The sequence below is a fragment of the Felis catus genome, chromosome F2, assembly GCF_018350175.1.
Source record: "Felis catus isolate Fca126 chromosome F2, F.catus_Fca126_mat1.0, whole genome shotgun sequence".
Lineage (NCBI taxonomy): Eukaryota > Metazoa > Chordata > Mammalia > Carnivora > Felidae > Felis > Felis catus.
The window spans coordinates 6,064,860-6,136,948 of NC_058385.1; positions in this window are offsets into that span (position 1 = coordinate 6,064,860).

Here is a 72,089-nt window from a genome sequence, read left to right on the forward strand (position 1 = left end):
AGGCTCTATGTAAACCCCTATAGGGAAAAGAAAAAATGGTGCTATATTCCTATATATTTGAATGCTGTAAGCTGTGAACTGATCAATATCTTTTCATTTGAAAAGAAAGGATACAGTAGCCAAAGAAATGGCAACTTCATAAATGCGAATATGGCAGTATGTCCAGAAGAAGAACAATAACAACGAGAGCAAGAAACACCAGTGAAACTATAACCCACGTCCTCAGTTGAACTAGAATACAGAGAACATGCAAATTTCAAATTGCCTCAAGGCAGAGAAACTGACACTAAATCTAGCAGTTTATCTCTACCGCTGCTCCCACACTCAGGCAGCAAGTGGAGCCCAGGGACATCTGCGGGAAAAAGAAAAGACTGAGAGGCAAGCCTAAAATCAATCCCAAATCCCCAACAGACAATCACAGGCCAGCCTCATGGCGAATGTGCGGAAGAAGAGGTCTGAGTGGTTAGAACCCACCGTAGACAGGGGATTTCAGCGTGCACGTAGGACTTGATAAGGAAATCTTGAGAAAGGAACAGTGTGGGGGAGGAAAAGTTTCAAGAGAATGTAAAAAGTATAGAGGGAAATACCTTTGGACACTGGATGGGAATGAGACATTATAGCACAAAGGGAAATGTAGGATCCCTCAAGGATAAAAACCTTTTTAGTAAAAAATACACACTTCCTTCAACCACTAAATCTTCCCCCAAAAGCCGCTAAATAAAGAAAGCATACTTTGCCACACTGATAAAAAGAGAATGTTCTCAAACTAGAAATCTTATAAATCACCCTTAGACAACCCAGGTCCCTTATCAGAAACATAGAGATGTCAGTAAGCATCATATATATTTACACGGATTATAGAAATGAAACAGAGGGGTACCTGGGTGGCTCAGTCAGTTTGGTGTCCGACTTTGGCTCAGGTCATGATCTCATGCATGGTTCGGGCGCTCGAGCCTCGCGTCGGGCACTGTGCTGACGGCTCGGAGCCTGGAACCTCCTTCAGATTCTGTGTCTCCCTCTCTCTCTGCCCCTCCCCTGCTCGTGCTCAGTCTCCCTTTCTCTCAAATATAAAATGAAAACATTAAACAAATTTTAAATAAAAGAAAAAAGAAATGAAACAGAGGGGCACACGGGTGGCTCAGTGGATTGAGTGTCAGACTGTTGATATCTGTAGGTCATGATCTTGTGGTTGTGGGATCGAGCCCACTATTGGGTTTGAGCATGGAGCCTGCTTAATATTCTCTCTCCCCCTCTCTCTCTGCCCCTCCCCTGCTCATGCTCTCTCTAAATAAATAAATAAATAAATAAATAAATAAATAAATATAAATAAATAAATAAAACAGAAGATGATTTTTTAAATAATTCATTCAGTGGAAACTACCTGTCCATTCCCCAAACAATCAATAAAGTATCAGAAAAGAACTGTAACATCTACTCCAACCCAAATTAACTGTTCCCATATGAGAATTGGAGCATGTGCAAAACATTTTGAATATGAAATTCAAAAGGCAAGGATCAAAATGGGCAAAATGCAAAGAGAAAAATGATGAGAGTTCACTGAATTCAAGACATAAAAAGAAGGGAAAGGTAAAGCCCTACCAATTATGAGGGCCAAATGAGGTGGCCAAAAATGATTAATTATAGGTGAAAACTTAATAAAGGGCACCAAAAATGAGCAGGAACATATTCAAAAAGAAAGAAAGAAAGAAAAGGAGATAGCACAAGAAGTGTGTCAGAGAGAAAGTGCTTAAATGGAAGGCACAATTTATCTGTAATTAGAGTCCCTACAAAAGATGAACAAGACAATGGAATAGAAATTGTGTTTCAAATTATAACATATAAAGTTGTAACCCAAATAACTTTCTATAAATAAAAGAAAACATATCACATATTGAAAGGGCAGACTATGTAGCCGGAGAACTGAGTTGGAGCAGGTCAACTCTGAGACAGACCATAGAAATATGCTCAAACTTCAAAAGAAAAATCCCTCAGAGACACCAGACAAAAAACGGACCTAAGTTACAGGGCGGGGGAATCGAACTCACATCAGACTTTGCAAAATCGACATTCAAGCTCTTTTTCGAGTAACAAGGCTATAGAAAGAGAGTTTCAAATATGCATGAGACAGGGGATTCTGTTTATTTCTGCTTATTCTCATTTATTGAGGATGATATTCGCTCTTTGTATATGGCTTTTATGATGTTAAGGTATGTTCCTTCTGTCCTGACTTTCTTGAGGGTTTATATTAAGAAAGGATGCTGTATTTTGTCAAATGCTTTTTCTGCATCGATTGACAGGATCATATGGTTCTTATCCTTTCTTCTATTCATGTGATGTATCACATGGATTGATTTGCGAATATTGAACCAGCCCTCCAGCCCAGGGATGAATCCCACTTGATCGTGGTGAATAATCCTTTTGATATACTGCTGAATTCAACTTGCTAGTATCTTGAGAATTTTTGCATCCGTGTTCATCAGGGATATTGGCCTGTAATTCTCTTTTTAGTGGGGTCTCTGTCTGGTTTGGGAATCAAGGTACTGCTGGCTTCACAGAGTGAGTCTGGAAGTTTTCTTTATGTTTCTATTTTTTGGCACAACTTGAGAAGGATAGGTATTAACTCTGCTTTAAATGTCTGGTAAAATTCCCCTGGGGAGCCATCTGGCTCAGGACTCTTATTTCTTGGGGGACTTTTGATAACTGATTCGATTTCGTTACTGATTATGGATCTGTTCAAATTTTCTATATCTTCCTGTTTGAGTTTTGCTAGTGTGTAGGTGTCTAGGAATTTGTCCATTTCTTCCAGGTTGTCCAGTGTGTTGGCCTATAATTTTCCACAGTATTCCCTGATAATTGTCTGTATTTCTGTGATGTTTGTTGTGATTTGTCCTCTTTCATTCGTGATTTTATTTGGGTCCTGTCTCTCTCTCTCTCTCTCTCTCTCTCTCTCTCTCTCTCTCTTTTGAGAAGTATGGCTATAGGTTTATCAATTTTGTTTATTTTTTCGAAAACCCAGCTCTTAGATTCACTGATCTGCCTACTGGGTTTTTTTGGGTTCTATATTGTTTATTTCTGCTCTAATCTTTATTATTTTTCTTCTGCTGCTGGCTTTGGGGTTTCTTTGCTGTTCTGCTTCTAGTTTCTTTTGGTGTGTAGATAGGTTTTGTGTTTGGGATTTTTCTCGTTTCTTGAGATAAGCCTGGACTGCAATGTATTTTCCTCTTAGGACTGCCTTCGCTGCATCCCAAAGTGTTTGGACTGTCATATTTTCATTTTCATTTGCTTCCATATGTTTTTTAATTTCTTCTTTAATTGCCTGGTTGACCCATTCATTCCCTAGTAGGATGTTCTTTAACCTCCATGCATTTGGAAGCTTTCTAAATTTTTTTGTGTGGTTGATTTCAAATTTTATAGCTTTGTGATCTGAAAATATGCATGGGATGATCTCAATTCTTTTCTATTTATTGAGGGCTGTTTTGTGACCCAGTATGTGATCTATCTTGGAGAATGGTCCATGTGCGCTCGAGAAGAATGTGTATTCTGCTGCTTTTGGATAAAAAGTTCTGAATATATCTGTCAAGTCCATCTGGTCCAGTGTACCATTCAAGGCCATTGTTCCTTTATTGATTTTTGCCTAGATGATCCGCCCATTGCTGTAAGTGAAGTGTTAAAACTCCCCTACAATTACAGTATTCCTATCAATAAGATTGCTTATGTTTGTGATTAATTGATTTATGTATGTGGATGTTCCACGTTGGGAGCATAAACATTTACAATTGTTAGCTCTTCCTGATGGAGAGACCCTGTAATTATCATCCAATGCCCTTCTTCATCTCTTGTTACAGCCTTCAATTTAAAGTCTAGTTTTTCTGATAGAGGTATGGCTACTCCAGCTTTCTTTTGACTTCCAGTAGCATGATACATGGTTCTCCATCCCCTCACTTTCAATCTGAAGGTGTCCTCAGGTCTAAAATGGGTCTCTTGTACACAGCAAATAGATGGGTCTTGTTGTTTTTTTTTAATCTATTCTGATACCCTATGTCTTTTGATGGGAACACTTAGTCCATTTACATTCAGAGTTAGTATTGAAATATATGGATTTGGTGTCATTGTGTTATCTGGAGGTTTCATGCTTGTGGTGATGTCTCTGGTCCTTTGTAGTCTTGCAACATTCCACTATCAAAGTCCTCCTTAGGATCTCTTGCAGGGCTGGTTTAGTGGTGATGAACTCCTTCAGTTTTTGTTTGTCTGGGAAAGCCTTTATCTCTCCTTCTTTTCTGAATGACAGCCTTGCTGGATAAAGGATTCTTGGCTGCATATTTTTCCTATTCAGCTCATGGAATATTTCCTGCCACTCCCTCTGGCTTACCAAGTTTCAGTGGACAGGCTTGCTATTACCCTGATTTGTCTACCATTGTAGGTTAAGACCCGTTTGTCCCTAGCTGCTTTCAGATTTCTCTCTTTATCCTTGTGTTTCGCCAGTTTCGCTATGATATGCCATGGAGAAGATTGATTCTTGTTCAATCTGAAGGGAGTTCTCTGTGCCTCCTGGATGTGGATGTCTGTTTCCTTCCCCCGATTAGGGAAGTTCTCAGCTATAATTTGTTCAAGTAAACCTTCTGCCCCTTCTTCTCTCTCTTCTTCTTCTTCTTCTTCTTCCGGAACTCCTATGATACGGATACTATTAGATTTCATTGAACCACTTAGTTCTCTAATTCCCCCTTCATGGTCTAGTATTTTCTGATCTCTCTTTTTCTCAGCTTCATAATTTTCCATAATTTTACCTTCTATTTCACCTAATCTCCCCTCCCCTTCCTCCATCTTTGCTGTTGCTGCATCTAGTTTATTTTGCACCTCATTTACCACATTTCTTAATGAGTCGTGACTATTTCTTAGTTCCTTGATCTCTGCAGCAATAGATTCTCTGCTACCTTCCGTGCTTTTTTTCAAGCCCAGCTATTAATCTTATGATTATTGTTCTAAATTCTTGCTCGGTTATATTGCTTATATCTGTTTGGGGCAACTCTCTAGGTGTCACTTCTTCCTGAAATTTCTTTCGAGCATTCTTCCATTTCATCATATTGGCCAGTTTTCTGTCCCTGATGTGTTTTAATAGCTTGTTATGAGTCCTGCTCCTGTGAGCACTACTATATTAAAAAGGGGTCATAACGCGGTCCAGGGCCTGGCCCTTCCAGAGGTGTTTTTGGAGTGTGTTTCATGCTTTCTGCTGTTGAGACTCTGGTTGCTTTACTTCTCTGCTTGCAGTGGTGGTTTGGAATTGCCACCACACGTGCTTTTATTTGTTCATTGAAGTATCCCCGGAAAAAATTTAAAAAAGGGGGGGGGTGTTGTAGAAGAGGTCTTATCCCATACAAAGAGGGAAATTATAGGGGCAGGGAAAAAAGAAAAAGAAAAGGAAAAAAACGACCAGGCAGAGAATCAGAGAAACTATATGGCTTAATCCAGAGAGAGAGAGAGAGAGAGAGAGAGAAGGGAGGGGGATAAAGAAGGAGGTGCAGAATAGGTGTAAAGAGAATAGATTAAAGGTGTCTGCTTAAAGAAATCAACAACCAGAATAACCAGACTAGAGAAGGGAAGAAATAAGAGGAAGAAAAGGAAGAAGTGTGTACACACACTCTCTCACACACACATACACACACACACACACACACAAAACAAGAATCGGCCAAGAATCAAATCAGAGCATGCAAAACCACTGGACTGATACCTGACTGTACCTTGGAACTGTTGCCTGTGCTGGTCTGGAGGAGGGACTGTCTGATTCGGTCAGGGTCAATCTTGCTCTGTTACAAACCCGGTTACCAGGCACGGAGGGGCGTAGCTTGGTGTGGGCGGGGCCCGCCTCCACTGGGCGGGGCCCGCCTCCCTTGTTGGTGATGGGGAGAAGAATGGCAACACCCAGTCTCTCCTCCCTGGACCAGCTGTCCCAAGCCACCCTGTTCACGTCGTCTTCATAGGGCCACGTGGACACGAGTGAGCCACTATGTCCTGCTCCACCTTCCTCCATGCCTCCTTGGCGCTCGGCTGGGATTCAAACCCCGATTTCTTAAAGGATCCCACTCTGTGCACCCCAGTTCCGGGGTACTGTCACAAAGGACCTCTTGGTGGTGGGGACGGGCAGGGTCTTTTGTCCTTGGAATGGCTATTTGACATCTTCCCACAGCACTCAAGGGGGAGGAGTCAATACTCAACACTATACTATAAAATGTATGACAGAGACAGCGGGGCGCCTGGATGGCGCAGTCGGTTAAGCGTCCGACTTCAGCCAGGTCACGATCTCACGGTCCGTGAGTTCGAGCCCCGCGTCGGGCTCTGGGCTGATGGCTCGGAGCCTGGAGCCTGTTTCCGGTTCTGTGTCTCCCTCTCTCTCTGCCCCTCCCCCGTTCATGCTCTGTCTCTCTCTGTCCCAAAAAATAAATAAAAAAACGTTGAAAAAAAAAAATTTAAAAAAAAAAAATGTATGACAGAGATAGGACCAAACATGTATCACGTTATGTTAATAAGGCTTAATGTTCATGATGTTAATGTTAATAAGACTTAACTCACCTGTCTCAAGACAAAGATTTTTTTTTATTTGACTCACAAGCAAGATCCCAATAAATGCTGTATGTAAGAGAGTTACAGAAAATGACAGGATTTTGAAAGCCTAAAAACAAACAAAAAAAAAGAATGAGCAAAGTTGTAATAGGCAAATCGAAACACTCGGAAGTCAGAGTAGTGTTCCTAGTCTCAGACAAAAATGAAATTCAAACAAACAAACAAACAAACAAAACATTAAGGGAAACAAAACACAAATTTCCATGAAAAAGCCACAGTTTGCAATGCAGATAGAAGGTTTACAAATGTGTATCACTGAATAACATATTAATCACCTTTAAAAAGCAGAATCTGCAAAAGAAACAAAAAGATACAGATTAAAATATACTAATGGCAGGAGACTTTAATATAACTGATCAAGTGGACAGAAATAGGTCAGACTGGGGGCACACCTGGGTAGCTGTGTCAGTTAAGGGTCCGACTTCAGCTCAGGTCATGATCTCAGGTCATAGTCTCAGGTCCATGAGTTCGAGCCCCATGTCGGGCTCCATGCTGACAGCTCAGAGCCTGGAGCCTGCTTTAGATTCTGTGTCTCCCTCTCTCTCTGCCCCTCCCCTTCTCTCTCTCTCTCTCATTCTCTCTCAAAAATAGACACTGAAATTTTTTTTAATTGGTAAGACTATATAGAAAATATAAACAGCATAATCAATTCAGTGCCCTTTATATAATAAACTTCACATCTTGCTAAAAGGAAAGACATCATTTCTCCAGTGCATATGGAATATTCACAAACTATTTGATCATATATTTGGTTACAAAGTAAACATTAGTCAGTTTAGAGAAATAGACACAGTACAAACATACTCTGATCCTGATGCAATCAAATTAGACACTGTTAACAAGATTAAAAAATCTAAGAAGAACTTCTACCTAGAAATCTTCCCATTAAATAATTCTCGAGTAAAAAGAGGAAATAAAGACTGAAATAATAGAATCTTTCAAAAATAGTAACGGTGAAGCATATGTATCAGAACCTATGATCCATGAAAGCAGTGATTAGAAGAAAGCTTACAACAAACACTACTATTTGCAAATATTGAAAAAATGAGGGAAAATGAACCAGATTCCCAACTCAAAGGAAAACATCCAAGTAAACAAAAAGAAAGTATGAAATAGTAAGGGTAAAAGCAGAACTTGATGAGGTAAGAAAGAAAAACAATACACCTAGCTAGTAAGCCACAATAAGAATCAAGTTTTTCTGTTCATTAATCAAACACTCATTAGCTTAAGAAAAAAAAGGGAGGAAACACACATATGCAAAGTAAGCAATGATAACGGGAAAATCATTTTGAAAAGGTACATGAAACAATAGTATTGGGAAGCGCAGATTAGCGAAATTAAGCCAGGTAAAAATAAAAAGCTTCCACCAATTTCCTACGAGGTAAGAGCAGGATATCAAAGAACTAAGTTGTGAAGGAGACACAGGCCTGACTATTCCACAGAGGAATTCTATGACCCTTCAGTTCTACCAGCGCTCTGTAAACTGTTCCAGGGTGTCAGTAATTAAGAACTTCCTAATGTGTTGGGTGCTTGCGTAGCTCGGTCGATGGTGTCAGACTCTTGATTTCAGCTCAGGTCATGACCTCACGGTGTGCGAGGTCGAGCCCCGCGTTGGGCTCTGTGCTGACAACGCAGAGCCTCCTTGGGATTCTCTCTGCCTCCCTCTCTCTCTATTCCTCCCTGGCTTGTGCTCCCTCTCTCAAAATAAATAAATAAACTTAAAAAGGAAGAAGAAGTTTCTCATGTTTTTATAAAGCAAGCATGGCATTAATAACTAAATCTGATAAAGAAGTTGCATACACAACAAAAGAAATTGCAGACAAATGTCATTTAGAAATATTAATGCAAAAATATTAAGGTATTAGCAAACAGGATATCACACTGTACAGGAGGGTAACAATGAGCAAGGGGTATCTATACAAGAATGCAAAGTGGATCAACGTAAAATGTCAAGGAAAACATATCCATAACATACACCATGCACGAAAATAAACCCCAGAGAGGTGAGAGATCTAAACATAAAAAATGAAACCTCACAAGTACTAGAAGTAACCATAAAGATTTTGTAACCTGTATTGGGAAAAGAGTTTCTAGTAATGATTCAAAACCCAACTGTAATAAGAGAAAATGCAGATATACTTGATAACCTAAACTTTTGAAAATCTTTTAAAACCTGAAAAATTTTAAATCTTGTAAATTGCCAAAGCATAAAAAGTCAAAAGACAGCTCAGAAACTGGAAGAAAATGGTTTCAACATATATCACCAATAAAGGGATACTGTCCCTGATGTACAATAAACTCTGAAACTACAAGGGAGAAAAGTCCAAAACCTAATGAGAAAATGGGCAAAAGAGAGACTACTCATTAAAATAAAAGTTTTAGACCCTAAGCATAGGATAAAATGTTCAAACTCACTTCTCATTACCAAAATGAAAATTAAAAGTACCCCGAGATGCCATTTTTCGCCTAACGGCTTGGCAAAAATTAAAAAGCATAACACATGCAGTTAGTAAGACTGGGAAACGCAGCACTCACACAGTACTCGTGGGAATGCAAACTGACAACCTTTGTGGAGAATCCGGCAATGTCTAACCAAACTACGTGTGCGTTCATTCACTTTACGTCTCAGTAAATCCTACTTTTTTAGGAGTTTAAAGTTACACCTGCAACAATATGAAAATGCTATTAATGGTATTAATACAACAGCATCAATTGCAGCGTTGCTGGTAATTGCAAAAATCTTGGAAACCACTTAAATGCTCACACACAGGAGGGCAGTTGAATCAACGATGGTCCATCCACACAGTGAGGTGCTGAGCAGTGTATAAAAAGATGGGGCAGATCTTTAGTTCATGGAGAGGCATTAAAATGTGCCTGAGTACACACACACACACACACACACACACACACACACAATTACTTTCTTACGATCCATTGGACATTGGGATTTTTTTCCAAATTTTTTTCTCCCACTTGACTTTTTTCATTTTTCTTGTGGTTTTTAAATAACCTGACACTTTTATAAATTGACACTCCCCAGTTTTCCAGTATGTTCTCTTCATCAGCTTTATTTTTATTGTCTCCTATTTTTGCCCAAATTAAATAAAATGTCTAGGTTCTTTGCCTTTATGGCTCTGTTCATTTACATAAGTGGTAGCCAAAGGAGGAAAAATTGGTATAAAACCAGAACGGAACCTCTATGCTTTTATTGCTACTTTCAAAGAACCTCAGTTCTATACACTTTTCCCACATCTATACACGTTCTTAAGACTCAGTGTAATCGAGCTATTATTTATAGTTTTTTACCTCAGTGGCGAACTACTCATCAAGTTGACTTTTATAGCCCCTAAAAAGAACATTGTGTTAAACCTGAGACAGTCCCAGGGTAATGAAAACCAAATGACTTTCCAGAGTTGAGCACCGGAAGCCATAGGAGACATAAATCCTTTAGAATTATGTCAAATGGCATCGTACCACATGAATGCAAAGACAATACCTCACAGTTTGCCTCTTCTACTTTTAGAAATGAATTTATTGATGGAAACAAGTAAATGAAAAACTTTAATGACATGTGACACTAGCAATATAAAAACAGCAGCTCCGAGCACAATTTGCTTTTAATAACTAAAAAGTATATCCACTTGGTACAAAACAACCAGGACCAGAAGCAGCAGGCGCATTTTTAGTTCACTAATTTCCAATATGACCAAATAGAATCAGCTGGTGTATCTGTCCTACTCAGAAGGAGGGGGGTGGGGAACGGAAGCCTAGCTGTAACCCCGGCTGGGGGAGATGGGAAATCACCCCGAGGTGGTGCCTGACCTATCCACCTCGGTCTTCTTGCATTTTCGGCCATGACCAAAAAGTCTGTGTTTGCTGTAATTTATGGATGAATATAAAATGAGCCACCAGCCTGACCCTGATTGTTGTAAGACGTGGCACCAGAGTAAAAGTCGTGAATGTGTGGATGTGTGAACTTCTCTAAGAGGGTTTAAGATAATCTACCTTGAAATAAAGTTTAAAAACTTTACCCATATGCTCTGTCAGTTGGCCAACGTGCAGTGCAAGTGTGTGTGTGTGTGTGTGTGTACAGATGTGTGCCTGTGTGTATATGGAGAAGTGACATGCTCTGGACAGAGAGAAGATTGTCTTCTCAAAGGAACAAGAGTTTTAATATTTTGAATTCCAAGTTAGCTTCAAAGAGATGAAAATAACAGCTTTGGCTACAATGGGGACAAATGGAGGTGTGGAGCACACTAATGATAAAAAGTAAACATTTTGTGATTTGCTTTGATTTTCATACCTTCATTTTATGGAACACCATAACTCAATGGCCCCATTTGAATATAGATTCTGTCTTAAATTTAAATAATAATCATACTCATCAAATCAATTCCCAAGGTGATATGTTTAGACATGAGTTGCCTGATCTTACTTTTTAATACTCTGAAGATTAACTTCACTTGACTTTAATTACAAACTCAAATGCCACTTACAGGTCTCTTGACCCTAAATGCTGATCAAATTAAATGAATAATGGCCACCCTTCTTTCTCCTATCCTTCCAGGTAATTCACAATATAACAGTCATACAGTGTGTATGGTGGAAAAGCCATAATAAATGTTGTTTGATACAGAAAACAAACCGATCGTTGCCAGAGGGGAGGAAGTGAGGAAAAACGGGAGAAGAAATGTAGGAGGTACAAGCTGCCAGTTTTGTAGTGAATAAGTCATGGGATTAAGGTACAGCATAGGGATTGTGGTCAAGGGTATTGTAATAGTGTTGTGTGGTGACAGATGATAGCTACATGTGTGGTGAGCATAGTATATAGAGGTGTTCAATCACTATGGTGTATACCTGAAACTAATATAGCATTGTATGTCAACTATACTTCAGATGGATAGATAGATAGATTGAAAGATAGAAAGATAGATAATAGATAGATAGATAATAGATAGATAGAGATAGAGATAATAGATAGATAGATAGATAGATAGAGATAATAGATAGATATAGATAGATATAGATAATAGATAGATAATAGAAACATGATAGATAGATAGATATAGATAATAGATAGATAAATAGATAGATAGATAATAGATAGAAAGATAGAAAATAGATAGATAGATAGATAGATAGATAGATAGATATAGATAATAGATAATAGATAGATGGATAGATAGATATAGATAATAGATGATAGATAGATAGATAGATAGATAGATAGATATAGATAGATGATAGATAGATAGAGATAGATAGATAGATAGAGATAGATGACAGATAGATAGATGACAGATAGATGATAGATGGAAAGATAGATAATAGGTAGAAAGATGATATAGATAGATAGATAGATAGATAGACAGATAGATATAGACAGATAAATGCTATTTGGAATACAAACACCATATCAACTCAAGTAGTTTTCCTTTATTTCTAGATGTTATAGATAATATGTTTTCAGTTCATATTTATGCTGAAGTATATGATCAAAGAAATGAGTGTGATCTGTAATATTTTTGAAAAAGACGCAATATAGTGTACCAAAATGATATAGTCTGCAAGTTCTATCCAGACATTTTTTCTAATCATGACTTATCATGAAGAATATAACATCTTTTGAGCAAAATAAACAGAAGCAGATGATTTAGATAAGAAGGAGAGTAGCAAAATTCTCAGTCTTCTCACGACCAATCAGCCTTCTCTCTTGCCCATTTGTATGTGCTACATTGACTCAAACCATTCAGGTCCAAGTTGGCGTGATCTCATCCTGGTTGTCAAACCAAGCTGGATGCCAAAAGTATGTAAAAAAAAAAAAGTTCTGTGCAGCAAAGGCAACAATACTAAACCTACTGAATGAGAGAAGGTACTTGCAAATGACATATCCAATAAAGAGCTATTGTTCAAAATATACAAAGAACTTATAAAATTCAACACCGCATTTTTTTCAATGGGAAGACATGAATAGACATTTCTCCAAAGGAGACATACACATGGCCGACAGACACATGAAAAGATGCTCAGCATCACTTACTATCAGGGGAATGAAATCAAAACTACAGTGAGAGATCAACTCACACCAATGAGAATGGCTAAAATCAAAAACACAGGAAACGGCAAGTATTGGCTAGGACGTGGGAAAAAAGGAACCCTCGTGGGAATGTAAACTGGTGCAGCCACTGTAGACAAAACTATGGAGTTTCCTCAAAAAATTAAAAATAGAACTACCCCAGGATCTGGTAATCACACTACTGGATGTTAACCCCTAAAATACAAAAACACGAATTAGAATGGATACATGCTCCCCTATGTTTATTGCAGCATTATTTACAATAGCCAAATTATGGATGGAAACAGCCCAAGTGTCCATTGACTGATGAATGGATAAATAAAATAATAGTTATAGACACACACACACACACACATTCACAAGACAAATGTATACAATATATACAATATTTTATATATATATAAAATAGTCCTATATATAGGACTACCATTCAGCCATAAAAAAGAATGAAATCTTGCCATTTGCAAGAACTAGAAAGTCTTATGCTAAGTGAGTGATGTAAGTCAGTCAGAGAAAGACAAATACCATATGATTTCACTCATATGTGGAATTTAAGAACAAACAAAAGGGCACGGGGAAAAGAGAGAGAGAGAGAGAGACTCTCTTTTTTTTAATGTTTATTTATTTTTGAGAGAGAGCCAGAGTACAAGCAGGGAAGGGGCAGAGAGGGAGAGGGAGACACAGAATCCAAACTGGGATCCAGGTTCTGAGCTGTCAGCACATACCCCAACGTGGAGCTCAACCTCATGAACCATGAGATCATGATCTGAGCCAACGTTGGACGCTTAACCACCTGAGCCACCCAGGCACCCTGATAGAGAGAGAGAGAGAGACTCTTAACTGTAGAGAACAAACCGATGGTCCCCAGAGGGGAGGTGGGTGGGGGATGAGGGAAATAAGGGATAGGGACTAAAGATTACAATGATCATGATGAAAAAAATAAAACGAAATAATAGGAAAACCATTAAGCTAAAACAAAGCAAAGAGAAGACAAAAGCCCAGTTACTGATTAATTCACTCCTGAGCAGTTTCTATTAACTGCTATTAATTAACTCCTTGCAGTTTCTATTGAGTTAAAGGCTGAGGATGTCAAACATGATTAAGTCACAGCTCTATTCTTGAATCAGTACTTAGAATAGTGAAAGAATCGAAGGTGTGCATTTTTACAGGGTGCTTTAAACAGGGTCTGAATAAAAGGCGACGAATACACAAAAGAGGGTGATCCAATCTACCGGGGTAGTCAAGGAAGGCTTCATAGACTAAGTGGTATTTGAGACGGACCCTGAAGGAAGCCTGCAAGTCGAAAGAGGGGCGCTCCAAAGAGCATGTTCAAAGATAGAGTTGTGAGCATAGTAAGCATTCGTGGAAAGGTCAGTGTTGCTCAGTATGATGGTAATCCTCATGGCCCTTTTGCTGGCTGCCTCAGAGAGCACCAACAGACATCCTGAAGCTCAGCCAGGATCCTTTGGGCCAGATCATTCAAGAACCGTTCTTATTAGAGTCTGATTTGCCATATTGGATGGCAGCTGAGTTGTTTTTGGAGATGAGGCAATGCTAAAGCTTTATAGTTGAACAATGCTTTTAGTTTTTAAAAACTCCTTTGTTTTCAAAATTTTTACTGTTTTATTTATTTTTAAGACAGAGACAGAGCATGAGTGGGGATGGGGCAGAGGGAGAGGGAGACACAGAATCCCAAGCAGGCTGCAGGCTCTGAGCTGCCAGGACAGAGCCCGATGCGGGGCTCAAACTCACGAACTGTGAGATGGTGGCCCGAGCTGAAGTCGGTTGCTTAACCAACTGAACCACCCAGGCACCCCTAAAAATAGCTCTTAAACTCATGTTCTCTTTCTCGTATAAAATGCCCCCCTCGAATTCCTTGGGTACAATGTATCGAAACAAATGAATTGGAGAAAAGGAAAATTCTCTCTACCACTCAAGCAAAATAATCTTCCTTTATGACATTTTCTGAAAAGTGTAAGCAAGAGGTTATTTGTTTGCTTAAGTAACTATTACTCTATCAAGAGAAAAACGATCATCCCCGTGTTCTATCAACCTCCTTTTAGTAGATCCATCACGTCTCCAACCACCCCAATGGGGATCCCTGCCCTCTACCTACTCAAGTTCTCATACGTTCACCTGCTCTCTAGGAAATGGACACAATGTTTTAAATAAACCTTTGCCAATTTCAGTGTGTAGCAGAAATAAGTATTTTTTTTCCCAAGTCTCCATGAAGTGCGTGTGTGTGTGTTTTAAATGCCTTAAAAGTTCCTATAATGCAATACGCGCAAAGCTTTGACACTTAAAGCAACCAGACAACAGCGAGTAGAATTAAAGACAACTAAGATCTTAACCTTTCTTCTAGACTGTGAAGTCTGATTATTTAGGACACCCTCAAAGCGTTTTTCCTCACTACCGTAGCATGGTTCCCATGAGAGAGACAGCATTTTCCTTCATCGTACGGGCCTGCCCGTGATCGCTACTGAATCTCCCAATTCCGCAAAATTGATGCAGTAAGAAAATCATCCTTCTGCTGCTCTCCAAGGTGGGGAGAGCATTTTCCCAGGAGTATGGCCATTTCTTAGTTGACATACCCGGGTGTCCCCACACCATGTGCCGGCTTGTTCCAACAGTTTATGCGTACAAAACCGTAGGTCATGTAAACACGTGAAACGTTTTAAAGGCAAAAAGTGTTGTGTACATGTTTTCATGTACGTGTAAAGCCACATGATTCAATGTGCAAAACACATGCAAGATGATGGGTCTGTCTCTTCTCTTTTCTCATCTACTTGCCCCCTACCTGCTGACCCAGCGTTCGGCCGGTTAACGGTCCCAGGGCACTAAGTTGGGCCTCCCTTACTCCCTTATACAAGAATGTACCTACAGGGACATGAGTCAGTATACCTTCTCATCCCTCACACAGAAATATTGGCTCTTCCTAGATTCCCCTAAGTTGCCTCCCTTGTTCTCTTTGGTTTTTCAAGCTTGTTTTGTTTTTCAGACATTTATCGACCACTATGGTGTATGGGCACGGCAGTCTCTGGAAATCTCTCTTAATCCTGTGCGTGGCTGGCCCCGGCCTGCCCTCGCTGACATATTCTCCCTCGTGAGTAGATCTCAAGTTCTTATTGTGATGCAAGAAAATAAACAAGGGCTGGACCTTGAGAGGCATTTGGCAAGAATGATGGCAGGATGCTAAAAAAATGACAGCTTAAAACAAATCGAAAATCCGATTCGTGTTACTCTAATGACACTACTTATGGCAGCAAAACAGAAACCATTCCCATCACTCTCTCGGTAACCAGGTCTGGGAGAATATCCTGTCGTTCGTTGGTGGGGAAAAGACAAAGTAAGTTAAGGATGCGACACAAAAAGCGTAGTCGTAGCTCTCAACACACGTGCACGCACACAGATACGCAAGAACACTGCCTTATTCACAGCAGTTTGGTTGGAAACATTTAATGTATGCTTCTGTGCCTCCCAGCCAGCTTCTCTGGCTAGCGGAAGCCAGGCTTTGGAGGAGGACACGCTCTGGGGAGTGGCCGGTGCCCCCACACTGCCCTCTTGAACAACAGCATATTGAAGGACTCCTGGTGCCAGGCAACGAGATTGGGGCGCCAAGAGCTGGGCGCAGACGTCACAGGGCTGCTCACGGCAGGAGAGGCATGGAGATCAGCACCCCTGCACGCAGGGGCAGACGCCGGAGGGCTTTGGATGCAAACACAGCCTGCCAAGCACCGGGACAGGGTGGCAGGCAAATCGGGCCTCTCCCGTGGGTCTTTTAAAGCACACTGGAAGAGCAGGGGCATCTCTGATTCGGGAGAAATCACAAATCGATTGTTTTAGCTCAGCCACTGCTAAGCAATTCCATGCGGTGGAATAAAGGGATCTTGGAAAATAGGGAGTATGGGACAAAAGAAGTGTCTTCCAACCATCATTGCTTGGATTTCTGAAGTGCCTTCCTTCCTGAGATCTGAGGGTCCACTGAGTATGTGAAAAACCCTCCACCCTGCTTCTGGGAAGCATTACTCCATGCTGACACTTCCGGTTCGCCAGCGTTATGGGGTCACACGCTTCATCGTTTATGCACAAGATTAGTGACCCCAAGCATCCACCTACTATGTGCTAGATGCTATGTTGCCTCCTGGCAAAAGATGGAAATGGAGGAAAGACACATGCCATGCGCCCAAGGGCAGGCATTTGTAAGGCTCCCCAGGCCTTAAGGGGGGTAACCCGTTCTGCGTGCGGGGAAGGGTTTGGGAGGAGGGGCAGGGGCAGGGAGGCCTTGACAGAAGAGCTCACCTTCAGGCTGTATCTGAAAGGATGAAAGCACTTTGCCAGTGGAAACTCGGAAGAATTGCAGGAGGCTGAAGCATGGAGGGCAGGTTCTGGGAATGAGCGAGGCCGGGTGGCACAATATGTCTGCGCAAGGAAGGCAGACGGGTGTGGGCACAGGCTCTGCAGCCGGGCTGGCTGGGATACGAGTCCTAACACCATCACTGACTTACAGGCAGTCTCTGTGCCTCCGTTTGTTCATCAAACATGAGGGTCATAATGGTGGCCATCGTACATTTCCGGAGTGCTCCGAGCTGCACGGCTCAGTGACTGCTTGGATGTTCTGTGCTCGCCAAGGTACTTCTTCTGTGCATTCCTTCTGAATTTGTTGTTTGTTTGGTTTGGTTTTTAGGTTATATGGAGCCCACTCAAACAAAAGGGGGGGTTCTCAGGGAAGGGTCAGAAGGTAAAGCTCAGCCAACCCAAGGATGAGACCTGCATCGTCATCCGGGTAAGTGACCAAGGCCTCCGCGGTGGCCAGAGGACCGCTCATCTCTCATTTTCCCCATCAACCTGACTCTCCTGGCCCCGCAAATCCATCCTCCACGAGGCCGAAGAACGTTCTCCACAATGAAAACCTGAACATGACATTTCTTTGCTTCCAACCTTCACTGTCTCCATCCAGCCTCACCATAATCTTACCAAGAGGGTCCTGTTTTCAGCTCCCATTTTAGACACGAAAGCAGAGTTTTGAGCAAGAAGGCAACTTACCCGGTCACACAGCTGCCATGGAACAGGAGAGCTTGTTGGGGGAAAAAAAAAGGTGAAGAATTTAGATGTTGATTGGTTTGAGAATTCAGTTCATAAGTCCTGGGAATACACCAGAGAAAAAAGTCAAGATGTCCAGTTTGTATGGTTGGATGATAAGTTTTTGTAAGTGCTAAGTATGTGAGAAGGAAAGCCGATCAAGGAGGAAAAACTCTGCGTGTTAAGGTGATATTCACGCACCGTAGCTGATATGGAACTCGGGTAGGTAATCAAACCATTTAGCACAAATTCCTTGTTTGAATTCACCAACAATTATTGCAAAAGCGGCTTATGAAAGCAAAATGTTCGTGAAGGGTTTTCGAGCCTTTGCTTGATCCCATGCCTCCAGTATAGAAGGCCTGACAGATTCTGTCTTTTCTATTGCAATAGACACCGTGTAGCCAAGTAAATGTGTCATGTGACCACAGTGAGACCAGTTGGTAAAGTCCTGTCTGCAATTTCAGGAAGGCAGAGACACCAATTTTAGTCATCTCTTTCCTAAATGCCATCAACAACACCTAGGACATTGTAGGTATTTAATCATTATTTAATGAATCGAATTACTACACATACAGTGTTTTTTATAAAAGCTTTATTCATAACATGTATATGTACGTATAATCTCTGCCTCCAAGGTTCTTATAATCACATTATGCTCACAAAATATACATACCTATATATTACAAACAAAGGGGCAACTGAGAAGTGTGAAAATACGGACTGGGGGCTCCTGGGTGGCTCAGTCGGTTAAGCGTCCTACTTCGGCTCAGGTCATGATCTCCCAGTTTGTGAGTTTGAGCCCCACATGGGGCTCTGTGCTATCAGCACGAGGCCCACTTTGGGTCACCTGTCCCCCTCTCCCTGTCCCTCCCCAACTCGCACACTCACACTCTCTCTCTCTCTCTCCCTCAAAAATAAACATTCAAAAAAAAGTTTTTTAATTTAAGAAAAGGAATGAAAGACGATGAGAACGTGGCGAGGACAGAGTTTGCTGCTGCTGCTGCTGCTGCTGCTTCTGGGGGAAATATTTCATTCCAGACGCGCTTATCTGTGAGTGAGAGACGAGCCAATTCAGGGAAAGCACATATGATAAGGTCATTCACTGGTGCACCAAAGAAGAGCAGAAGTCAGAAGTTCAAAGACATCAGCCAACGATTGGATTCTTTCTGCCTCTTTGCTCTGTCATCCAGAACATCAGTCTCTGCTAAGACAGACTCCCCAGATGATCTCAGGGCGCTGCCAGTGCCAAGAGCAGATATGTGCATCATCCTTCAACAGCCACAGCTCACAGGAGACCAAGCTTCGCGTGGCTTCCCCTGAAGAGAAAGGAAGGCATCTTCGAGGAGCTTTGGCGAAGGCTGCCTTCTTCCCCTTAACCGTAATTGGGTTCATAACCATCCGGGACTCAGTCTCTGCTGGAGAGATGGGATTCCGCAAGAGCAGTCAGGCTCCCCCCCTGGGGTGTTGGGGGGAGGGGGGAGGGATGGCAGAAAATCGTTTCCTCTTCTGGGAAGGAGACAAGAAAAGGGTAAATGAATATGAGAGAGCAACAGACGTGGGCTAAGCCAACAGCGAGAAACAGAAGGTCCTTCCCGGCTGGGACCCAGTTTCATTTGTATGGATTAAAAGTAATTAAAGAACCACACACACACACACACACACACACACACACACACACACAGATACACACACAGATACACACACAGATACACACACACAGATCAACGGGCTTCATTTACTAGACTATAAAAGACTGTAAGTCTATTCAAAACCTATTTTCAAAAATAAAATGCTAAAAAATATAACACCTATATGCGATAAAGGAAATTTCAATTGCTTTATATTGATTAGCTAAATACCAAAAATTAATACAAGCAAAATGGTTATTCCGGAGTGTTTTTTAGGTGCACCAATCTATTTCTTGGTATTATCTGCCTCTAACACTGTGTCACTGGTATTTTTCATCATGCTGTTAATATTGTAAACTTTTTCCGAAAAGTATCTGTGACTTCAAGTAACATTTCACGATTCATGCATTTTTGTCATCGTCGATGCCATCAGCTGTTGGCCCTCTGTATGCACATCAGAATATCTTTATTTTTTTTTTAATTTTTTTTTAACGTTTATTTTTGAGACAGAGAGAGACAGAGCATGAACGGGGGAGGGGCAGAGAGAGAGGGAGACACAGAATCGGAAACAGGCTCCAGGCTCCGAGCCATCAGCCCAGAGCCTGACGCGGGGCTCGAACTCACGGACCGCGAGATCGTGACCTGGCTGAAGTCGGACGCTCAACCGACTGCGCCACCCAGGCGCCCCACATCAGAATATCTTTAAATGAGAAAACATTCTTCGGGAAGGGGCAGAGGCACAGGGTGGGCTCAAAGCAGATTCTGCTAAAGGCTAAAACATTATGTTCCTACTTTCATTTCTTTCTAGTTGAAATGTAAAAATCTTTCAGCCCAGTTATTTTCACAGATACTGTCTTCTTGTCCCCATTCAGATATCTTACTTTGGCAAAAAGAAAATTTGTAACACGGAGCATTTCAAACAGCTTTCTCTATTTATGATTCTTCCGAATATTCTAATACTCTTAGATGCTGCAAAACTACAGGGCTTGTCCATTTCACTTCTCCAGTAGAGTGTATAAGCTCAGCCAATTAGAAATACAAGTTCAGCCAAAATTTCTGTTTTTTCACATGTTAAGATAGGAAGCACAAATTTCAGGTCTCCAAACTAATTGAGTATACGTGTGAGCACTCCTTATTTAATTTATTTAATTCTTCCCTTGCTTTCGTATGGAAAATTTTCAATCTCTTCCAGTTGGAAGGTTTTGTTTTCAGTGATGGCAAATGGCTAAGAGCCTCAAGGGCTAAGTTTTTGGTGCTCGCCAACAGGTACGTGTCGTTAAATATTTCCTACCATTTGGAAAGCTATCGTAACTGTACTTTAGAGGACTCATTCACGGTAAGCTCACTTTCAGTGCAGGACACGCGCTTATAAATTCACAAAGTAGTTTCTTAGCGACTCAGATTTTCCAAAACCGTGATTCATCGAGGGCAGCAGAGAGCGAAAACCCACACCACCGGACCGAAGCATGATCCATGGTTGACATTAATTGTCATCCCAATGAGTACGATTACTTACTGCTCATACAAAATGCTTACACACATAGGTTAGTACAGCATCGTTTAGAATAGATGGAGTGCCTCACGTTTTAGGAAAGCGATTATCCGTTATGTGCTTATCACTACCAATTCTAAGTATATTTTCTGCTCCACGGGTTTCTCAGTCCAGGAGGAGTATTGTTTATTCCATGATGTTGTACTTCACCAGAATCTGAGTTTATCTTCTTATGAGGAAAAAAAAAGGGCTTTTGTCTTCAACATGGAACTACTAAACTGAATTTACAGCAGCTCTCACAAAAGTCGTATTTTTACCTTCGACAGAATGAACTTTCCAAGTGCTCTGCTTTGGTTTTATGAATGGGGTAAGAAGAGGCAAACCACAACCAGAATTGCCTGATCTTCTTTGTGAAGCATCTTATAACACTGCTACAAAGCTAGCTTCACTGAAGTCTTGCAAAGTTCTCCTGCTAATGGAACCAACGCATGTACAGGTTTTGTTTCACATTCATTAAAAATGCTTGAAGCTGGGGACCCCTGGGTGGCTCAGTCCGGTAAGTGCCCAACTTCGGCCCAGGTCACGATCTCGCGGTTTGTGGGTTCGAGCCCCATGTCGGGCTCTGTGCTGACAGCTCGGAGCCTGGAGCCTGCTTCGGAGTCTGTGTCTCCCTCTCCCTGCTCCTCCCCTTCTCGTGCTCTGTCTGTCTCTTTCTCTCTCAAAAAATAAATAAGCATTAAAAAAAAACAATTTTAAAAATGCTTGAAGATGATAATAAATGAAATTTACTTAGAATGCTCATTTCGTCTAAATGAGGAGTCTTACTTTACAGTGATGTGTCAACACATCTCCTGTGTTAGCTTCCTTCTTAAGTGACCCTCTAGGCTTCAAGCATCTCCTGGTTACTTTGTGGTCAGTGACAACCTCTCGTTGTAGGGAAAGTAAAAGCCATCAACCTGAATGTCACCCTTTCGCACTACCTTCCATACCCATTTGTTTCATTTTTCTCTGAACAGGGATTTTCATTTTTTAGTGCATTACTATCAAAAAGACTGTTTAAAACTAATCTTTAAAAGCACCGCTAAACAATGAAAGAAATTGTAGGTTTTTACCAGGTGGGAAGTGTATGTCGCACTATTCAGAGTATTTAGGACTGCTCAGTCTCTGCTGACCAGCCGTACTCCATATACAATCGCCTTGTAACTTCCCACATTTTCCGCCGACCCCACCAAATGATGGCCTGGTGAGTGTTGGACAAATGTGGAGAATGTAGCTCTAATACATTGCGGCAACCCAAGCAAGAGATGACAGCGGCCCAGCCTGGTGTGGGGGCCCAAGAGACCCTGAGATCAGAGGTGAAATAAGCAAGGCTTTGTGGATGAGGCTCCCTCTAACCATGCTTTGGTTCAAGGCACGGCGAGTGCGCCGTCCGTGTTCATGAATACGGATCTTCCTTGGCACCCCCATGGCATGGGCACAGCACGGTCTCTACCACCAGTCACGTTTTATTGCAGAGTTATTTAAAATTTTTCAGCATTAGAAAAAAGCTTCGGTGAACACACCTGTACAGACAGCCTTTTGAACTTGCCCAATGATTTCCTTAGGACAAATCTTGCGAATGGAACCCAGGCATCAAAGGACGTTAGGGGGCTTTCCATCCACAGCGCAACCCAGAAAGGTTGTACAATTTGTACCCCCGTCAAGAGGATGAGAGTGACCATCGGCTCCTTTTTTCAACTCATTTTTTCTAATCTTTGCCAGCTTGGGTAGGCCAAGTGTTTCTTCTCCAGGTGATTGAACAGTTTGGCCCTTGGTATTCTTCTGTAATCGACCTCTTTTTGTCCTTAACTCATTTTTCTTTTGGAAGTTCCATTTTGTTAGGCTGATTTAGAAGAAGCCCTTAAATAATAAAAATATTAACTTTATGTCAGTCATATTCGTATATATATGTGTGTGTGTATACATATGTGTATATATATGTGTGTGTGTATACATATGTGTATATATATATATATGTGATGATATATATGATGATATATCATCACTTCAGATGATTATTCCTGGCTTGATAGTTGTCTTTTATTTATTTATTTATTTTTTTTTCAACGTTTATTTATTTGGGACAGAGAGAGACAGAGCATGAACGGGAGAGGGGCAGAGAGAGAGGGAGACACAGAATCGGAAACAGGCTCCAGGCTCCGAGCCATCAGCCTAGAGCCTGACGCGGGGCTCGAACTCACGGACCGCGAGATCGTGACCTGGCTGAAGTCGGACGCCCAACCGACTGCGCCACCCAGGCGCCCCGATAGTTGTCTTTTAAATTTGTTCCATTTTTGGAATGCTGTAAAAAATCTTTCTAGAACAAACTTATGAAATCTTCACGGATCCCAAGTTTGCTAACCTGCCAAAGAAAGCCTACTGCGGACTCTTGAATGTAGAGATGGCGATTTTGCTGATAATAATACAAAAACAAATTTGTCAAAGACATGTACGAACATGGTTATGAGTGACAAACACGCGTGCCACTTACATTCTTCAAAAGCAATCATTTTTAACGCTTTTAACTTCTTTCCCTCCTCTATGGTATCTCCATATCTCTTAATGTTTCTGAGACCTATTTCCTGTATTGATGTCGTGGTTTCTAGATCCACAGCTGATTCTGTCTCAGCTCATTTTGGGGTTTGTGGAGCATGCCACAACCAGCGAATCCTTGCATTTCCGAATCCTTGCATTTCTGAAAACATCTCATTCTATCCTCAGATTTCACAGACAGTACAGCTAGAACTAGCCAGTAAAGAATTCCGGATCAAACATAATTTCCCTTCGGAACTTGGCCCCACTCCATGCTAGCACCCAACAGTGATGCTCAGAAAGATGATGCCTCTTCCACCTCCATTTCGTCAGGTGTGCCATTGTTCACCATGCTGGTCTGGTGGGGGGGGGGGGGGGTGTGTATGTGCATGAGTGTGTATGTGTGTATTTTATTCTCTGGATTTTGGTTTCTGGAAGCTTTTAAATCCTAGGTGCTATGAAATTATAAAGTGGTGAGGTCATGTATGTCTTATTATGTATGTATTAGTAACTCACTAAATTCCTTGTGTCGGGTATTTATACTCTCATCTTTTCTCCTCCTTCTGGTATGAGTTATAAAATCTTCTGGATTATGTCTCTAGCCCTCTTTTCTCTGAGATATTCTCTATCTTTGTATTTTTGTTATAACCTTCAAGAACACTTGGTCTTCCAAATTATTTACAGTTACAGAGAAATTTCCCAATATTTAAAAATGGGAATAATGGGGGGAGCCTGTGGCTCAGTCTGTTAAGTGTCCGACTTCAGCTCAGGTCATGGTCTCACGGTTTATGAGTTCGAGCCCCGCATTGGGCTCTGTGCTGACAGCTCAGAGCCTAGAGCTTGATTCAGATTCTGTGTCTCCCTCCCTCTCTCTCTCTGTCCCTCTCCCACTTGTGCTGTCTCTCTCTCTCAAAACCAAATAAACATTTAAAAAATGGGAATAATAGCTTCACGGGGTTGTTAATAGGGATAAATGAGTGAATATATGTATAGATGAAGGACTCTAACCGTAACCATCAGTCAGAGCTATGGAAACGCTAGAAAGGACTTTGTGCAGGAGATTCGCTTCACACATCTGGTAATTCTAGGGTACCTATTCATATTCAAGTGGAAAGCCCTAAAGAGTGTAATTTGTGAGCGCTGTGCACACAAGTAGGGCTTGTGGTCCAGCAGGATCTGTTTCTGCATGTTTGAGAAAATGGCTATCATTTTGCTGGAGAGTTTCTAATGCAAAGGTTTGGCAGTTTTTCCCCCTGGAGCCTGGCAATTTCCTAAAGAAAAGCTTTCAGCTATTTTCCCTAAGAGATAAATGCTTGGCCACCCATAATTTGCACATGAAGCAGAAAGAAGACAAGATAATTGGAGCAGATTTCCAATTAATGCCCCTGCCTGCCGCCCCCACCTCAACACCATAACCATTTACTCTCACCTCGCCTGACCAGTGTTCTAGACTGGTTCTCTGCACCCTGCTTCCACAGTTACCTCTCACACTGGCTTTGCTTCTTCTTCCAGAAGCATAGCGAGCTCTCTCTCCCACTGATCCTCATCCAATCTCCCCATGGATTTCACCTCCTCCCTCCAGGAACCTCCTCTATAGTACAGCTGGCAAGGAAGAGGAAACAGATAATGCCTTCAATCTGGCCTTTAGGCTGGAAGTCGGAGGTACTTCCTTTATAAAACTTATTTTAGAAAAGATTTCTACATAGTACAAGAAGGGAAAATGTAATTAAATGTCATGCTCAAGTCTTTCCTAATTATCCACGTAAATATTTTGATAATCTACCATTTTCACAAATTATGACACATATTTGTACAAAAATAGCAAGAAAGTGGCACAGTGTGCCAAGTTCCATGTTTGGTGAAGAACAGGGAACTCTTTGAATGAAAAGGAAGGGCAAGTGGTCAACACAATGAGCAGAAACATAGTGTTCTGGGACAATATGGGCTTGGGATAGGATGTGTTAGGTCCAAATCTTGGAACTTCTTCCGGACTCTATGACTTTGGACAACCTTCCCAACTTCTCTGAGTTGCAGTCCCTCATCTAGAGAAGGGACTGTAATAAACTTCGTGGGGAACTTTGAAAGAGTCAATGAGAAAAACGTATATGAACTGCTCAAGCCATTGGAATATATAGTACAGTAAAGACAAAGAACCTCTAAACTGAAATTCACATATGCTGTGGATTCATTCCATACCTTAGAGAGTGTATTATATTTCCTCATTAAGGAAAAAAAAAGCTATAGTCGCATAATTTCATAGTGAAAGGTAATTTTATAATTCTGGTTTTAAAAAAAATTTTTAAAAAATCACTTTTCAGGATCCTAGACACTCAATTCGGTTGGCGTGTTTGGCTATCATATTAGATTTTCTAACTATACATAAGAAGTTAAAACCCAGGCTATGTCTGTATCACCTAGAATTAACTTTTCAAACACCATCAAGAATTAGAATAAGTGTAAGAAGAAAACATAAACAGTTTTCAATTTGAAAAATTAGTCATGTGATGCCAACATCTACACAAGAAGAAAACATATTGATTAAAAGTGCCACACTCATGTTTTTCTTATGTGACGTAAGAATTATTTTAGTCTATTTTCTGAGTGAAATTATTAAATTATTACTTTGTGCAGAGATCTGGAAGGTCTTAGGTCTGAGGAAGTTGTGTTCGTAAAATATTAAAATGGACATTTTAATGGCATTAATACTTTTTAATAGTATTAAAATGGCCGCCATGGACACCATATGTCAGTCAAAATAGTCCTATTAAATAACACAAGCCTCAAATGAACCGTATTGCTTGACCTGTCCTACCTACACTGTTGATTTGGGGACACCAAATTAAATGATGGGTATGATTAGTGTTTTATTTTTTTTTTTTAATTTTTTTTTCAACGTTTTTTATTTATTTTTGGGACAGAGAGAGACAGAGCATGAACGGGGGAGGGGCAGAGAGAGAGGGAGACACAGAATCGGAAACAGGCTCCAGGCTCCGAGCCATCAGCCCAGAGCCTGACGCGGGGCTCGAACTCACGGACCGCGAGATCGTGACCTGGCTGAAGTCGGACGCTCAACCGACTGCGCCACCCAGGCGCCCCTGATTAGTGTTTTAATACGCAGTACTAAAGTTTCTAAATCTCTTTTCATTCTATTTTTACGCTCTCTTTTCTTTTGTTTCCATTTCACCTTTAAAACAGAACGGATCGACTGCGTCCTATCTAGACAGCCAGCTTCAGAACCTGTGCGAACGAAAGAACAAAGAGCTGACTCCAGTTTCTAATCAGCATTAGCTGTGTGCCCCTAAGCGAGTTCTTACCAGTGGAAATGCTAGACCCTGGGACTGGTCTGTCCTATTCAGGACTGTATTTCCAGGCCCCCAGGAAAGTTCCTGTGCACAGAGCGCGTCACAAAGACCGATTACGAGAAGGAATTCATAATACCTATATCGTTGGGACTATTGTGGTGACTGTAATAAGTGAAGCGTCTGGTAAAGTTCCTGGAACATAAAACGTGCTCAGTAAGAGGCAGCTGGTGCTGATGTTCACGTCTTACAATCCCCTTGCCCCGAAGAATGAAAAGAATAGAGTCGGATATCATAGATTAAATGCCTCTACTGTGCTTCCAGCTGAACTAAGCAAACCACATAGTCTCATATGTTGCTCTAAATAGTCACAGTCAAACAGACACAGACTTCTCTGTTCTATCCTAAGATTGTTTTTTAAGAGTTTTATAATTCATGGTGCACAAAATTCCCTCATTTAACGTGCATAATTCAGTCGTTTTTTTGTGTCCTCGTATAGGAGGCCTGCCATCAGTATCATCCGATTTTAGACGATCTCCCCTACACAGCACAGAGAAAAACCTCTTTGCAGGACAAGTCCTATCACCTTGCCCCTCCGCTCAAAATTTCCTGGTTTCCTTTAGAATACGGGATAGGGTTTTCACAATTGTCTACAAAGCCGAGCAGGGTGAAGTTTATCGTCGCCTCTTCTCTGACTTTAACGATCACCGTCCTCTGGGTCATTTCAGTGCAACCACACCTGCTCCCTTACGGGTCCTCGAATGCTTGGGACAAATCCTGCCTGAAGGCATTTTCGCTGACTCTTAACTCCGAATATTCTTCCTCCAGATGTTTGAATACCCAACCACCTTATCTCTCTCAAGTCTTCATCCATAGTTTACCTCATCGGTGAGGCCCCCCAGGGACCACGCTTGCCAAAATCACACGCTGGCCTCCCTCCACCACAGCATCCCCCGTCTCCATACTCCTGTAGTTTCTGTTTTGTTCCGTAATTCCTATCACTTTCTAAAGTGACACGTATCGGTTATTTGATATATTATGTTTGCTGGTTTTTGTCTTCCCCTTTGCCACTAGAATATTAGTTCCATGAGTGGTTTGTTCACTGGTATAACCACAGAATAGTGCTTGGGGGCCTGGTATGCACTCAATAGGTACTTGATGAAGAATGAAAAGATTGTTCTATAACTTTGATGAAACGTATGGAGGCAGCCCAAGTGTCCATCCACAGATGAATAGATAAAGAAGAGGTGAGGGGCGCCTGGGTGGCTCAGTCGGTTGAGCGTCCGACTTCGGCTCAGGTCACAATCTCGCGGTCCGTGAGTCTGAGCCCCGCATCAGGCTCTGGGCTGATGGCTCAGAGCCTGGAGCCTGCTTCCGATTCTGTGTCTCCCTCTCTCTCTGCCCCTCCCCCGTTCATGCTCTGTCTCTCTCTGTCCCAAAAATAAATAAACGTTGAAAAAAAAAATTTTTTTTTAAAAAAATTTAAAAAAAAAGAGGTGATATAAATAGATAGACAGATTGATAGATAGATATGATGGAATATTATTCAGTCATAAAAAATAATGAGATCTTGCCATTTGCAATAACGTAGATGGAACTGGAGACTACAATGCTAAGCCAAATAAGCCAGTCAGAGAAAGACAAACCCCGTATGATTTCACTCATGTGTGGAATTTAAGAAATAAAACAAAGGAACAAAGGGGAAACAAGGGACACAACCCAAACAACAGACTCTTAACTATAGAGAACAAACTGGGGGTTACCAGAAGAGAGGTGAGTGGGGGAATGGGTGAAATCGGTGGAGAGGATTAAAAACACACTTATCTTGATGAGCATTGAATAGAATATGGAAGGGCGGAATCACTATATTGTACACCTGAAACTAATATAACACTGTACGTTAAGTCCAGTGGAATTAAAATTTTTGAAAAATATGGTCAGTTGCAACACAATTCACGTGTATAGATATTAATGACTTCCAATTACTTATCAAGAAGTGGCTGATTCAATGTAACAATAAACTAGACTGAACAATAAAATAGTCTTTACAGTTATGCAAAAGAGTGTAATTAATGGATCAAGGGATAGAAATCTATGACCACAAAGAGCTATAACAGAGGGGCACCTAGGCGGTTCTGTTGGTGAAACATCAGACTCTTGATTTAGGCTCAGGTCATGATTTCGAGGTTCAGGAGTTTGAACCCTGCGTTGGGCTCCACACTGATGGTGCGGAGCCTTCTTGGGATTCTTTCTGCCTCTCTCTCAAAAGTCAATTAATCAAACCAAAAAAAATTTTTAAAGAAATATTCCGTACAAGAGACATTGCTCGTAGTGATTTCAGCATATTAAAATATCCTGCTATATTCAGAGTCAACTTTTTAAAGAGAGTAACCTATTGGAAACAAAATTTATAAAATTAATTACAGTGTGCAAAGTACATGACCATTGAACCACCAAGGCTCTTGTCAGGATTAGCACATCAGTGGCATCAGGATGCTTTGGAAGCTTTGTAATCTCTGGATGAAGCAAATTCTTAGTGTTGCTTAGAGACCGGAAATGGATAGGAAGCTGAAATGAGTTCTCTTAGAGGTGCACGCATGGCAACGTGAGTACGAATTCCAGTGTCACACCTGAAATCAGATCGATTCATGAGGTAAAACACCTGACTCTAAGACCCAAGACAAAGGGAGTTCAGGGGCAAAGGTGAAGACCCAAGCAGCAAACAATCAAGCCGCAGAGATTAAAGAGGAATCCAGTGCAAGCGTTTAGAAATCAGGCATAAAATAATACGCAAGTAGGGGCATTAAGTCAATTGAAAGGTTCACAAGAAAGAAGTAAGCAGTCTTGAAAAATAGGAGCAGGGAGTGGAAACCTCTTTTACTGGGGTCTTGGGGTCCAGAAAAGGAATTCAGTCAAAGAACCAGAGAACAATTGAAAAAAGTTTGGATTAGAAATGGCTACCTGGGTCCGATCATTCTCAAGAGTAAACCAACAAAAATCTGTCTTTTTGTTTCCCATGGAGTCCCCTGGACTAAGGAAAACATTGTTTTCACTGTGAGAGGCAGGATTAAATCTTTCAAGTGGTAATTGAGAGAGCCCAGCTGAGAAGTTAAAAACCTGCAAAATACAAACAACACAAAAAAGCATAAGGCCCAGATGGTTTCAGGGGATATCAGCCAAATCTTCAAGGATCCACTAATTCCACTGCTATTTAAACTGAAGAATATGAAAACAAGGAAGAACTTTCAAGTTATTTTTCTAAAAGTAAATGTGACTTTGACGCCTAATTTGTCGCATAGCGCAAAAAAAGGAACCCGCAAGGCAATTTCACTGAAGAATATAGATTAAGGATTCCAAATGAAATATTAGCAAATAGCATTCCACAGCATATTACAAAAAAATATAGATCACGGGGAAGCCTGGGTGACTCAGTCGGTTAAGCATCGGACTTCGGCTCAGGTCATGATCTCATCATTGGTGAGTTCAAGCCCCGCATCAGGTTCTGTGCTGACAGCTCAGAGCCTGGAGCCTGCTTCATTCAGATCTTGGGTCTCTCTGTCTGTCTGCCCCTTGCCCACTCAGACTCTGTCTCTCCTTCTGTCTCAAAAACAAATAAATATTAAAAAAATTAAAAATATGTATACGGATCATGACCTGTATTCGTTTCCTGTTCCTGCTCTAACCAATTGCTACAAGTCAGGGGCTTAACACAGCACAAATTTATTTTCTTACACGTTAGGATGGCGTCAGTGCGAAATGGGGTTCACTGGACTAAACTCATGTCAGCAGGCCGTGTTCCTTCTGGAGGCTGAAGGGAACAATCTGTTTCCTTGCTTTTCCAGCTTCCAGGATGCCTGCATTCCTCAGCCCTGGGTCCCTCCCTCTGTCATCACGGCAACACCTGAGCGTCATCTCTCATCAGACCTCTGCTTCCATACTTACATCTTTTCTCTCTGCCTCCAATCTTCCAGCCTCCCTCTTATAAAGTTCCCGGCATTTCGCCAGGCAAACTTGGATAGTCCAGAATAACCTCCCATCACAAGAGCTTTAACCTATTCATGTCTGAAAAGTCCCTGTTGCCACAGAAGGTAAGATATTCAGAGGTTCCGGAACTAAGACTGTGAACATCTTTGGAGACCATGATTCATTCTATCTCATGAACCAAATAGGGATTTTTTTTAAAGGATTTTAACATTAAGTTGTTTGTTTGTTTGTTTGTTTTATTTAAGTTAACATATACTGTAATAATGGTTTCGGGGTAGAATATAGTGATTCATCACTTAAATATACCACCCAGTGCTCATCCCAACAAGTGCCTTCTTTACCACCCATCACCCATTTAGCCCATCCCCACACCCAACACCCCTTCAGCAAACCCTCAGTTTGTTCTCTGTATTTAAGAGTCTTTCATGGTCTGCCTCCCTCTCTGTTTTTATTTTTCCTTCTCTTCCCCTATGTTCATCTGTTTTCTTAAATTCCACCTATGAGTGAAATCATATATTTATTTTTCTTTGACTGACTTATTTTGCTTAGCACAATACATTCTAGTTCCATCCATGATGTTGCAAATGTCAAGGTTTCATTCTTTTCTTTTTTTAAAATGAAATTGATTGTCAAATTGGTTTCCATACGACACCCAGTGCTCATCCCAAGAGGTGCCCTCCTCAATGCCCATCACCCACTTTCCCCTCCCTCCCACCCCCCCATCAACCCTCAGTTTCATTCTTTTCCATCTCTGAGTAATATTCCATTGTATATACACACCACATCTTCTTTTTTCACTCATCAGTTGATGGACATTTGGGCTCTTTCCATAATTTGGCTATTGTTGATAATGCTGTTATAAACATTGGGGTGCACGTGCCCCTTCGAATCAGCATTTTTGAATCTTTTGGATAAATGCCTAGAAGTGCAATTGCTGGGTTATAGGTAGCCCTACTTTTAATTTTTTGAGGAACCTCCATACTGTTTTCCAGAGTGGCTGCACCAGTTTGCATTCCCACCAACAGCACAAAAGTGTTCCCCTTTCTCTGCATCCTCATCAGCATCTATCGTTTCCTGAGTTGTTAATTTTAGCCATTCTGGCAGGTGTGAGGTGGTATCTCATTGTGGTTTGATTTGCATTTCCCTCCTGATGAATGATGTTGAGCATCTTTTCATGTGTCTGTTAGCCACCTGAATGTCTTCTTTGGAAAAGTACCTGTTCATGTCTTTTTCCCATTTCTTCACTGGATTACTTGTTTTTTGTGAGTGGAATTTGATAAGTTCTTTATAGATTTGGGATACTAAACCTTTGTCCGATATGTCATTTGCAAATATCTTCTCCCATTCTGTCAGTTGCCTTTTAGTTTTGTTGACTGTTTCCTTCGCTGTGCAGAAGCTTTTTATCTTGATGACATCCCAATAGTTCATTTTTGCTTTTGTTTCCCTTGCCTCCAGAGACATGTCTAGTAAGAAGTTGCTGTGGTTGAGATCAAAGAGGTTACTGCCTGTGTTCCTTTCTAGGATTTTGATGGTTTCCTGTCTTATGTTTAGGTCATCCATCCATGTTGAGTTTATTTTTGTGTATGTTGTGAGAAAGTGGTCCAGGTTCATTCTTCTGCATGTCGCTGTCCAGTTTTCCCAGCACCACTTGCTGAAGAGACTGTCTTTATTCCATTGGATATTCTTTCCTGCTTTGTCAAAGGTTAGTTGGCCATACGTTTGTGGGTCCATTTCTGGGTTCTCTGTTCTGTTCTATTGATCTATGTGTCTGTTTTTGTGCCAGTACCATACTGTCTTGGTGATTCAGCTTTGCAATACAGCTTGAAGTCCAGGATTGTGATGCCTCCAGCTTTGGTTTTCTTTTTCAACATTACTTTGGTTATTCGGAGTCTTTTCTGGTTCCATACAAGTGAGATTTATTTTAAATAGCAAAGATAGGGGCAACTAGCTGGTTCAGTACATTGAGCATCCGACTCTTGATTTCAGCTCAGGTCATGATTCCAGGGTCATAGGATCAAGGCCCCATTGGGCTCTGTGCTGGGTGTGGAACCTGCTTAAAGATTCTCTCTCTTTCCCTCTTCCCCTTTCCCATTTGCTGTGTGTGTGTGTGTGTGTGTGTGAAATATAAAAAGAGAGAGAAAGAGATCTCTTTCTCTTAAAGAAAGTTTGCAACAACTTAATATTATAAAAACCCTTAATATTAGTTACCATATTAATTGATGTAAAAAAAAAGATCATATCACATGGTAACCTCCATAGATGCAGAAAAAATCTTCAGCAGAATTGAACATCTGTTCATTTTACAATCAGTAAAATATGAATGGATACCTGCTTCCGATAATAAAATACATATACTTCAGACCAAGACCACAGTATGTGGTCCTTTGTGGCTAACTTTTTCCACTCAGCATAATGTTTTCCATGTCCACCCATACTGTAGTATGTATTAGCATTTCATTTCTTTTCATTACTGAAAAACAATATTCAATATTATAATAATAGCAACATTCCATTGCTTGGAAATTTTGTTTATCCGTTCATCAGTTGATGAACATTTGGATTGTTTCCACTTTTGGGGTATTACGAACAACACTGCCATAATCATTCATGTACAAATCTTTGTGTGGACATATACATTTGATTCTCTCAGGTATGTAACCAGGAGCAGAGTCGCTGGGACATGTGGTAATTTGACATTTAACTTTTGAAAAATTATCAAACTCATTTCCACAGGGGCTGTATACTATTTTACATTTCCACCGGTGATACGTAAGTGTTCTAACTTCTCTACATCCTCGTCAACACTTGTTGATTATAGACTCCTTGATGGCTGTTTGCTTCTAGCCGTCCTAGTCAATAGAATATAGTATCTCATGATTTTTATCTGCATTTCCCTAACAACTAATGATGCTGGGCATCTTTTCATGTGGTTATTGGCCATTTGTATATCTCTTTTTGGGAAAATGCCTATTCATATTTTCTCCCAGTTTTTAATCAGGTTGTCAGACTTTTTATTGTTCAATTAAACTTTTTAAAAATTCTACTTTAAGTCCACTTTAATTTGTCTAATTCCTGATGCTTATGATGCATATGATTATGGGAGAATGATATAAATTCTTCATACTCTGATTGCCCACGCATAAAATGAGATATTACCAATATTACAGAATGCGTGTCAGGGTCAGGCACACATGAAGCATTTATCATGGTGACTGAACCATGCATGACAGGTATTTGGGAAGTGAGACTCGAATCTGAAAGGACTCACTGACAGTAGAAAGAAACACGGTGCGAGTAGGATGGTATTTGGGGATGAGATAGCATTACAGAAATAATTAAGCCACATCTTATCTTTACTATTTTCAGCTGATACAGGAGAGACCTGATTTGATCTGTGCTGCATTAGATCTCGTCCTTGTGAGGTACTTCAGAAGGAAGGGTGTCCGGGGCTGTGTTGTGAATGTGTAATAGTACTCGTGCTTAAAATCCTGTCAAGAAGATTTACGAAATATGTTGAATCTGGACAGCATTAAATATCCGTAGAAGACACATCAAGTCACAGTATAATTACATAAGTGCAACAAAAAGTATGATACTGTGAGTGGATAGAAAGATTACAAAAGGAAAAAGATGACAGGATGCATTTATTTTTTTTTAATTTTTTTTTAACGTTTATTTATTTTTGGGACAGAGAGAGACAGAGCATAACGGGGGAGGGGCAGAGAGAGAGGGAGACACAGAATCGGAAACAGGCTCCAGGCTCTGAGCCATCAGCCCAGAGCCCGACGTGGGGCTCGAACTCACGGACCGTGAGATCGTGACCCGAGCTGCAGTCAGGCGCTTAACCGACTGAGCCACCCAGGCGCCCCATACAGGATGCATTTAAACAGTACCAAGATACTGTTATTTGATATGCATGACTGGTTTGTATATGTTTTTGTCTTCATTTTGTATGGTTTTGTGATCAAAAATAGTGCCTGGGGAAAATGAATTAAATGTTTTGCTTCATTAGAATTAAACTATTTTCTGCATTAAAATATTTTTGGCAGGACACCTGACGGCTCAGTCCATTGAGCGTCTGACTCTGAAGTTTGGCTTAGGGCATGATCCCAGGATCGTGGGATCGAGCCACGAGTCAGGCTCCACACTAAGTGTGGAGCCTGCTTAAGATTCTCTCAGTTTCTCTCTCTCTCTCAAATAAATAAATAAATAAATAAATAAATTTCTTCAGCCATTTTGTTTACTTCTTGGTGAAACGGGAAAGAATCTTGAAACCAAAATTTCCATCTGTGGCTCAAAGGATTAAACCAATCCCACCAATATACTCCAGTTGTGGATGTTGTAACAATGAACAAGTGTGTGTCAAATGGATCATACCCTATTTGTTGTCCATGGGATATCAATAAATTGATTGACTGATGAAAGCTCCTGTTCCAATTTTCCATTCAATTGCGAGGTTGCTAAGTGAGGCAGATTAAAGTTGCTTCATCCATTGGCATTTGCAGAAACAGTCCATAGAAACGATAAAACTACATGTGCCTTTGTAAATTTCTGTTGGACCAGGTCACATGACTTAGTGAATTAACCTATACCTAAGACATAAAAAGGACCTGAGTATACTCAATGTAGGAGCCCCCCCCCCAAGAAAAGAGCTGATAGCAGCGTTTGTTAAAATATTATTGGGCTTTATGGGGCGCCTGGGTGGTGCAGTCGGTGAAGCGCCCGACTTCAGCCAGGTCACGATCTAGCGGTCCGTGAGTTCGAGCCCCGCGTCGGGCTCTGGGCTGATGGCTCGGAGCCTGGAGCCTGTTTCCGATTCTGTGTCTCCCTCTCTCTCTGCCCCTCCCCCGTTCATGCTCTGTCTCTCTCTGTCCCAAAAAATAAAATAAACGTTGAAAAAGAAAAAAAAAATTTTTTTAAATATTATTGGGCTTCAACAAAAATTATAAGGACCAATTTATTACGAGGTCATTATATTTTAACCCTCTTAGCTTTACGTGTGAAACTTCAAAGAAGCATTTTACAAGTTATAAGATTGTCCAAATACAAGGCAGCAATTAAAACTGACTTAAATTTAGAGTATGGCCATGACATAATTTTCCCTTACTATTCTCCCCCAAAAGAATTAGAGGGCACATTTACAACGCAGCCCCGGACACCCTTCCTTCTGAAGTACCTCACAAGGACAAGATTCTAATACACCACAGATCAAATCAGGTCTCTCCTCTATTAACTGAAAATAGTAAAGATAAGATGTGGCTTAATCAGCTCCTAGACTAGATGCAAATTATATTCTTCCTCTTCTATATCAATGTTATAAGGAGAGAATACTGTTATTCATTTAGCCTCATGTTATCTCTATCACTGAAAGGAAGAAAACATAATTATACTCATTTTCCAGGTTAAAAAATGAGACACGAAAATAATTAACTGTCTGACCTTGTGTCATAATGTGAATCGATGTGGCAAATCTGAGATATTCTAACACTCAAGCCACAACTCTTTTCCAGACATCGTGCTCTGTTTTCTAAAATGCGGTTTCTGGAGCTAAGTTGTTTCCAACACTTGGATAGGAAAGGGAGAACGAAAAGCTTTTTGTCCTTTTCACTCGACATTTTTCTGACTTACTTTAGAAATATCAGTAGGTTAGAAATTGGACCAACTTCCCCCGGTTCTTGTTTTAGCTCTGTCTCTAACTAGCTGCAGAAGATCGCTCCGTCACGTGATTGTTGGTCCTGTCCTCACCTTTCTCATTGATCATGTGATGATTGCTGTGGTGTCCTTAGCCTAACCACCTGTTGGTTCAGGAAAACAGCCGATCATGTATTCGACCATGGTTCGAAAAGTATAAAGTATTAGATCAAGTCTTGTGTGTTAATAACACAGCACCACTTACAAGTGTATTGTTCATAACCATGCCCTTTTCTGAATGCTCATAGCACTATCTACACCCCTCTTAGGATACTTATCACTTTTCACTTCATGTATTAAAACCATTGCTCTTTGGTATGCAGACCATAGTTTTTGATGACCAGAATCATGAGACTTTTATACCCTTATATCTCTGAAGTGTACCTCTTGCAATTAGTGAAAAGTTTGCCATAGATTGGATTATAACATAATTTGGATTATAATCCAAAAATGGATTGGACCATTTTTGCCATTGATGTAGACCGCAACATTGCCCGCGTGACTGTGATTCATACAAATCAAGAGCGTGCCCACAGTGACCTACGTGGACAGCAAGGGGATTTAGAGGACACTTTTTCTTTTTTTTTTTTTTTTCAACGTTTATTTATTTTTGGGACAGAGAGAGACAGAACATGAACGGGCGAGGGGCAGAGAGAGAGGGAGACACAGAATAGGAAACAGGCTCCAGGCTCTGAGCCATCAGCCCAGAGCCCGACGCGGGGCTCGAACTCACAGACCACGAGATCGCGACCTGGCTGAAGTCGGACGCTCAACCGACTGCGCCACCCAGGCGCCCCTAGAGGACACTTTTTCAAGGGCATAGATATAGTCTAACTCTTGTTACCCTCTGTATGGAAATGGTTGCTGCCTCTTCATCGCCCCTTAATAATCAGAGTGAGTTAATGCCAATAGCATAGGGAAAAAATAAGAATTAACTGAGGGTGAAAACTCCCGTTGAAAAGTTTTTACAAGCAGAATCAGACCCATAAGCACAGAGAACAAACTGATGGCTGCTGGGGTTGAGGGGGAGGGATGGGAAAAATGGATGAAGAGGAGTGGAAGATACAGGCTTCCAGTTATGGAATGAATGAGTCGTGGGAATAAAAGGCACAGGGCAGGGAATGCAGCCAATGATATTGTGACAGCGTTGTATGGTGGCAGATGGCACCTACACTGTGGTCAGCACAGTATAATGTATAGACTTGTTGAATCGCTATGTTGTGCACCTGAAACTAACACAGCACTGTGTGTCAACTGTACTCAGTTAAAAAGTAAAAACAAGGAAAAATAAGGAAAACGGCTTTTACAGAAGCAGCTTGCTTGTTTGTTAGCTTTTAGTGACTGTATGTAAGTATGTGCTTGAATGGCCACAGTTATGCTTCGATATTCAAGGTGTTTTATATCCGAGGCTCTGTGTCAGCCCATAGTTTTGTATAATGACGTGTATTGCTGTGTTCTCACATTTAGTAAATGAGAATAACACTAACAACGGGTAAGTAAATAAGCCCTTTCCGTGGTCTGTTAATTGTTCTTCTTTGATGTGGGCGTGTGTGTGTGTGTGTGTGTGTGTGTGTGTGTGACTGTATCTGTGTGTGTACACATTGGCCTCTATGGGCACACAAAGCACTACTACCACCAGGCTGCTAGTGCTCTGAGTTGTGCTTCTAGAGACAAAGAAGATTTTGTGCCAATATATTCATTCCACTAAGTCCTTTTACAGTTGAGGGACACGCATTTCCCAGACAGCTGACATAGGTCAGGAGGCAACTTGTCACCACTGAAAAACTGAAAAGTAATTGACCCTAGGATCAAAGTCCTTGACTTCAACTAAGAATGCCCAATCTCCGCGAGCAACGTGATTCATCCGGGAAGCAATGGACCAAGGTAAGCAACCTTGGTCTATCTCACTCTGTCTTCCATTTAATTCAGTTGTACACATTTTTAGAAGTTTAATTACCGTCCCTTTAAAAAAGGCTTGTTCACATCTGCGATCCTTCCTTTCAATTATCAGATTTGGCCTTCAAAAGGAGGGCATTCCAATTTCATAGCCAACACAGGATGCAATTTTACACTTGAAAATAATGGCGAAAGCTATCTATAATGGTACATGGAGACAGCGTTTTAGCCACAGAGGAACCATCACTTTACTGGCTGAAAGGGACATTTGAGATGTCCTCCAGAGTTTCTAGGAAATTTTGGAGCCGGATGTTGCAGATTAATATATTTTACCTAATGATATCTTTGGCCTGATAGATGTGGCAATTTGTTCATGGATTCACCAGGAATAAATGCTGTTGGAAGGAATAATTAAAATAGCAATCAGCTTCTGTTGACCGGCCCATCACAATTTTCCTTCCTAAAACTAATCAAGCACGCTATTTGCTTTCACAGGACTGGTGCTATTGACAGGACAAAAGTTTTGAAGTTCAAGTGACATCCACGTGTATGTACCACCAGCATTCTTTCTTCTAGGCGTCAGTAAGAAGCTTTGACGATAAAATAAATATGAGATGCATTGAAATTGAAGTTTGTGCTTCCAAAACTGCAATTTAAGATTTTTCAGGTTCAAGTCATTTACAAGTGATCGAATGTGGTCCTTTATTTATAAAACTGCTTCTTAGAGAGTGACTCTCCTTATGCTAAGTGGGGGAAGGTTCCCCAATAAGACCCAGAAGCCTTTGCCCCATAGTCATAAACTCTACCACAGCAACCATGTCTCATATTTTAAAGATGTGTTGACAATGAGATAACACCTCACACCTGTTAGAATGACTAGTATCAAAAACACAAAAAAATCAATGTTGGCGAAGACATGGAGACAAGGGAAACTTTGTACGCTGTGGTGGGAATGCAAACTTGTGCAGCAAGTTTTGTATTGTATATATACATATACATATATATGTATTGTATTGTATATGCATGTATTGTATATATACATATACATATATACATATACATATACATATGGATATATATGTATACATATATATGGATATATATGTATACATATATATGGATATATATATATGATCTAGTGATCATAGCAAGTTTTAAATACATATCTTTATGCTCATTAGGTAATGAGATGATTGACTAGAGGTTTTCACTTCCTGTTATTGGCAGAGTCCAAAATGTCTAGATTTTAAAAGGCCACAGACCACATTACGCCTGTTCATTTCCCAGCTATTACATAAACAACATAAAGCAACAAATCTAGGTCAAAAGCACCTAGAGGCACTTTGCAAAGCAGCCACATGTGCACAGAACCATGCGGAGAGCATTACAAAGCTGGTTGAAAGCCCAAACCGAAGCACGATGACCTAATCCCGTCTCATCCAACTGTGTGAACAGCTTTGCCACCAATCATCGTATAAAAACAGGCTCGGATGTTAAAGAAAGGTATCGGCTAACTTTCTGGATGACATCTGGCTTTCAGGGCTCGGCTAACGGAGTGTACCATTCCAGACGCCGACTGTGCACCTAGAATTTTCTAAATAAAGGTAGTGGCATTTACTAGCCTGAATAACTTGAAATCTGGAGGAAAGGCACCTCGATAACACAACGTGCTTTCACAAATAGATTTTGGCAACAATTGACAACATTCATGGATGAGCCACAGGTGACACGAAGACCGGAATGGACTGTCTGCTGAGCCCCAGCAGAAGAGGGATCCCGGTTCACTGTTCTGAGGCTACCTCTTGGTCAAATCTCAAACCCAAGTCAAATTCAACTGTAAAAATACATTCTAACTTATGTGAGGACATTGCTTTCTTCCTTGAGAGAATCAGTAACCGATTTTCCAAGTTAAGCATCGGACGGAGAATTCTCATTTACCTGTAGGCAGACTGCTCTGTTTTCCCACATATGTATAGGTCACTCACTCACAGACGTACTTATTCCTTGATTCGGCAGATACGTAGTAAGTGACTGATCTTTGCTGGACGCTATGTTTGGGCCCAGAGTCACATGAAAGAAGAGAATGGTTCCTACCCCGTGACGCTGACATTACATTCATGTGCGAAGAGACAGGGAGTACACAGGCAAACGCAGAAGAACATAACATGTCAGGTGGTAATCAGTGGAGAAAAATGAAGGGGGAGAATACTGAGTGCTGGGCAGGGTGGCTTGCTACTTCACAGGGAGTAGCCAAGGGAGGCCTCCAAGACATGGGAGCAGAAATGGAGCAGACGTGGGCAGGAAGTGAGGGTAAGACGTGCACAGAATCCTCGAAGAAGTGGGTTCCAGGCAGCGTGAACAGCAACCACAAGGACCCTGAGGCAGGAGCGTATTTGATATGTCGGGAAAGCAGCCGAGAGGTGCCCCAGCTGCTCCGAAGTGAGGAGAGTGGGGCAAGAACTGACCCGAGTGCGTATGTGGGATCTTACATTTTGTTCGGTTGAATCTTTTCCTTGTCTCCCTCTTCTTGACTGCCTCACCACCATCTGCGGGGCAACTCCTACTATTAACCCAGAAGGCATCCTTCTGAGTTTTCTCTTTGATTATGTCATTCTATTCAGACACACAGAGACTGTGTTCTTTTTCATGAAGTAAAATTCTCTACCTATCGCATTTCTCACTTAACCACATCAACCCTGTTTTCAACATGTCCACGTCAGATGATAAAGTTTTATTATTTTCAAAGACCATGTAAAACTCCACGAATTGAAGAGATCCTGTTTTACAAAACCCTCCTCCTATCCATGGACATGGTTTCTTTTTGGGTTTTGCTACCATAAACAGAAATCCAATAAAAACCTTGAATATGATGGGGCGCCTGGGTGGCGCAGTCGGTTAAGCGTCCGACTTCAGCCAGGTCCCTATCTTGCGGTCCGTGAGTTCGAGCCCCGCATCGGGCTCTGGGCTGATGGCTCGGAGCCTGGGGCCTGTTTTCGATTCTGTGACTCCCTCTCTCTCTGCTCATGCTCCCCCGTTCATGCTCTGTCTCTCTCTGTCCCCAAAATAAATAAACGTTGAAAAAAAAATTTTTTTAATAAAAAAAATAAAAAAAACCTTGAATATGAATTCTTATATACTGATGTCTTTGTTTTGATGGAATATATTCACTAGAATTGAACTGCTGGGGTATGTACATGTTTATTAATATATATATATAATATATATATATAATATATATATATATTATATATATATAATATATATAATATATATAATATATATATAATATATATAATATATATATATAATATATATATATAATATATATATATAATATATAATAATACCTTTATAGGAGCATTATCTACAGTAGGAAATTATGGAAAGAGTGCAAGTGCCCACTGACTAATGAATGGATAAGGAAGATGCGATATAGATACACACATAGATACATATTCTACATATATATACCATAAAAAGAATGAAATTTTGCCATTTATACTGACATGGTCGAAGCTAGAGTATAATGCTGAGCGAAATAATCCAATCAAAGAAAGACAAATACCACATGATTTCACTCATATGTGGAATTTAAGAAACAAAACAAACAAGCAAAGGGAGAAAAAACGAGAAAGAGAGACAAACCAAGAGACAGACGCTTAACGGTACAGAATAAAGTGATGGTTGCCAGAGGGGAGGGGAGTGGGGGGATGGGTGAAAGAGGTGATGGGGAGTAAGGAGGGCACTTGTGACTGAGCACCGGGTGTCGTACAGAAGTGTTGAATCACGACACTGTACACCTGAAACCAATATTCCACGGTACGTCAACTAACTGGAATTTGCATGAAAACTTTTAAAAAATAATAATAATAAATCAAAAGAAAAAATGAGACAAGTGGTTATAATAATTCACGTTTTGCTAAGAATAGTATGAGGGAACCCTTCTCCTCATAACCTGCCAACAATAAATATTACCTTTACCAAAATGTTGTGCCTGCCTCAATACCCCTCAGGCTTTATTATTGGTGAGTACTGTTCCTTTACGTAAATAGACCTCGATTTGCCTATCTACTAATCTATGGATAGATATCTGTTTCCAGTTTGGGAATATTATAACTAAGGCTGCTGTGAGCATTACCTCAACAAGTCTTCCCGTGCACATGAATGTGTATTGCTCTTGAGAGAATACTTGTTGGAAAAATTGCTGGGTCATAGCACCGATTATGTTTACTTTCCTACAAAAATGTCACAAACGGTTCCTTAAAGTGTTTGGGTCTTTAAAAAGACTCACCCGCAATGTCTGAGATTCCCCCCTACTCCACTGGGTCAACCTCAGTCATTTGAATTCAGCCATGCTAGCTGATATGGAATTGTATCTCATTATGGTTTTAATTCACAAGTCCCGGATAACTAATTGCGTTGAGCACATTTGCGTGGCCTTGTTGGACATTCATACATTTTTGTGTGTGCACTATCTTTTCCAATCTTTTGCCTATTTTGAAAAATCGGCTTGCTAATCTTCTTTTTTCTTTTAGATTTGTAGGCATTTTTATACAGGCCGGACGTGAGATTCTTCTCAGACGTATCTTTTGCAAGTTACATGGTGGCTTTCTTGATGGTGCATTTTTATCAGAAAAAAAATTTTGTTTGCCCAGTCTGCCGATATTTTCTTATGGCTAGTGCTTTAGGGATCATGTTTGAGAAATCTACTTACCTAAGAATATCTTCTCGTATTCCATTCCAGAAACCTTCTCTGGCCTTATGTCCAGATTTTAGATTTATTTAGATTGTATATTTGGATCCATGATACATCTCAAATTAGTATTTCTGTGTGGATGGGGCCAAAGTTCATATTTTTCCTGGAAGGATGTCCAGTTTTTCCAGTATCATTTGGATTGGCTTGGATGTTTACTGGAAATCAAGGACCATACATTAGGCCTGCTTGCAGCCTTCTTATTCTGTTCCGCTGAACTATGTGCATCGCTATGCCCATATCACACACTCCTGATTATTGTAGCTTCAAGGTACATTTTGAAATCTTGTACTGAAGGTCCTTCAACTTTTTTCTTTTTTTAGAATTATTTTGGCTGCATTCGATCCTTTGCATTTCCCTTACAAAAAAACGTAAGCATGAGCTTGTCCATTTCTTTACGAATGCCTGCGGTGATTATATTGAGATTGATTTGAATCTATAAATCGGACGGGGAAGCATGGACATATTAATAATATCGAACCTTCTAATCATTAATATAGTTGTATATCCATTCGTTTAAACCATTAATTTCTTTTAGCAATGATTTACAATTTTAAGAAAAAAGGTCTCATACTTCTTTAATTAGATTTATTCCTAGTATTTGGTCTTCTGTTCTTTTGTAAAATGAATTTAAAGGATAATATGCTGGTCTATACAAATTCATTGCTAGTCTGTCTATAAAATGCAACTGCTTTATCTTTGTGGCCTTTTACTCTGTGAAGTTTCCAGATTCATTTTATAGTGTTTTCTACATACAAAATCATGTTGTCTTTGTCAAACTTTTGCAACATTTCTTTTACCTTATTACATTGACGAGGACTCTCAGTTGGATAAAAATGGAAAAAGGAGACATCTTGCCATGGTTCCAGTCTTGGGGAGAAGTAGTTTAATGTTTCGATGTTAAGTAGGAAGTTAGGTGTGAGTTTTTCACAGCTGCCTCACGTAAGATACAAGACGTTCCTTTGCAATTCTGGTTTGCTGAGAGTTTTTCCTCCTGAAGAGATGTTTGATTTTTCAAATATTTTTTCTGCGTCTATTGATATACTCGCATGGATGGTAAGCGGTGACTTACATTCTTTGGTTTTCACCAATCTTTGGTTTAAATCAACCTTACATTCCTGAGCTAAATCCCGCTTCTCATAATATATTATCTTTTCTGTATATTGCTGGATTCGATTTGCTAATATTCTAGCCACATTCACGAAGGAAATTGTTTGGTAAATTTTTACTGAGCATTTGTCGTGTTTGGGTATTGAGAGCATGCCTCATAAAACAAATCTTGAGGTTTTTTTCCTTCTCCTTTATTTTCTGAAAGAATGTGTGTGAGAGTGGTATTTCTTTCTCGATAGAACACACCAGGGAAGCTACCTGAGCCTGGAGTTTTCTTTGTGGATAGGGTTTCATTACAAATTTAATTTCTTGTTATATTTTATTTTTTTCTTTTAAACTTATTGTCAACTTAGCGAACATTTAGTGTAGTCTTGGCTTCAAGAGTAGATTCCCGTGACTCATCACTTACATCACCAAATGCTCATCAAGTGCCCTCCTCAATGCCCATCACCCATTTCCCCCAACCTCCCAACCCCCACCTCCATCAACCCTCAGCTCCTCAGGCTGTTTCCAGAGTAGAAACTGGCTCTCTCCGTAGTTCTCCTTCCCCAGTCCCTGGTCTGGAGAGGTTTTTCTCTTGTCCAAACACAGTATCACACTTCTCTTCCTTTGTCTCTCCAAAGAAGGGGTCCCCTCCCCTCCGTGCCTATGCCCCTGCTCGCTGCTTTCTCTCTCCCAATTCATATACACGCACCTCTGTCTCACCAAGCTGCCTCCATCCACCTGTCGAGATTTTTCTGTCACTCTGCAGACTGTGTTTCTGGGTGTCCCCGGTGTTCTGACCTCAATGCAGCTGTGTTTGGGGAACGAGGGAAACCCCGTTCCCTCTACTTCTCCACGATCTTAATTCCTTCCCACAAATTTAATGTCTTTCACAAATTTGAACCGTTTCTATTTTCTGTCTCTCCGTAAGTCTTTGGGTAAGTCATGTTTTTCAAGGAATTTATCCATTTCATCAAAGCCAATGGACTTGTTGGCAGAAAATTATTCATAACATGTTTAATGATATATTTTTTCCTTATTGATATTCGTAACTTGTGTTCCTGGGTGGTTTTTTTTCCCCTTGATTAGTCTTGTTAGAAGTTTACCTCTTTCATTCATCTTTTTTTTTTTAATTTTTTTTCAACGTTTTTTTATTTATTTTTGGGACAGAGAGAGACAGAGCATGAACGGGGGAGGGGCAGAGAGAGAGGGAGACACAGAATTGGAAACAGGCTCCAGGCTCCGAGCCATCAGCCCAGAGCCTGATGCGGGGCTCGAACTCACGGACCGCGAGATCGTGACCTGAGCTGAAATCGGGCGCTTAACCGACTGCGCCACCCAGGCGCCCCTTTCATTCATCTTTTAACTAACTTGCCTTTGTTATTCTTTTTCTAATGTTTATATTTTACTTCACCGGTTTCAGCTTTTATGTTTGTTTGTTTTTTTTCCTTTTTTCTACATACTTAAAGGATAATTTGTTGTCCTATTACTAACTTCTGAATATGGAAACTTAGAAAAGTAATTTCGGACATACCTTCTTTCCTAAAATGAACAACAAAAGCCATATATTTCCTTGAAGCAGTTCTCGATTGGCATCCTACAAGTTTTGATACATTAGAGTTTTTGTTTCGCATTTTCCAAGTTTTTTAAATTTTAGTTCCAATATAGAAATATACAGTGTGATATTAGTTTCAGGTGTACAAGATAGGGATTCAACACTTCTGTCCATCACCCTGTGCTCATCACAACCAGTGCACTCCTTAATCCCTCACCTGGGGATCTAGGTTTTCATTACCCTTGCCTTGAAAATATTTCCTTGTTTCCCTTGTAATTTCCTCTTTGATACAAGGATCACTGAGCACCATGTTGTTAAATTCCCAAGTTATTTCAGAATTCTCCAGATATGTTTTGGCTACCGATTTCTAACTTAATACCGTTGCGATGCTGTACCGTGTCAATCTTTTGGTATCTCTCTCTATCATGACTTGAGTTGTGGCGTAGCCTATGATCTCATGTGCACTTGAAGAGAGAGAATGCTTCAGAGTTGCCGGTTTTATGGTTCTATCAGTACCAACTAGGTCATGTTACCAGAATCATTTAAATTCCCTATTTGCTTAATAATTTTTTTTGAACTTCTCTAAATGATTGAGAGAGGGGCATTAAAATTTAGAATTATGATTCTAGGTCTGTCACTTTCTTCTTCGACTTCTTCCAAATTTTGTTTCGTAGATATTAAAGATCTCTTAGTTAGACGCAGGCACATTCAGGATGTTTCTGTCTTCTTAATAAATCCGTCTTTGTGACTTTATGCCATGTCTCATTTTTATTTCTAGTAATAGCTTCTGTCTTGAAATCTGCTTTGTGTGATATAAAGATAGCTAGACCAGTGTTATTACCCTTAGGTTCTGTGTGGCTAGTGTAAAAACTGAAATTTTTATTTAGTTCCTTTTTATTTAATTAAGATGTAAATATAGGGGCACCTGGATGGCTCAGTCGGTTAAGTGCCCACCTCTTGATTTCAGCTCAGGAACCATGAGATCAAGCTTCCCCAACAGGCTCTGTGCTGGCAGCACGAAGATTCTCTGTCTCTCTTTCTCTCTCTCTCTCTCTCTCTCTTTCCGTCTCTCTCTACTCCCCACCCCCCTTGAGCATTCACACACAAGCACTCTCTCTCTCAAAATAAATAAATATTTAAAATGTAAATATACGGGCGCCTGGGTGGCTCTGTCTGTTGAGTGTCCGACTTTGGCTCAGGTCATGATCTCCTAGTTCACGGGTTCAAGCCCCGCGGCAAGTTCTGTGCTGACAACCCAGAGCCTGGAGCCTACTTTGGAGTCTGTGTTTTCCTCTCTCTCTGCCCCTCCCCCCACTTGCACGCAGTCTCTCTCTCAAAAATAAATAAACATTAAAAAAAATTTCTTTGTGTAAATATAAGTAGCTACATGTGGCTAGTGCCTAGTATAGTGAGCAATATACCTTTAGAGATTAGAATATGCATCTTTACATTACCATACTTAGCTTTGTAAGTAACATTACATTACTTCGTGAGGAATGTAAGAAATTTACAAACATATAATTTCATTTATCCCCCTCTTGCCTATAATGCTCTTATTGGACCATATCTGTCTTTTATAAATGCTATAAAACACAGTATATGTTGTCATTATTTCTGCTTTAAGCTGTTAGCAGTCTTTTTCTGATCCCAGCGTGGTTTTGGAAGAATTCTCTTAGTTCTCTTGCCTGCTCTCTGGCTACAACACCTGAAAGGCTGTGGCGCCTCAACCAGGCCCTGCTTTTGGCTTTCCGAGGGTGCTGTGTGGGCAGGGGGAATGCCCCCTGTGCCCCAGGAAAGATGAGTCTCAGCTCTCCTGCCTCATCCCCAGTCCCTTGTTGTGTGACCACAGGCAGCCTGGGAAGACCCAGGGGCAAACTGGCCAGCGGAGGCCGACTCACACTGGGGCAGCAGTTTCTAAAAATTCTAAACTCTCATGCCAGCCTATAGGAAACTATCCAGAGCTTACTAAAAGCTGGCTGTTTCTCTAATTTAAAAAATATTTTAGGGGCGCCTGGGTGGCTCAGTCGGTCGAGCGTCTGACTTTGGCTCAGGTCACGATCTCGCGGTCTGTGAGTTCGAGCCCCGCATCGGGCTCTGGGCTGATGGCTCAGAGCCTGGAGCCTGTTTCTGATTCTGTGTCTCCCTCTCTCTCTGCCCCTCCCCCGTTCATGCTCTGTCTCTCTCTGTCCCAAAAATAAATAAACGTTGAAAAAAAAAATTAAAAAAAAAAAAAAAAAAAAAAATTTTAGGGGCGCCTGGGTGGCTCAGTCGGTCGAGCATCTGACTTTGGCTCAGGTCACGATCTCGCGGTCTGTGAGTTCGAGCCCCGCATCGGGCTCTGTGCTGATGGCTCAGAGCCTGGAGCCTGCTTTGGATTCCGTGTCTCCCTCTCTCTCTGCCCCTCCCCTGCTCATGCTCTGTCTCTCTCTCTCTCTCTCTCTCTCTCTCTCTGTCAAAAATAAATAAACAATAAAATTTTTTTAATAAAAAAAATAAATAAAAATATTTTAAAACTTTGACTTTGGAGCTTCTCCGATCTGTTTTGATTATTGAGATATGAAAGGCATTCTCACACAACTTTCTACATTCTGACCCGTGGCAGAAGCCCCTCCATAGATTTTTGCAATAACTTTATTTTCATGGTTTCTAGTGTAATTACTTTGGTTCTAGGGTTATCCAGACGTTTCTTCATCAAGTTCTAAGTATTCAAATTCTTTTGTTTTTATTACTTATTCTGAATGTCATGGGCTTGTGAGTAGAGAAAGTAATATATAAAATGTTTACTTTTTGAATGTGTTTGTAAAGTTCTTTCTGGCATCAAATACATAAATGTTTTTTGGAAGTGTTCCGTAGACATAAAAAAAAAAAAAAAAAAAAAAAAGAAGAAGCCCAAGGCGTTTAAATTGCATTCGTTATTTCTTCAATAACCTTATTTCCTTTGTGCTACAGGATCTGTTCAATTCTGGAAAAGATATATGGAAATATCTTTCTGTAATTGTATTTTTAGCAAGTTCTTATATTTCCATTCTGTTGCCTCGTATGTTTCACCGCTCTGTGCTTTAGCAGATGCAGTTACAACGGTCCTTACTTCTTTACACACTGCAGCCTTTATCGTATAGCTGCCTTTGCAAGCAAAATAAGACTTGGCTTAAACTCTTCGTCTACTTAGTACTTTTAATCTGAAATTCCGTCTTCTCTGATGATGTGCGCTTTTTGCTGTCATTTACCGATATCTCTTTGTTTATTTTTTTAAATTTTTTTTAAAAGAAATCTGTTTTATCCCCCTGTTCCTTGATGGACCTATGTCTGGGAGTCTAAACGAGTTTAGTAAATACCCGCAGGTGTGTGCACACACACCTGCGTGCACACACATGGGTTTGCTTATGCTTGCGTACGTGTGACCATGCATGGAGGCACACGCATATGTATTTTTCTTTTCATGCCTCTCCATCCTCACAATGGAAGCTGTGGACGGATGCTCTTCTTACACACGTTTCTGCCTCTTCCAGCCTTTACGAGTTTGTTGAATAAAGTACGCATCCTCTACAACATGCCAGGCTGGAAGGCCATCTGATCCGGAGTGTCGACGACTCCCCATCTTCTGCATCACTATGAGTGGGGACATAATTTCAGTGGACAGATGCTGGCCACATGCATGTGACACTTTTTTCTTTTGCAACTTTATCTACATTACCTCGCTTTTACATTCTAAAAGAAACTCTGAAGATGATAGAGTTGACTATTATACTCATCGTATAAATTTAATTCAACGGGTATTTACTGAATGCATATGTGTGCCAGGAACTTTCTAGGCTGGAATGGCCCGCCTTCGTCTCCCCACCGAAGAGTGCTGTGCTGGAAGTTAGAGCCCGATCTTTGTCTTTTGTGAGAAGATCCAAAGCTGGCCAATTGGGAGCTTAAAATAGACACTGAATAAATACTTTCAGTTACCTGTAAGCACAGATTTGTAAAGGGTAAGAGCCCAGTTATGTCCGTGTAAAGACTTGTGGCCATTCAAAAACAAATAACTTTCTGGATAACATTCGTGCCCTTCTGTTATCTCATAACCCTTTGTATAAACTTATATTTAAGTTGTATTTGCTGTCCAACGATTTATCTCCTGCCCTAGTCTCTGAGCTCCAGAGTTCAGGGATCCTGCATACGTAGTCGTCTTTGTACTGTTCTCCATTCTTCCCTCGCCTACCCTCACCATCTGGAAAGAGCAGAGCAGAGACATTAAGAGGTTTGGGCCTGGATAGACTGCCTGGATTCAAAGCTCTGCTCTGGCACTTACTTTGTGATACCGGAAAAGTTATTTAATCATCCAGCCCTCCTCCTGCTCAACTGCAAGACAGTGATCAAAACACACCCCCCTAGGTTTGTGGTGCAGGTGACGTGAAATAATATTTGCAAAATGTTTATCACAGAAGAAATTCAAATCAGGATTAGTGTCATTTTCTGACACACAGAGGGCACCCACTAGTTGAGGTATGATTAATAAGCCAGTTGAAGAGTGTGAAAACACGGGGTGCCTGAAATTTCCCTGGGTGGCCGAGAAGGACCCTTATCACTCCCAATAAAACTGCTCAGCGGACCTTGCTTACCACCATAGGTCATGGCTCGGCAGAGATGTCCTGTAGCTGCTCTCCCCAAGGGACAGCCACTACCCAGGGCTGTTACCACGCAGGAAGGCAGGAGACAGCTCTGCACAGCCATGACCTCCCCGGGATCTCTGATGCCCTGTGTGGTGACAGCTCCACTGAACACATAGGTGAGTACTGAGAGGTGGGTCAGGCTGGACTCCAGCGAGAAGGTGGCAGAACCTGATGAGACAGGGAGCTTGAGGAATAAGAAACCATTTCTCTTGTTAGTGAAGAAACCCATGTTCCGCCACGGGAAGAACCAAGAATTCCAGGCTGCGGTGAAAAATGGAGAAGACGAGTTCGCAGAAATCCAAATTGCCAACCCCTCACACCTAACCCTAACCCTAACCCTCTCTCGTGTTTCCCAGACTGCGGTGTTCTAACTAGTGTGGAGTACACAGAAGCCACAGAGAATTCATAGTCTTAACGTGGTCAATAACGACTGAAATGGCAGTTTCCTGGTAAAGATTGCTCAAATGACAGAGCACAAGCCTGAAGCTTCCAATCTCATCCCCCTTTGAGTCTTGTGCCCTCTCGGCTGCAGGGCAGGGGTGTGACCACTGAGAAAGAACAGGAAGCCCCCTTGGGAGGTGGTGGCTGGGGCAGGAACAACTCAGCACAGGACCAGGAGCCTACAGGAGAGGCCAGCTTCACGGTGCCCAGAGGCGTGCACACACTCAAGAAGAAGCCAGCGAAAGAGAGCAGCCTATGATGGCTTTTCCATATACCACCTACACACACACACACATACACACACACACACACACACACACAGACCTAACCAACAGCAGGTTCTTTGCAGTGTCGGTTTATCCATCCTTCTCCCTGAAGGGACAAATAAGTGGGTAATTCAGGACAGCAACAAAATACGTTGACTCTAAAGTCGCCCACTGCACTCCGACACTCACACCCAGGGCAGGAAAGAAAGCTTTCTTCTAGGTGGAAATGTGCAGAAAGAGGTGAAGAAGTTCACCCCTAAACACACTGTGCCCAAGACCGACGTGTGAAGCCCATGAGCAAGTGTCCAAAGGGCCCCTTTGGCCAGTGTGCCAGTGCCCGTGCCGGGGGCTGTGAGTGTGACAGTGGAGGTCCTTGTTCCCACTGCCAGAGAGCCCTTCACATGCCCTGTGCTGCAGCATCCCCCACGGTGGCTAACATCCCCCATGGTGGCTACTGCGGTTCAATAATCCCTTTGGACAGAATCTATAACATAAGGAAGGTGTCAAAGAGGTTTTTAGAAAGGCTTTCCACCCTTGTGGGAAAGTAAGGAATAATGTAAAATGGACAAGGAGAGATTGCCTCCTGCGGAGCATCCCAGGATTGCCTCCTGCGGAGGAAGTCCCATCCAACTTCCTCCTGATACCCGAAGAATCAAAGAGAAGGGTAAGTCCCACTCAGCATGGCGATTTGCTGAACAACTTGGGAGCTGAACAACATGAGAGGAAGAGAGCAGGATTCAAGTTCAAACCATTGCCTGTGGGCGGGATCCTGATTCTGACTTTGACTTACACCTCTGTAACCTTCTTCCTTATTTTCATGGAGACTCTTTCCCTCCTTCACAGATCTTGATTTATAGTCCAATCAAGTGGGGAAATGTTTCTGAAAGCACATTTTCCCTACAGGTGGTCACATGGGTCTGTGATATGAATGAATGAAAGGCATCAATAGACACAGTGAGGGGATATAAATGTGGAGACTCAGAAAGGTAGGGAGGAGGGTAAACAGAGCAGGAGGCAGTGAGTCATGCGAGCCATGGAGGTTCACATCCCCTGGAACCTCAGAATTCCCTGGAGAGGTAAAGCTATGGATGGTCATGCCCTTGTCGTCCGGGGATCCCACAAAAGGTGAGAAGCTCGCCCGCTTACCTTTGCCCTTTATGTAGGGGCAAGATAATATACCCATCCACCTCACTTTATTTCCTCTCCCAGCCCGACTGCTCTAGAGACTCTGACAGTCCATGATCTGAAAATAACTTGAATATGTCTGAGTATTTACTGGGAGTCTAGGTGAATTGAAGTTCAATTTTCAGGCTTATCTTCTTCAGTAGGCTTGAACCTTGGGCTATCTGAGACCTATCTCGGTAGTAATGAAGAAGAAATGGAGGAGTATTGATTATCAATCCACAGATCCAGCCTGAATCTTGTTTCTGAGCCCATCTGTCAGTCCTTCAACTCAGTCATTTTCTCTACAACTACCTGCTGAGCCTGGCCCACATGTAGTCACTGCAGTGAGTACCGGTAAGCCATGTGGTAGCCACTGGTACTTACTGGTGAGGGAGGGAGAGTCGGCATCTGTAATACATTAGCCCTTTCTGCTAGAAAACTGGACATTGTACGGTGGAGATTCTACTTTGTTCAGAATGTTCAAATGATCTTGCATATACTTGTTGATTTTCATGAAGAATACTTAATTTTTAATATTGAGGAGTCTGGAGAAGAAAGTTTAAAGGCCGGGCCCTGACCAAACTGTGAATACATCCCTAGTACTTCTGGATAAAAGTTGAGAAGTCCCAAATTCACATATTGCCAGGACATAATTATCTCATGTCTGCTCTATGCCTGACATGCTTTCTATCTATTGGGAATGCACGGCGTGTACCAAGTGCACAACACGCAGGAATGCTTGGCATGTGACAGAACAGAGATGCTATGGGTTATTAACACTATTTTGAACCTATTGTGTGCCAAATAAACATTGCACTGCTCAACATTTGAAAGAGCTCAGTTCCCAGCACCAAGAATAACCACCAGCTTCTCTCTCCCGGATGATATTCCAAGATGGGCTGCCGGTCCCACAACGCAAGTTATTAGTCATTCCTATGGAACCCTGAGAGGTCTTCCGCTGATTTCCCCCCAGTGTGCAGCTCCAAGTTTTGATCATAATGCATTACAGTCGCTGAAGCCCAGTTTTTTCAGATGGCAAGAACTGATCTCAACGATAAACAGGGGCCCCTAAATGCTGATGAAAGAACGCATGAGGCGAGCACATCCAGAATAGAACTCCTACAATTCGAACCGCAGTCAAATCAATGTAAGTCAGCCTAGGACAGATGTTGGAACTTATTAGGAAGCTGTTCTACCCCCTCCAACATAGGGGACATCTGTTGTTCCTTGGCCACCCAGCTTCCATTCGCCCTGCTTCAGGGAAGAGCATCTTTATTTTCCTTCTGGGAGGGCGACCAGCAGTGTTTGTTTGACGCTGGGGGCTTCCTAGAACTCAGATCTGTACAGTGCTAACACCGGGATGGTCCCCTACAAAGCAGGAGGCTTGGTCACCCTAGTCCTGATGCAACACTATTTCCGTGCCCTGATTTATACAGGCCAACAGATTTGGCTCTGCTCCTGGTTCAGGAACCTCTAGGACATTTTTCAGCTATCAGGTAATTAAAGTATTTTACCCTACTGGCTTTCATCTGAACAGATGTAGGGTCTGGAGCTGCTGAGGCCATCTTGCTGTGACACGTGGGAAATTTAGAAATGGAACCAAACCAGAGGAAGCAGAGCCAAAAAATGTAGACACAGAAGCTAAAGACTGGTGATGTAATTTGAACACTCGAATCAATCTGTGCTTAAACAAGACTACCTCACAGTTATATTACCCTGCAAGTTTACTCCCGTATAAATCAACATGGTTAATAGGAAATTTCTAGATTTACTCATAGATATTTATTTTTAGTGTCTGGTAAGTATAAGGAAACTGCTAGATATACCCGCAACTCTCAAGGGGTTCACATTTATTTATTCATAAGACAGAAAACAAAATCAGTAGAAACTCAGCATATGCTGAGTGGTGCCGTCAGTAAGTACCCCTAGGTTCTGGGAAATCGATTTGATCTGAGAGGATCGGGGAAGACTATTGAACTTTAAGCCCACATGGGCTTTTCTACAGGCAGAAACAGAAAAAAGGACTTCAAATGGAGGTACCTGTCCCTTATCACTGCAGGTAATCATGTGTGCCCTGCTGGATTGTAAGCACCCGGGGGCAGTAGATGTGCTCATCCCCATCCCCAGAAGAGTGCAGGGGACATCCAAGGTACCCAATAATGACAAGTGAGTGACAACATGCTTTCATGGTGCCTTCTAAGGATACAGAGTGGATAGATGAATATCAGGTCAATCCCTGGAAATATTAATCTAGCATTGGCATATTACATATTACATATTGGCAAGATGCAATGGCAGAGAGTAAGTCCAGACTAAGGAGAGCAAAGCACGCTGGTCTATACACTCTAGGGAGGATGTCCCTTCCCCTATAAAGCAGCTACATCCTGCATAAAACAAGTGTTGTATTGCATTGCTGTGTATATAGGAAGTAAAACAATAACAACAACAACAAATGCTAGGTCAGTCAATGAATTTCATAGATTTGGTCCCCAAAACAGAGGTTGAGGCGATGATTAAAACATAGGTAGCTTATCAGGAAGCACCAACTGTATACCGCTCACCATTCTGCACCAGAGGATCCACAGTTATGAATTCCTGATTCCTCCAGTGGTTACGTCCTCACCCCAATGAAAGCAGAAACAAACTGCAGCTAAGCGAAGAAGAACTTTATTGGCTAGTACAACCAAAGTTGGAAGTGCAACAGTTTTTGGAATGCCAACCCAGGCAAAAGAGGAAACATCTATTTTTCTGAAGACCTTATAGAACACTAAAGCTCAGTCTCAGTAAAGCTCAGCTCACACTACTTTTATATAGAGGCTTGCTCTCTTAGCAGAAGGTGGCTTGAAGTTCCAGTGTCTCATGTCAACGCCTTCCGATTTCACTTGTGGCATCCTGTAGTCCTACTGAGCATACTGTAGTCCTACTGAGCTCCTACTGAGCAAACAAATATTACTTGTTTTCTGTGAACTTTCTAATACATCTGTAGAGACTTTTGAAAAACTGAAAACAGCCAGAAGATACGAGGAAAGATTCCCTGTCTGTTTTCATAGCTGATGTTTGGGTGGACCAAGTAACAGTATGAGAAAAACTTCACAGAGTCTTTTCTGATTATTCACCAGCCCCTCCAACCTGCTTTATCTTTGGTGATAATTTATCATCAGCACCACACAGAAAAAACTAAGTTGAATCTTTGAAAGCAGTCATTTGGGGTTTGGCCACAGCATCTGAGTTTCTGATCCAGAGTAGCATGGATTTGATTCCATCTGACGAAGGCCACCACTAGGTAAAACGTCACTGATGAATTTTTGCTAAGTGCAGTGTAATGAACCTTGCAGAATTCGGTATTGTACATAAAAAATCATTGTCTTTTGTGAAAACTTGGTGAAATAAAATGTGCAGAAAATTTGTACTTTTTTCTAGTAGAAATTAGATGTTCCTTGTCATTTTATTTCAATGACACGAGAGTCCTCTACTCGTCTCTGCTTGCCCAAGGTGAAGAGCATATGAATTTGGCTGAGAGAGTGTCCTGGGTCTGCCATGATTCCACCGTGGACAGATATGATCTCCCACTGTTACCACTATGAGACACCTCTGCATGGACCCTGCCTCTTCCCCAGGATTCTCATTCAAGATTTTTAATTCAACAGCGTTCAGGGCTTTGAGATTATTAACTACCATACAAAAGACAAAACTCATCAGTTTTCTACTTACTTTTATATTTTATCTAACTTTGATACAATTTACGATAAAGTTACAGAGAACCTAAAAAACCAATGATAATGACTGTGTTGGTTACCAATGGCTTCACACCATCAAAACTAAGTGGCTTAAGCCAGAGTGATGATTTCTCTGCACTCTTGTTTGGCTGGCATTGTTTCTGCTGTCTTTCCACAAGTGCAGTGGGGTTTGGATGGTTTGTCCGGGCCTCAGTCAAGTACATCTCTGGAGGACCGGCCACACATTCCACGTGTTCTTTCCTGCTGGATTCTTTATAGGGTGATCTGAGGCAGCATTTCAAGAGAGTGAGAGAGAAGCTGTCAGGTCTTCTGGAGCATAGGCTCTGGAACTTGTTCCATGTCACTGTTGTCACATTCTAGGGTCCTAACAGGTCACAGAGCCTTCCCCAGGAGCTAGACTCTATGTATCGATGGAAAGCATGTGAAGTCACATTACACAGAGGCACAGAAAGAATGAGGGAGTTATGGCAACCACCATCACAAACCATCTGCCCTTCTTATCCTCTGGCCACAGGAATTCACCCTTCTCCTGAAGAGTAGACATCTCTTCCTTCCCAAGACCCCTAAACTCTCATCTGATCGTGGCCACAGACTCAACATTCATAATCCCTGTCCTGCATTAGGGACAGAGGCAGATGAGAGAATCTCTAGAGTAGCTTCTCGGATGTGGTCCTTCATAATCTAAGGGCCCGGGGACTTAAGAAAAGTTTCCTACCACAAAAACACAACTTAAAATGGTGATCTGGGGCAGGAAAATCTAAACAGACATCCATGCAAAAGGAAGAAGTTAGGGTCCAAAGCCATCACCGCTCTGCCGCAAATCCAAATCCAGGTGGACGTGTCGTCGGGTGGCCCCATTCTGGCAAAGGACGAGGTGCAGATGAGTCTGGTTCCGTTCCATGAGGGTGGTTTTCTCAGCCCTCACCCTCTGTTCTTCTCTGCTCTTAGTTCTTCTTTCTGACGCATCTCTCCTCTCCAACCAGAAATGGACCCTCTTTGTAGCCAAGTAGCTTTCTAGCCTGCTCTCTTCCATAAAACTTGGGGTCCCAGAAATCCCTTTTCATTTCGAACTTTCTACCCCTATATTCCAATTGGGCCAAGACTCATACGACTCCTGAAACTGTGCAGTTCACTCTGAGCCCTAAATTCCACAACCAGAATTCTTTTTAAGACAGACCTCTTTGAATTCGGGGTCTGTGAGATTCTTGTGGGATAATACCTTTAAGATTTTTGTCTTTTAAGAGGTTTTGGCATGACCTGAAATCTTTCCACGTCACAAAAGGATAGCCAAAACCTTGATTTGACCTTGACCCTGTGAGGCTACTCTCTTTCTAAAAACCTTGTGACAGTTGGAGAGACTGGAAATGTGGTAAATGAGAAACAGTTTTATTTTCCAACCCAGAAAGTACTGTATCTTCTATAGTCTCTCAAAATTTTGCTTGGAAGTTGAAAAGTTCTGTTTATAGCATTTCTCTAGCGTTTTGCATGTTATCGTACACAGATAGAAGTCCCCAACTGGCATTTTCAACATTCTTTCAAGAGATCTCCTGAGGCAGAGACACAAGTTCATTGAGGGACATTTCCTGTCTTCCTAGTTAGTACAGGTGACGTATGTGCCAATTATTCCATTACATGACACAGGTCATGTTTTGCCAGCCTTAACGAAAGAATTTTCTCGCACGTGTTTCAACCTCTACCAACGGTTCTAATAGCCTCCTCACCACTTTTCCAGCATTGCCCATTGCCCAGTCCCAAAACCAGTGACACTTGTTTTCAGTTTTTCTTCATAGCATCCCACTTGCGGTACCAATTTCTGTGTAATTATTTATGGCTGTGTAACAAACACTCCCAAACTTAACAACCCAAAACAATCATGATGTGTAATTTCCTGTGGATTTGTTGGCCGGCTGACAGTTCCTCAGCTGGTCACCCCTGCTTAGGAGGCTACAGCCAGCAAATGGCCTGGCTCAGCCTAGGTGACCCAACAGAGTATCATTTACATGTTGGGGCTCTCATCGTGCTTGTCTAGAGCTGCCGGGATGGCCAGGCTTCTCTTGTCACAGATTCTTCTTCATTACAGATTTCTTTACATGGTCATCTTTACAGACCATGAAAGAACAAAAGCTACAAGGTCTCCATGTCAGGCACATCACTTTCTGCTGGTCAACACAGGTCACATGACCACCCAAGACTCAAGAGGTGGAGACTCCACCTCCTCATGGGAAGATTATCAAGGTCACATTGAAAAAATACAGGGGCACAAGGAGGAGAGGAGACATTAAAACTGTCTTTCCAAATAATCTCCCACGGTAAGGAGAGATATGAAGTGATGCAGTCTGATGCATTGCCCACAAATTACCACTCCTCACCGTCTGTGAGGGGACACACCGGGAGGCTTAGTGCATCCATTTGACACATAAGACTTCCTTGGGCAGGATGGAAAGAAAAAAACTATGCCTTAGAATGATCCTCGGGGAAGAGGAAAGAGGGGAGAAGGCAAGTTTCTTTTCCTTGCCCCTTTCATTTCTTGTTTTTCCATGCTCAATGTTTACCCAGTAAAAAATTAATTGTCCCTTTGGATTGAGTCATCTGTCCCCTGTAGGGTCCCCTCTAGATGCCAAATCCCACACCCCATGGGACAGCAGGCTTGTGGTCCTGGGGTGCAGACTGATTCTGCAACCAGCATAGACAGAGCATGATCACATCTCAGCCAGAAGGCAGGACAGCATCTTGGTAAAGACAAGGCTGTCAAGAGGATCTGAGGGATGCATACACGTGTTTCCATCATAGAAACATCTTGAACTGAAGGTGAAGGCAAGAGTCTATAATGACAGGCAGGATTCCCATAAAAGCAAATATTCATGTAAGTATTAGGGTAGGAGGATACAGCCAGAACAAGATGAAAGAGCTAAATTTGATTGGTCTTAGAAATCAAGGACATCCCTAATTTTTGAGGGAACTGGAAAGGAGCTAACCCAATAGAAGAAGTAGTCGTGGGGCACTTAGGTGGCTCAGTTAAGGGTCTGACTCTTGATTTTGGCTCAGGTCATGATCTCACAATTGTGCTCTCACAGACTGGGCTCTGTGCTGGGCGTGAAGCCTGCCTAAGATTCTCTCTCTCTCTCTCTCCCTCTACCCCTCCCCACCTCAAAAAATAAAAAGAAGAAGAAGAAGGCGTGAATCCTTTCTAAAGACAAGCATTCTCAATTTCAAGCCCTAGTTCTTCCAAAATGAAAAATAGTTAATTACGAGATCGGAAAAAAATATCACCAGGCACAGAAAAGATCATCCACCCTGACTGTAAGTCAACAGAAATAACAAACAACAGATGTAGATTCCGGAAGCTTCGGCCGTGGAATCACCAGATACAAGTATGTAAAACAACCAGGAATGAAATGTTCTGAAAATATCACAAAGTCAGCAAGGTACAAGAGACTCTCAAAAATAAACAGACAGGTTTGGGAAACATCTAACTAGAACTTGTAGAATATTAAAGATGATGAAACTTTAAAGATCAGTGAATGGATTAACAGCAATTCAAGTACAGCTCAAGGCAGGATGTGTGGAGCAGCTGTAGTAGTCTGAAACCAATGGGTGATCTGTAGATTAACAATCTATGTATAAGCCCTGTCAGCCAACAAATGTGTACCCAAGGAAATGATGTTTTAATAATAAAGGTTAATAATGGAATTTTCAGATAAACAAGAGTGAGAAGAAGGAGGTGGAGATGTATCTGAGGTCCCGAGTGGTCCATAAATTGGGATTTCCTGAAAGAAAGCCATGGAAGCTGAATCTCATGATTAGCTTGAGTTCACTACACAACTGCTGTGAATTTGGCAGGATGCATAAAACACTGTTTTTATGTCCAACATTAAACAAAGCATGTTTTTCTAGGGTACAGCTAATGCAAATTTTGAACTGACTTGTCCTGTGATGTGTTTTGTCTCTAGATTAAAGTATGAATGGCCAGGTGTCATTTTCAGGGCAATCCCCCCCCCAAAACCCCACCTCCACTAATGACACCAAATAAATACTCAACATGTTCAAAATTGGGCTGGGCTCCACTAATATCAGACAAAATCGACTGTAAATCAAATATTTTCACAAGAGACAAAAAAGGACATTGTATATTGATAGAAGTTTCAATTCACCAAGAAGATATAACAATTATAAACATGCATGAACCAAACAAGAGAGTCTCAAATTATTTGAAGCAAGTGTTCTCAAAATTGAAGAGAGAAATAAACAACTCTGCCATAGTATTTGAAGACATCAATACATCACTTTCAATAATAGAACATCTAGACAGAAGATCAATAATAAAACAGAGAACTTGAACAACACTATAAACCAACTCAACCTAAAAGACATGTATAGAATACTCCACTCAACAACAGCAGAATAAACATTCTTTTCAAGTGCACATGGAACATTCTGTAGAGTAAACAATACATTAGGTCACAAAAAAGTCTCAATACATTTAAGAGATTAAAATCACATAAACTATCTTTTCTAACCACAGTAGAATAAATCAATAATAGAAGGAAAAGAAAAATATTTATAACAGAAATTGGTGGAATAGAATAGAAATAGAATAGAAATTAAGCACACACTACTGAACAGCTGAGGAGTCAAAAAAGAAATCACAAAGAATGTCGAAAATACTTAGAGATTAATGAAAATAAAAACGCAACTTGCCAAAATTCATAAAATGCAGCAAGGCAGTGATCAGAGGGCAATTTCTAGCTGCAATGCCTACATGAAAAAAGAAGAAATATCCCAACTCAATAACCTAACTTTACAGCACAAGGGAATAGAAAAAGATCAAACTAAACACAAAACTAACAGAAGGAAAGAAATAATAGGGCTAAAAACAAACAAACAATAGAGCACAACAGAACCAATGAAACCAAAGGTTGGTTCTTTGAAAAAAAAATCAACAAAATTGACAAACCTTTAGCTACACTGATAAAGAGGAAAAAATGCAAATAACTAAAATCAGAAATGAAATTGGAGATAAAACGACTGACCTTAGAAAAATAAGAAGTATTTTAAAAGAATCGTGTGAACACCCACTAGGTTGACCATAATCCAAAAGAAGAAGAAGGAAAAGGAGAAAAAGGAAATGAAAGTAACAAGTATTGGCAGGAGGTGAATTTGGAGAAATTGCAACCCTTGTACATTGCTGGTAAAAATGTAAAATGGTAAAGCTACTGTGGAAAACAGTTTCGTGGTTCCTCAATAAGCTTATCACAGAATTGCCATCCTACCCAGAAATTCCAGTCCTAGATATATATCCAAAAGAATTGAAAACAAAGACTCAAAGCAGATACGTGTACACCAATGTTCATTACAGTATTCTTCACAATAGCCAAAAGGAGGAAACAATCCAAGTGGCCATCAACAGATGAATGGATAAACAAAATGTGGGAGATACAGCCAATGGAATATTATTCATCCATTAAAAAGGAATGAAGTTCTGATACACGCTATGACATGGATGAACTTTGAGGACTTTGTGCCGAGTGAAATAAACTAATCACCTAGGATAATTATTATATGATTCTACCACTATAAAATATCTGGAACAAAAATCAAATCCTAGAATGAGCAAATTAATAGAGACAGAAAGCACATTACAGTGCTAACAGTGGGGAGGGGAGAGAACGGGAGAAGTATTGCTTAATGGTTACAGAGTTCCTCTTTGGGATCATAAAAAAGTTGTGGACATAGATAGTAGCAATGATTGCACAACATTATGAATGGGAATAACGCCACCGAATTCTTGACTTCCAAATGGTCAAAATGGTAAATTTTATGTCATATGTAAAAATGTTATGTCATATGTAAAAAATGGTTAGTAATCTCAGCGTCTAACAGTAGATAAATGGATACATAAACTAAGTAACATTCATTCAACTGAACGTTATGCTTCTCCTTATTAATATAATGATTACCACTTAAATATTAAAAGTCATTAAAATCTTGTAGAAGAATATTGACATGGGAAAAGATTAATGCTATGAAATCAGTCAGGGTTTTCCATAGCAATAGAACTACTGGGATGTCTGTATAGAGAGAGAGATTTCTTTTGAGGACTGACTTCTACAAGCGTGAGGCCTGGCAAGCCCAAAATTTGTAGAACAGGCCAGCAGTCTGGAAACTCAAGCAAAAGTTGATGCTGTTGATTTCAGTCTTGAGACTGAAATTTGTAAGACTGGCCGGCAGGCCAGAAACCTCAGCTTCTGTTCTTAACGCCTTCTACTAACTGGATGAGCCCCCCACCCCCTGACGTCATCAGGTGTAAACTACTTAGTCAACTAATTGTACATGTGAATCACATCACAAAATACTTTTGCAGAAATATTTAGTGTTTGACCAAACTGGCCACCGTAGCCTGCCCGAGTTAACATACAAAATTAATCAACACAGATATAGTTCTAAGTAAAAAAATAATAAATCAATCTATAGTGTATATGATATGCTCCCATTATAAAAACAATTACCTATATACATCTATTTATATACATTTGTAGAAAAAATACTGCAAATGTATCTGTTTACCACTATGTAGCTTACATTGGTAGCATAGGATTATAAGGCATGTTGTTTTGTCTTTGTGCTTTTCTGTGTTCTTCAATAATGTGCGGGGAATTTGTATCTGTTTCATGATTACCAATAAAAGTTAGTTTTTAAAGCCTAGATAACAGCAGACGAGGATCATTATAATGTCACACTGAGTGCACAAAGTATTCTGATTATGTCCGAGTGGTGGACACAAGAGAGATCGTTCTATTTTTTTCTTGTCCAATTTTGCTTAATCAGCATATATTATTTTTCATACTGAAAACATTTGCAGATTTTGCACTAACATGTAAAATGGCTTGTGGGGGCGCCTGGGTGGCGCAGTCGGTTAAGCGTCCGACTTCAGCCAGGTCACGATCTCGCAGTCCGTGAGTTCGAACCCCGCGTCAGGCTCTGGGCTGATGGCTCAGAGCCTGGAGCCTGTTTCCGATTCTGTGTCTCCCTCTCTCTCTGCCCCTCCCCCGTTCATGCTCTGTCTCTCTCTGCCCCAAGAATAAATAAAAAACGTTGAAAAAAAAATTTTTAAATGGCTTGTATAAATAGTTGAAAAAAGGCAAGATTCCGGCTGGTACATACTATCAGATTACAGCCACTTAGGATGTTGTAGGAACGTGTTAAGGAAGGAAGCACACATCAAAATACTAATCACAGTCCCAAGAGTTGAATTGTTGGAAAGGATTTTTCCCACTAAAAATTTTCTATAACGTGAATACCACAGGTACCATGAAGTGTTGGGGGGGGCGGTGCGGAAATAGCATCGGGACCCCCCAGAGCGCTTGGCTTCCCCAGTCTGTAGCTCGTTTTCCTGTCCACAGCAGCCGTTGTTGGAAGACGAGAGCTCAAGCGCATGCACCTCTCCCGCCATGCTGGGAAGTCTCAGGGACCCAGTCCACGTGGGAAAGGCGAGGCCGCACCCGCGGGCAGAGAAGTGCCGGGTACCTGTTTGCTACTTCGGTTCATCCACATGTGAGTCATCGCCAAGGCTACGACTACACCCGTGTGTCACCAAAATGAGAATTCGGTTAGGAAAATGAAAGAAAGGCAGGTAAAGTGTTTTAGTAGCTCAACCTAGACATTCCTGCCCTGCCCGTGAAAACCGTCCCCATCAGTAACCAGTCTCGGTCCCATCATCTCGTTCTGTTGGTGTTGTCTGAGCCCAGCTGCATCATCTTTTTCTATCATCCCATATTAACCAGTGAGGATCTTTTCATCTAGCTGGAGTTTTATTTTATTTTTTTTTAATGTTTATTTATTTTTGAGACAGAGAGAGAGAGACAGAGCATGAACAGGGGAGGGGCAGAGAGAGAGGGAGACACAGAATCTGAAACAGGCTCCAGGCTCTGAGCTGCCAGCACAGAGCCCGACGCGGGGCTCGAACCCACGAACCGTGAGATCATGACCTGAGCCGAAGTCGGACGCTTAACCGACCGAGCTACCCAGGCGCCCCTCATCTAGCTGGAGTTTAAACCAAGTTATTGGTACGCTTTGTAAATGACTTATAAGTCCCACGGGTGCCCATGCGTGCACGCACACACACTCACACACGCACACCCGATATGCCTGTATTTCTCCAGAATCGTCAGCTTAGGGGGTTGTGGGACAAACCCACTACCTACTTTTGTGCTGCCCACAAAGAGAGAACGGTGGTTTCATTATGAAATTGTAACATCTCAAATGGTGACAGAATCACATCTTATTTTTCATCTTGCCACTTGGCTGACAAATCCTAAAGTAGTCGTTACCTGGATCTTTACAGAAAAAGTTTGCCAAGCCCTAGATCACCTGATCTTCAACGTTGCACCTTTAAGAGTTTCCTGGATGCTTCAGTGGCCCCTCAAGATGGTGAAAATATGCACCTATTTGTAACTGTCCTTCAATAGATCTGTGGGAACCTATATATAGATTGTTTAATTTAAGTATCTAATGTCCAGGACTTCCCGGAAGTTGGGATACAGAGATTAAAAAAAAAAGAAAAGACCAGCATATGGCACTTGATCTTAAATTCTGCCTACTTAAGCTGTCTGGAACAAGTTCTCCATCGACTTTAGTAAAGTTTACTTAATTTCATCTGAGTATATTTGCATTAAATTTTTAAAAACGTGTATTTCTCTGAGCTTTGATTCCATCAGAGCTTTGACTCCTCAGTTGTGTCACTCTAGATTTAAGAACATGCATGGCTCTTCCTTACAGATAATTTGGTAGGCAGAATTTTCAGCTGGGCTGTCCTCCCCAATAGCTACGGTGCACGGATTTTTTGTTTATACATCTCTACGCTTCACTCATGATTAAAATGAGAGCTACTAGTAGCTGTCACGATAGCTAAACGAAAGCACTTAAACAATACCTGTGTCACTGTTTGTTGTTCTTAGAACTTTCTCCTGTTAGCTTCATAGACTCTGCTTATTACAGTTAGTTTAGACTGTGGTAACAATATAAACCCAATTTCAAAGTCTCAGAGAAGAGCAAATGTACTCCTTGTTCACCAAACATTCCTGGCGGGACTCGCATCCTGGACTAGGGAACGAATGGGCTTCCATTCAGGGACCCAGGCTCCTAACATCTCATGAAGGTCTGTCTCCCGGGGTTTCACTGTCATCTGCAACCAGTCGGCGGAAGGGAAAGCCGTAGGGGGCATTCGCGAGAGGTTTATACAACAGCCATGGAAGTGGCCCCCATTCTGTGGGACGTACGGTCCCGTGGGAAAAAATGTCATTGCGTTGTGGACCTGTAGCGAGATCTCTGCCACATCTCCCTTACACTTCATACTTTTTTCATTTTAACGTGTGTGTGTTTATCTCGTCAATCTGAAACCAGGCAGGTCAGGGTATCGTTTGACTCATCACATCCTCTAAAGTGCATATCCAATGCCAAGTGCATGGATACGTGTTTTCAGGAGAATAATGCTCCTACTCTGCGGGGATTGATGTTAACACGAAAGAAGGTTTTCTTTCTTTCTTTCTTTCTTTCTTTCTTTCTTTCTTTCTTCCTTTCTTCCTTTCTTCCTTTCTTTCTTTTCCTATTGTTAAGCCTGCAATCATCCAATCCCATCAAAAGGCCAACAGTGAAAGACAGTGTAAATCTAGTTAAACATATATCACTGATATTCACAGGAGAAAAATATCTGGCCGCGATGGCTGATAACTGTAAAACTAAGATGCCAAAGAAAAACTGGCAAATGCTCTTGTCTTTGGGAACTGGCATTTCTGAAGCCACTTTAAGAAGCAAAGTGATGGGGCACCTGGGTGGCTCAGTCGGTTGAGCATCCGACTTCGGCTCAGGTCACGATCTCGCGGTCCGTGAGCCCGAGCCCCGTGTCGGGCTCTGGGCTGATGGCTCGGAGCCTGGAGCCTGCTTCCGATTCTGTGTCTCCCTCTCTCTCTGCCCCTCCTCCGTTCATGCTCTGTCTCTCTCTGTCTCAAAAATAAAAAAATAAATAAATAAACGTTAAAATAGAAACTAGTATTTAAAAAAAAGAAGCAAAGTGAAGTTAAATAACATGTGGGGAAGACCCATTTTGTTAGCAATTATCCAAGCCTGACAAAACATACAGAACTTCTGTACGTGAACGCTGTAATAAAACCATGGTCAGTACCAAACTCATTTTCGTTGACAAAAGAAATAAATTAATAAATATGACGATAAGTCATTCAAATTTTTTTTCTCCACGTCACATTTTGTTTTCTTGAAATTGAAACATTTATCTGCATCAGGAGACACAGCAAGCTGAAGTCATCCATCATTTCGTCGAGTTTTGTTTGTGGGAGGAGAGCACAGTCACTGCTCTCCTTGGTCTTTGAATGGCTGTCCTGCCGGCCTTCTTCTAGTTTCAGGAGCAAAGACGACGGCGGTGACAAGAAATTAACAGTGGATGGGATCACTACTCCCTACGGGACTGACGAAGAATGCGTTCATGGTGTGAACCACGCGTGCGGTACTGAAGCCACTTCTAGGGGCAGGGACCCCGCCCAGACTCAGGTCAGCACCATGGACTCAAAAACAACAATTCACAAAAGTCTTCAAGACAAATACAGGAATGGGGGTTGGGGGTCGGGCAAAATACACGAAGGGGAGGAAGAAGTCCAGACCTCCAAGTTATAAAATAAGTAAGGGGAAGGAAAATAGGAAGGTGGTCAACAACTTGTGATAATCGTATGGTGACATGCAAACTACACCTTGTGGTGAACATTTCCCATGGCACATAATTGTGGGATCACTGTTTGTACACCTGAGACTAATGTAACATCCGATATCAACTATACTTCCATTAAAAAAATATTGGGCTTCATAAATAAACTTTTAAAAACTGTTTTTTAATGTTTATTTATTCCTGAGAGACAGAGCATGAGCAGGGGAGGGGCAGAGAGAGAGGGAGACACAGAACCAAAACAGGCTCCAGGCTCTGAGCTGTCAGCACAGAGCCTGACGCGGGGCTTGAACCCACAAACATGAGATCACGACGTGAGCCAAAGTCGGTTGCTCAGGATGCTCAGCCGACTGAGCCACCCAGGCGCCCCCATAAATAAATTTTTTTAAAAAAAAAAGCAGGGGAGCACCTGGGTGGCTCAGTCAGTTAAGCATCTGACTCAGTTTCGGATCAGGTCATTATTTCACGGTTTTGTGAGTTCGAGCCCCACGTCGGACTCTGAGCTGACAGCACAGAGCCTGCCTGGGATTCTCCCTCTCCCTCTCTTTCGTCCCCTTCCCCACTTGCACTGTCTGTCTCTCTCAAAATAAATAAAGAAACTTAAAAAAAAAAAATCCTGGGCTTCAAGTTCATCAGATACATAGTGAAACACATCTCATCTGAGTGCTTCCTTGTGGGGCTGGGGACTCTGTGCTTTCGAGGCCCCCCAGGACCAGCAGCTGAGCCTCAGCTTTGCAAAATCAGGACCCGCATTTAATAGCTCACCTGGAGGTAACTGACTCAGGCTGGAGAGACAGAAGCAGAAGACGGCTGAATGAGCACGGGAGAATTAGTTGGAGCAGCCCAGGACAGGTACTTCTTTGTCCAATGACTTCTAAAGTCTCTTTTCACTCACTTCAACGTTGACGATAAATTATTTTTTAATAACAACTCAATAATAATTCAAAACTAATATTCCAAAAGTTGAAAAATAAAACACAAGGCATCAATAAAACTCCCAGCCCCCCTTCCCACATCAGAAAACAAAACAAAACAAAACAAAACAAAACAAAACCCAAACAGGCATAAAAGCATACTACTCATAACTCAGACATCAAACCCTAACAACATGGTAAATTTTCTAGCTCCTCTTTTTAAACTGTGTGATTCCTTCTCAGGATGCTGTATTACGAGGCCAGTTCAAAACCAAATGGCTATCAAGTCCAAAGCAGTCACCATAAAAGACAGTTACATGGCTGGTTTATCATCCACTGGTTGGGAGATTGTATATATATTTGTCAAGGTTATGACAGTCTCGATGTCATTTCCGTTTGGAAGACAGAATTCAATTACGAGTTATTTTCCATTTACATTTTTAGATTCTTAATTCAAGGGAAAGCAAGTGATGGCCTAAACGTTAGATCATCAGTTGTGCAGCTGTGAAATAAACATCTGTCACCAATATACGAAGATTCAAATTGTATCTCATGGGTTTTGACAGCCATAAAAGCACACCTGTTCCCTTGCACCTCAAATTTTTGGATGGTCTCCATTTGAGGAGGAAAGATAGTCACCCCAATGGTGGGGTTTTGTAGTACCCCCTTCCATGGCCTGAAATCCAAACACCCCGGCCCCCACAACAGAGTCTGAAATTTAGCTTAGAAACCCATTCTATATCAGGAGCTCCACATAACCAAAACTTCTTTGTTGAAAAGAATCGAGGAATCCTGCTGCAAGGAGCACTTTGCACGTCAGGAAAGGGAGACACATGTCACAGCTGGGCCAAGTCACCTAACTCACGAGAGACAAAGGCAAGACTCCCATTCCCCTCCTGCTTATTACAGTGTGCCATCCTTTGGGCACTGAGAATTATAACAAAAGGTTTTCAAAGAAGGGTTAGCAGATCATGCGGGAAGGGTGTTATGACACATTATGTCAGCACAATTAAAGCGTTTTTGTTTTGTTTTGTTTTGCTTTCCTTTGTTAATGAAGTGAAAGGTAGGTAGATGGGAGAAGAAGCAGCAGGTAACTGAAGCCCGGCGCATTAGGAGGACAGGAGCCTTGGAGACACAGGGACATTAAAGCCCTGGAGGACTGGGAAGGGAGGTCCCAATGTTCCTGGATTGTATCCAGTATTTATTTGGTCCCGTTATCTGCTCACATTACTACGATGTGGCAAATACCATAATTTCCTATAGAGCAAAGGTTCGGTCTCTATAGCTCGTGGTCTGCACATTAACTTTTATATACGATGCGCAGGAAATCTATAATAAAAGCTAAATTTTGGCACAGTAGCAGCTTTGGCCATTGGGAGTATCTAGAAATTTGAGCTTGATTTTTTTCTTTAAGTCCGAGCCATAACACAAACCAGCCATGTGGTTTGGGGCACGCTAGTTACTTATTGGAGACAATGTTTTCATAAATAAAATGAGGGCATTAGAGTACATAAAGTTCTAAGTTTTTTTCTTCTCTAAAATCCATGGGTTTTATAGGACAGAAAATGAATGGTATTATAAAGACTGCAGGCCAGTATTTGTGTCTAGATAGTTAATTGAACCTATGCATACAGTTTTGCTCCCTCCTGAAAACTCTGTAAAACCACAAACACACAAATTAAGACATGCACACTGAAGGTCAAGAGAACACAGGAAGAGCTGAAGGCAACAGACGCACGCATGATAATTGGCTTGGCAGCCCAAGAGAACTAAACACAAAGCCTCCAGAAGAGAGGGCTGAGATCTAATCCAATTTATACATCAGAATCCTTAAAACACACAGAATTACAGGAAGGAAAACTAGGGACAAGGCGGGTGAGGAGCCTGGAGTAAAATAAGTAGGAGTGGGTAAGGGCTTCCTACTTAGTTCCCTTTGGGTAACAACCCTAACCCTACTCCAACAAAAGTTTGGAGCTTTACTTCCTAGAAGGGGTTAAGCCAAGAATATCTGAAGCGGATGATGCCTCACCAGGAAAAGGGGTTGGTCCTATCGAAGAAACAAGGAGATTATATGATCACACCCATACTGGAAGCCAAATTTAAAATGTTCAGTTTTGTTCTCTTTTTAGCCCGTTCTTTACCCTCAAGACACGAGAGTTGAAGAATCCCATCTGCAGATCCTTCCTGGGAACGAGTGAGCAAATGGTCCCATCCCTGTTACCCTGTAATGAATTCAAAATCAGTAAGTCACTGCCATATAGTCAAAGCTTTGGGAGCTTTTTAATTCCCTCTTAATCAGGAGCAGAAAAGCAAAAGTTACCAGATTTGCGAGACGAACTCATTGCATAGAAAGTAGAAATGAAAACAAGGAGAGAAAAGCAAACAGATGTAATAGAGATTAGGCAAGGGAAAGGAAAATACCAATAAAAACTATTAATATCATCAGAGGTACAAAATAAGATAACACATGCATGAAACAGAAACAGAATATTATAAGAAGAAATGTTCGGAGAACAATAAAAAGCGTTTTGAGAAGCACTTGGCAAGTCAAAACACAAAATAAAAACACAACAGAAATGTTAAAGGACTCGCCCAGAAAGGAGAACAAAGAGATGGGAAATTGGAAGAAAATAAAAGGTGAGAAAAACAGAGGACCAGATCAGGAGCTTCAATATCCAAACAAGAGCCATTCCAGAAAGAGAGAACAGGGACTACACTTTAGAAGAAATCATGAATAAAATAATTCAAGGAAGTTTCCTCTTACTGAAAGCGCTCACCAAATGTCCAGCAAAATAGATCTAGCAAACAATAACAGGAAATGCCATTACAAAACCTCAAAATATTGGAGCCACAGGGAAAATTCTAGAATCTTCCAGCAGTGGTCGGACGAATAATTTCTATAAAAAGAATGAGGGGTTAAAAGACCTTGGATTTCTCAACAAGAAGCCCAGAAACAAGAAGCAACCCATCAAAACACTGAAGGAAAATAATTTCTAACCTAGAAGTCCACACTGTCAATAAAATACGAAGATTGAATAGACACATTTGCAAACCTGCAAGACCTCAAAAAATGTTTCACCGTGAAGACCTTCTCTGAAAAAGCTACTAGAGAATGTGCTTCAGCAAAACGGGGGCAAAATCCAAGGCAAAGAAAGACACAGGATAAAGGAAACAGGCCCTTCAACACGGGAGAAAATCAAGGCAAACCCCAGGAGGGAGTCCCAGAATGAGAGCTTACGTCACTCGTCGAGTCCACGCAGCTCGATGGGAAGACACTTGTTGAGGGCTGGCACACCAGAGCACACACCGGCAGATGCTCCTATGCTCCTTCTGCCTCAGCAAAAGCTGTGCTCTGATAGCACCAGAGAGGTGGAGGGAGACCACAGGGAACCTGGAAGCAGAACGTGCAAAGCAGCACCCCTCCTCCCCTGGCCCTGGCCCGCGTTTAGTTCCCAGCCGGCACCGGAGCCAGTATGGTGCTCCCCCTGCCGGGGCTTCCAGGACGCACCGACCACCTCACCTGTTGGCTTCCTGGGCAGACCACTCTTGGTCACTCTCAGGGACAAGGAGGTCCTCGGGGCTCCCACATGCTCTCTGCAATCATTTTTTCCTCCCAGCTGTCACCTGATCCTGGTCAGATGGCTTCTCGCTTACAAAGCTAGGTAAGTAATTTTTACTCAATTTTTTTTTTCGAAGTGACAAGATATTGCTGAGAGATACGTGCCCAGGTTGTTAAAGCCATTTTTTAAAAAGTAAGGAACCGATTAAAACCAGAGATAAGACAGCAGTTAACTTGCTGGAGGATAAGATGGGAAAGCAATGAACAGGAGCCCAGTGGAGATAGTCCTTAGACGTTGATATCTTTTACAATTTAAATTTTTTTAAAGACTATAGGTTCCATACATTCTACATATTCCTTTGGGTAGTGAAATTGATGTCTGAAAACCAATTAGATATGAATCAAATGGGAGCCAAAACTGAGAATCACTCTGGTGATCATTTCCAGGTGATTTCTTCCAGTACATTCTACAGGAAAAAATATTCCATTAGGATTCCGCACTGAATCAATTTTCTGCTTTGAGGTCATCATTGAGAACGTGGCTTGCTTGGTGTTTTTCCCCTTGAAATGTGTCATATAGTTCATCTATATAATTACTGTAAAGCTAACAACGATAACAATCACAATCCCAGCAAAGGTTTGTATCAGGTAATGGCGTTTGTTAAATATGAAGAGATGAGAGATTGAGTAAAAGAGAGAAGAGAGTGAAGAGAGTATCCAGTCAATTTATGGCCCTTAGTTTGTTTATAATGGCCATGCAGCTAATCTCCATTTGTGATGTTGATTTTCTTTTTTATCAACTAAGAAACATCCGTGAACTCTTCATTTTCATCAGATGGTCGAAATGACTGCCAAGATGTTAAGTTTTATATTATCCTCCCCGTCAAGAG